This window comes from Leopardus geoffroyi, chromosome X, assembly GCF_018350155.1.
Source record: "Leopardus geoffroyi isolate Oge1 chromosome X, O.geoffroyi_Oge1_pat1.0, whole genome shotgun sequence".
Taxonomy (NCBI): domain Eukaryota; kingdom Metazoa; phylum Chordata; class Mammalia; order Carnivora; family Felidae; genus Leopardus; species Leopardus geoffroyi.
In genome coordinates this window covers 84939687-85011775 of record NC_059343.1, presented here as the reverse complement: position 1 = coordinate 85011775, position 72089 = coordinate 84939687, and the positions used below count along the sequence as shown (strand labels likewise).

Here is a 72089-nt window from a genome sequence, read left to right as displayed (position 1 = left end):
TTTTCTTCCCCCCTTTCCCCATATGTTCATTTATTTCTTAAATTCCACATATGAGTGAAATCATATGGTATTTGTCCTTCTCATACGGTATTTGGTATTTATTTCACTTAGCATAAATTATTCTAGCTCCATCCATGTCATGGCAAATGGCAAGTTTCCATTCCTTTTGATGGGTGAGTAATATTCCATTGTGTATATATACCCTGTCTTCTTTATCCATTCATTAGTTCGTGAACATTTGGCCTCTATCTATAGTTTGGCTACTGTTGATAAAGCTGCTATAAACTTTGGGATGTATGTACACCCTTCAAATCTGTATTTTTTTATCCTTTGGGTAAGTCCCTAATAGTGCAATTGCTGGATCATAGGGTAGTTCTATTTTCAGTTTTTTGAGGGACCTCCATATTGTCTTCCACAGTGACTGCACCAGTTTACATTACCCCCAACAGTGCAAGAGGATTCACCTTTCTCTACATCCTCGACAAAACCTGTTGTTTCTTGTGTTTTAGCCATTCTGACAGGTGTGAGCTGATATCTCATTGTAGTTTTGGTTACCATTTCCTGGATGATAGGTATGATGAGAATTTTTTCATGTGTCAGTTGGCCATTTGGATGTCTTCTTTGCAGACTAGTCTGTTAATGTTTTCTTCCCATTTTTAATTGGAATATTTGGGTTTTGGGTGTTGAGTTTTACCAGGTCTTTATATGTTTTGGATAGTAAACCATTATTGGATATGGCATTTTCAAATATCTTCTCCTATTCTGTAGATTTCCTTTTAGTTTTATTGATTCTTTTCTTCACTGTGCAGAACATTTTATATGGATATAGTCCCAATAGTTTATGTTTGCTTTTGTTTCTATTTCCTCAGGAGACTTATCTCAAAAGAAGTTACTACAGCCAATGACAAAGAGGTTACTGCCTGTGTTCTTTTCGTGGATTTTTATGGTTGCAGGGCTCACATTTAGTTGTTTAATCGATTCTGAGTTTATTTTTGTGTATGGTATAAGACAGTGGTCCAGTATCATTCTTTTGCATGCAGCTATCCAGTTTTCCCAACACCATTATTTGAAGAGGCTGTATTTTTGTTATTGGATATGCTTTCCTACTTTGTTGAAGTTTAGTTGACCATATATTTTCAGTCTATTTCTGGGTTTTCTATTCTGTCCCATTCATCTAGGTATCTATTTTTATGCCAGTACAATACTGATTTGTTTAACTACAGCTTTGCAATATAACTTAAAGTCTCGAATTGTGATGCCTCCAACTTTGGTTTTCTTTTTTAAAATTGCTTTGACTCTTCAGGGTCTTTTCTGATACCATACAAATTTTAGGATTGTTCTAAATCTGTGAAAAATGCTGGTGGTATCTTGATAGGGATTGCATTAAATGTGTGGATTTCTTTGGGTAGTATAGACATTTTAACAATATCTGTTCTTCTAATTATGTGCATGGAATGTTTTCCCATTTTTTTGTGTCATCTTCAATTTCTTTCATAAGTGTCCTATAGTTTTCAGAGTACAGATCTTTTATCTCTTTATTTAGGTTTTTTCCTAACTATCATATTATTTTTGGTGCAATTGTGAATAGGATCGTTTCCTTGATTTTTCTTTGTGTTGCTTCATTAATGGTATATAGAAATGCAACACATTTCTTTAGATTGATTTTATATCTGCAACTTTACTGAATTTGTTTATCAGTTCCAGCAATTTTGGGGCAAAATTTTCAGATTTTCTACATGGAATATCATGTCATCTGCAAATAGTGAGAGCTTGAATTCTTCCTTGCTGATTTGGATGCCTTCTATTTTTGGTGTCTGATTGCTGTGGGTAATGCTTCCAGAACTATGTTAAATAACAGTGGTAAGAGTTCCCCTTGTCTTGTTCCTGACTCTAGACAAAAGCTCTAAGTTTTTCCCCGTTGAGGATGATATTACCAGTGGGTTTTTCAGATATGGCCTTTATTAGGTTGAGGCATGTTCCCTCTATCCCTATGCTGTGGAGGGCTTTTATCAAGAATGGATGCTGTACTTTGTCAAATGTATTTTCTGCATCTATTGAGAAGATCATATGGTTCTTATCCTTTCTTTTATTAACATGATGTATCACATTGATTGATTTGCAAATATTGAACCACTCTTGCAACCCAGGAATAAATCCCACTTGATTATAGTGAATAATTTTTTAATATACCATTGGATTCAATTTACTAGTATTTTGTTGAGAATTTTTGCATACACATTCATCAAGGATATTGGTTTGTAGTTCTCTTTCTTAGTGGAGTCTTTGTCAGGTTTTGTAATCAGAGTAATGATGGCCTCATAGAAGGAGTTTTGAAGTTTTCCTTCCATTTCTATTCTTCCGAATAGTTTGAGAAGAATAGGTTTTAACTCTTCTTTAAATGTTTGGTAGAATTCACCTGTGAAGCCATCTGGTCCTGGACTTTTGTTTCCTGGGATATTTTTTATTACTGATACAATTTCTTCGCTGGCTACTGGTCTGTTCAAGTTTTCTATTTGTTTCTGTTTCAGTTTTGATAGTTTATATATTTCTAGGATTTTATCCATTTCTTCCAGATTGCCCAATTTGTTGGCATACATTTTTTCATAATATTCTCTTACAATGGTTTGTATTTCTGTGATGTTCATTGTGGTTTTCCTCTCTCATTCGTGATTTTACTGATTTAGGTCCTTTCTATATTCTTTTTGATAAGTCTGTCTAGGGGGGTATCAATTTTATTAAGTTTTTTACTTTTTTTTATATTCTGAGAGAGGGAGAGAGAGAGAAATCTAAACAGGCTCTGAACAGACAGTGAAGAGCCCAATGTGGGGCTTGAACTCAAGAACAGTGAGATCATGGCCTGAGCCAAAATCAAGAGTCAGACCCTTAAGACTGAGCCACCCAGGCACCCTTATTAATTTTTTTCAAAGAACCAGCTCCTGGTTCCATTGATCTGTTCTACTTTTTTGTTTCTATATCATTTATTTCTGCTCTAATTTTATTATTTACCTTCTTCTTCTGACTTTACACTTATTTTATTGTTCTTTTTCTAGCTTCATTAGGTGTAAGGTTAGGTTACTTATTTGAGATTATTTTTCTTTCTTGATGTAGGCCTGTATTGCTATATACTTCTCTCTTAGTACTGCTTTTACTGCATCCCAAAGGTTTTGGACTGTCATGTTTTCATTATCATTTGTCTCCTTGTATATTTTTATTTCTTTTTTGATTTCCTGGTTGACCCATTTATTGTTTAGTAACATGTTGTTTAACCTCCATGTTTTGTGGTCTTTCCCAATGTTTTCATGTGGGTGATTTCAAGTTTCATAACATAACAATCAGAAAAGATTCATGGTATGATCTCAAGCTTTTTCTACTTGTTGAGGCCTGATATGTGACCTAGTATGTGATCTATTCTGGAGAATGTTCCACATGCACTCAAAAAGAATGTGTATGCTGCTGTTTTAGAATGGGATGTTCTGAATATATCTGTTAAGTCTGTCTGGTCCAGTGTGTCATTCAAAGCCACTGTTCCATTGTTAATTTTCTGCTGAGATGATCTGCCCTTTGAGGTAAATGGGGTATTAAAGTCCCCTAATATTATTGTACTATTATCCATGAGTTTCTTTATGTTTGTTATTAATTAATTTATGTATTTGTGTGTTTCGAGTTGGGGGCATAAATATTTACAATTGTTAGATCTTCTTGTTGGATGCCCCCTTTATTATGATATAGTGCCCTTCTTCATCTCTTCTTACAGTCTTTGGTTTAAATATAGTTTTTCTTTTTTAATTTTTTTAATGTTTATTTTTGAAAGAGAGACAGAGTGTGAGCAGGGGAGAGACAGAGAGAGAGAGAGAGAGAGAGAGAGAGAGAGAGAATCTAAAGCAGGGTCCAAGCTCTGAGCTGTCAGCACATAGCCCAACACGGGGCTTGAAGCCATGAATCGTGAGATCATGACCTGACCAAAGCTGGATGCTTAACCGACTGAGCCACTCAGGTGCTCCTAAAATCTAGTTTTTCTGATGTAAGTATGGCTACTCTGTATTTCTTTTGACATCTTTTTGCATGATAAATATTTCTCCATCCCCTCACTTTCAATCTGCAGGTGTCTTTAGGTGTATAATGAGTCTCTTGTAGGCAGCATATAGATGGCTCTTGTTTTTTTTTTTTTTTTTTAATCCATTTTGATACCCTATGTCTTTTGATTGGAGCATGTAGTCCATTTACATTCAGAGTGCTTATTGATAGATATGCATTGAGTTCCATTTTATTACTTATTGTGTCATTGTTTCTAGGAATTTTCTCTGTTCCTTTTTAGTCTGTCAATTTTGGTCTTTCTTGCCCACTCAAAGAGTCCCCTTTAATATTTCTTGCAGGACTTGGTTAGTGGTCACAGACTCCTTTATTTTTCTTTTTTCTGGGAAACTCTTTATCTCTCATTCTATTTTGAATGATAGCCTTGCTGGATAGAGTATTCTTGGTGAAGACATTTCTTATTCAGCAAGTTGAATATACCATGCCACTCCCTTCTGGTTTGGCATGTTTCTGTGGAGAGATCTAATACTAACCTTATTGGTCTTCCTTTGTAAGTTAGGGACTTCTTTTGTTCTGTTGCTTTTAAGATTTTTTTCTTTATCTCTGTATTTTGCAAATTTAACTATATGTCTTTGTGTTGGCCTGTTTTTGTTGATTTTAATGTGAGTTCAACCAGTCTCTCCCTGTGCCCCTTAGGCAATATTCATATCTCATAGCCTGCTCCGGGATTGTTTGCCTGCCTCCACTCTAGTTGTAAGACAACGTCCTCATTTCTCTATCATAGTCAATCCTGGGGACCGCTGAAGTTCCAGTGTTTGAGACCTACTGGTTGCAAAAACTCAAGAAAATAAGCCCCTCTCCTTTTCCCAGCCAATGGCTTTGGGGAAGTGTTCTCCTATGCTTATCCCTGTGCACTTCCACTCTCTCTTGCCTTTCCCTGCAAATAGGGTCCCCTCCTCTCTGCAGCACCCGCAATCCATTTCTCCACCAACCATGTCTCCACACTTCCTACCTTTCTCCAAGGGGCCTCTTCTCTCCCTCTAGTTGTGCAGCTTGTTCTATCAATCCTCAGGTTGATTTCTTGAGTATTCAGAATGATTTGATAGTTATCTAGCTGTGTTTGAGGGACAAGGCAAATCTAGGGTCTTCCTACTGTGCTACCATCTTAGCTGTTTCCACAAACACTTCTGTTGATTGATTTTTTTAGAGAAATATTCATTTTCATTTTCCTTGTTTTAGTTTCCTTCCTCCATACTGCTACTTTTGGTCCCTCCTTTCCATTCAAGGAGTCCTCTTTAATATTTCTTGTAGGACTGGTTTAGTGGTCCTGAACTCCTTCAATTTTTGTTTGTCTTGGAAATTCTTTATATCTCCTTCAATTCTGTATGATAGCCTTTCTGGATAGAGTATTCTTGGCTGCAAATTTTTCCCATTAAGCACTTCAAATATATCATGCCAGGGGTACCTGGGTGTCTCTGTTGAGCATCTGAATCTTGATTTTGGCTCAGGTCATGATCCCAGGGTCGTGGGATTGAGCCCTGCATTGGGCTCCACACAGAGTGTGGAGCCTGCTTGGGATTCTATCTCTCTTCCTCTGCTCTTTTCTCTCTCACTAAAACAAAAAATAAAATATTTTGAAACAAACAAACAAACAAACAAACAAACAAAATATATCATTCCACTCTCTTTCAGCATGGAAAGTTTCTGCTGGAAATCTGCTTGAAGCCTTATGGGATTTCCCTTTTATGTAACTTTTTTGTCTTGCTTCTTTTAAATTTTTTTCTTCACCACTATATTTGGCCATTTTAATTATAATGTGTCTTGGTGTGACTGCTTTTTTTTATTTTGTTGGTGGTTCTCTGTGCCTTTTGGATCTGGATATCTGTTTCTTTCCCCAAATTAGGGAAGTTTTCAGCTAGTATCTCTCCAAATAATTTTCCCCCTTTTCTCTCTCTTTTTCTGGGGCTCCTAAAATATGAATGTTATAATGTTTGCTAGAGTCACTGAGTTCCCTAAGTCTATTCTCATTTTGCATAATTCTTTTTTCTCTCTTTTGTTCATCTTGATTACTTTCCATTACTCTGTCTGCTAGGTCATTATTATTTACTCTTCTTCTTTTTGCCTGATGTGCATTTCATCAAGCATGTTTCTTATTTCATTTATTAAGCCCTTTATCTCTGCTATGTTATTCATTATCTCTGTGTTAAGGGTCTCACTCATGTCTTCCACTCTTCTGAAGTTCAGTGAGTACCTTTATGATCATTACTTCAAAGTCTCTATCAGACATGTTACTTATATCAGTTTTGCTTAGATCTCTTGTCATGGCCTTGACTTGTTCGTTCATTTGGGATAAATTGTTTGTCAATGTTTCTCTGCTTCTATGTGTTAGGAAAGTCAGTTACTTCTCCTGTTCTAGAAAATAATGGCCACTTGAAGAAGAGGTCCTGGAGTGCCCTGTGGTTTGGTGTCCCCTGCTTCCTAGGGCCTGGCACTTCTGAGAGTGTCTCCAATGTGTGCTGCTTGTGCTCTGATGTTATGTCCTGGCCACTTTTTCCTTCATGCCCAGTCATCTGTAGAGGCTCTCTTTGGCTATTGCAGGCAGTATTTTATCCCTGGCCTGAATGTGAAGAATTTTAACTAGGTGTGCTCTGGTCTGCTTGTGATAAGAGACCTGTTGCCACTACTGCTGGAACTGAGACCCTGTAAAACTTCTGGGTCAGGGGATGTGGTGTGAGCAGGGGTCTGGGCTGGTCTTTCAGGGGAGGGAGACTGCACTGGGACTGAGGCAAACATAAGTGGGAAGGAAAGTTACACTGGAGCCCAGAGGGTGAAAGGGTTTGGTGTAAGCAAGTTAACTAGTGAGTGTCAGTGCTGTACTGTTTCCCACAAGTGGCCCTCTGCTTATGCTGATATTGGGGGGAGGGAAATAGTCTCTGCCAGTTCTTTTGCTCCTGGAGAGGTCTCTCTGTGAATTCTGCCTCTCTAGGACATGCTCTGAGATGAGCAAATAACTCCCTACGGTGTGCTCCAGGCACTCTTCAGATTGCTGATTCCACAGTATGTCTGTGGGCTCTTTGCTCTGCCATCTCTCTAAGATCACCCCCAATGCCCTCTGGGCTATCCTTGAGAAAAGCCCACTGACCTTTGAACTTCAGGGTTTAATACTTGCTGGTTGCAAGATCTCAGAATTTGGCCCCTCTCATTTTCCAAGGCAATTGTGGGGTCTCATTTTACTCATGTGCTCCCCTGTGTGATAGTCTGTCTCTCCCCCTTCTCCATGACTGCAGCTCTGTCCCCACTGCAGTGGCCAGGATCCAAACCACATCTCTGCACTTCCTAACTTCTTCAATGTGGCCTCTACCTTTATTTTTGGAGTTGTTCTGCCAGTCTTCAGGTTGATTTCTGGGGTACTAAGGATGATTTGATAGTTATCTAGTTGTATTCATAGGACAAGGCAAGCCTAGTATCCTCTTACTCCACCACTGTCTTCTCCTATATTGATTATAGTAAGTTTTGAAATCATGAAGTGTGAGTCTCTAACTTTATTTTAGTTTTGCAGGAGTGTGACTATTTTGGGTCCCTTGTATTTCCACATCAATTTTTGTATCAGATTGTCATTTTATTCAAAAAAATAGGTGGTTATGATTTTGATAGGGATTGTGTTGATTCTAGAGATTAATTTGGGATCTTTAAACAATGTGGGGGTTAGATGTACTGACCCCCTGATGCAGTGGAAAATTTGTACATAATTTTTCACTTTCCCAAAATTTAGCTATCAATAGCCAACTGTTGACTAGAAGCCTTACTTATAACATAGTCAATTGTATGTTATATATATTATATACTATATTCTCACAATAAAGTGAGCTAAAGAAAAGAATATGTTATTAAGAACATCATAAGGAAGAGAAAATACATTTACATTACTGTAATTTATTTACTGGATCAAAATCCACATATAAATGGACCTGCACAGTTCAAACCCTTGTTTTTCAAGGTCAACTATATCTCCTGATTTATGAAAATGGGGTGTCATCCAATTTATTTAGGTCTTTAATTTATTTTAATGATGTTTTGTTCTTTACTATGTGTGTCTCAAAGTTTTGTTAAATTTATTTCTAAGTATTTTATTCTTTTTGATGTTATTGTAAATGGAATTGTTTCTTAATTTCTTTTTGGATTATTCATTGCTAATGTACAGAAATTCAATCTATTTTATATCTGAAGCTTTGTTGAACTTGACTATTAGTTCTAATAGTTTTTAACAAATTTCTTGGGTTTTTCTATATTTAAGATCATGTCATCTGTGGATAAAAATAATTTTACTTCTTTATTTCCAATTTGGATGCCTTTTATTTCATTTTCTTGCCTATTTGTCTTTGGCTAGAACTTTAAATACAATGTTAAGTAGAAGTGATGATAGCAGACATTCTTGTCTTATTCCTGATCTTATGTGAAAAGCTTCCTGTCTTTTCCCATTAAGTGTGATGCTATCTGTGGGGGTTTTGTTGATAACCTTTATTAATTTGAGGAATTTCCCTTCTACTTCTAGTTTATTAAATGTTTTTCACCAATGAAATCTGACAATCTGCCTTTGATCTGGAGTACCTAAGTCCAGAGGCCAGCAAATTATGGCCTGTAGGCCAATTCTAGCCCAGCCCACTGCCTGGTTTTATAAATGTTACTAGAACAAAGTCAATCTCATTCTTTTATATATTATCTATAGTTGTTTTCATACTATAATGGCAGAGTAAATTCGAAGTTTCTACGACCCTCAAAGCCTAAAATATTAGCTATCTTATCCTTTACAGAACAGCACTGACCACTGATTTAGGTAATTTAAATTTTTGTAAATGTTTATTTATTTTCGAGAGGGCGGAGGGGCAAACAGAGAGGGAGACAGAATCCCAAGTGGACTCCACACTGACACAGAGCCCAACGTGGGTCTCGAACCTAAAACCCGTGCGATGATGACCTGACATTAAATCGAGTCAGACACCCAACCAATTGAGCCACCAGACAGCCCTAGGCAATTTAAATTTAATGTCATTATGGAGATGGTTGGTTTTAAATCTTGCTATTTGTATTTGTATTATATTTATTATATCTGTTCTTTCTTCCTTTGTTTCCCCCTCTTTTCTTGTCCTCTTCTGGACTAATTGAATTTTTCTTAGAATTCGTTTCATCTCCACAAATTGACTTATAAACTATTTCTTTGTTTTGTACTTTTTAGTGGCTGTTAAGCACTTCTTATCACAATTTAACTTATCACAGTTTACTTTCAAATAAATTTATACTACTGAACATATAGTGTTAGAATTTATAACAGTATATTTTCTTTTCCCCACTTTTGTCCTTTGTACTATTGTAATATGTTTTACTTATACATATGTTATAAACCCCACAATATATTTGGGGGCTTTGTTTGCTTTAAAATATATCTTTTTGGTGTCTACATTTTTAAATTTACATTTGATAAAATTTCCTTTTTCTGCAGTATAGTTCTATGAATTTGGACCAAAAACATAAAGTTGTGTATCTTCCACAAAAATCAAGGTTCAGAACATGCCATGGATGCTGTCCTGTCATGCTTGATATTTATAGAAAGGATTTTTTTTTGTCATTCTTGTACATCCTAATTGTTTTCTCACCAAATTGGTAGTTGGACAGTGAAATGATTTACACATTTCTTGAGAGCTGGAAGGCAGTGCTGTATAACTGAGAAAACAAATTCTTTATTTTCTAAAGACCTATAGGTATCTCCTAAACACAATTCACTAATACATTTGTTCTCATAAGCAAACCAAGGAGAAATCACAGGTTTTTATTCCCAGAATATCTCAGACTAGTTTTCTTTTCTTTTAAAATGTTTATTTATTTTTGAGAGAGATAGAGTGTGACTGGGGGAGGGGGAGAGAGAGAAGGAGACACGGAATCCAAAGTAGGTTCCAGAATCTGAGCTGTCAGAACTGAGCCCAATGTGAGGCTCAAGCCCACAGCCGTGAGATCATGACCTGAGCTGAAGTCAGATGCCCAACCGAGACACCCAGGTGCCCCTCAGACTAGCTGTTTTCAAATTTTAGTGTGCCTCAGAATCAACTGGAGGGCATGTTAATATGCAGATTTCTGGGTCCCACATAAAATGATTGGTAGGTCTGGAGAAGGAGCAGGGAATTTGCATTTCTAACAAATTTCCAAGCAAGGCTGATGCTTACACATGATGAAACCACACTTTAAGAATCACGGGCTCATATTATAGCTATTTTTTTAATATGCATTCCTTATCCAGCATGCTACTTCCAGTCCCCTCTATTTTATGGTAGCAGTAAGGAAGTGTGGGAAGGGAAAATAAGTGCATCTGAAGTAGATTTCAGACTTCTGGCACCATCAACAGCACTAATACCATATAATACACATGTTGAAAAAAACAGGTATGTGATATTTTCTATTGTTTAATGTTATTTGTTGTCTGATATTTTGTAAGTAGACAAGAATGACATAGAGAGGGGCACCTGAATGGCTCAGTCGATTAAGAGTCCAACTTCAGCTCAGGTCATGATCTCTGTGACTTCAAGCCCCATGTCGGGCTCTGTGCTGACAGTTCAGAGCTGAAAGCCTGCTTAGGATTCTGTGTCTCCCACTCTCTCTGCCCCTTGCCTGCTCACACTCTGTCTCTTGCTCTCTCAAAAATAAACATTTTTTAAAAATTAAAAAAGAATGGCATAGAACCCATAAGTCAGAGTGTTAAAAATGGATAATCATGAAAGATGAATGCATTAAAGGTTACTGATTATACCCTCTAACTTTAATTTTTTTTTAAAGACTGAGTTTTTCTGTGAGGTAATCTGCAGTACTTTTCACACTACCCAAGTGTCAATGATATTATATTAAATTTCATTTTTATTTAAAAAAATGCTTATGTGATCTTTCTCTTTATTGTAGGCTCTAGAAAGGCTTCATGCATTGGAATTCCATAGACAAGATGAAATAATAGCAAGTAGATGATGACATAAACTTTCCCTACAAACTGGAGTAATTATGTAGTTAGAGCTATTTCAAGAGGTGAAGTATTGCATCATTTTATTTTCTCCTTGACTGAAATTTATAGAAAAATAATTCTTTCTATCTGGCTCTGCTTTCGGTCGTGTGGTGGCATGATTTTTTCAGGGGAAGTAATTTTTTTTCAAAAACAGCTTCTGAAAATGTAAAGCAATATACAAACTGTAGTGATCAATACTCTAAAATTTCCTTATGGAAGAATTATAAAACTGTGTAAAGGGATAAGCTTTTTACCCTGTTCAGAATTGAAATACAATGACTAATGAAAGAGATTTCTATTTGTATACTGATTTTCATTTTCCAAAGTGCTTTATGGACATTATCTCATTTAGTTTTTCCCAGAAACATTATGATGATGGCAGGGTAGATAATATTACCTTCATTCTATAGATGAAGAGATTGTGGCAGGGAGGTTAAATTACTTGGCAAAAATCACATACATCCTATAAAATTCAGCCAGTACAAATCCCCAGGCATGCTGACAACTGGTCTCATGTACTTTCCATGATGTCAACTGCCTTCTCCAAATAATAATAGAAACACATTTCACTCATACACTACTCCATTTATATATAACCATGGGTCCCTCAGTGCCACGTCCAGTCTGTATATTAATGTTGTCTAGAGATTGCTGTTAATCTATAGTGAAGAATCTACATGAATATTTTCTACTGTAAGAATCAAAAGTTTGAATATTGGGATTATTGTACTGAAAGAAGATAGAAGATATTTTCCTTAATTGGAAATTTAAACTTTGGCTTTTTTCCAGCAAATGGCAATTTTTGTAGTGAATTATAGGCCTGTCCAAACACTTTCCATGTAAACAGAGCTTCTTATCCTCTAATACACCTCTATGAATGTCCAAGACATGAGTCTTTCAGTTCCCTTCTGTAATAAATGATGTCATTGATGTTATTGATATCCTATACATATTGTGACATTTAGATTTTTTAAACTTTTTAAATCAAGATTTTCCTTTTAAAGTAATTTTAAGTTCAAAGAAAAATTGAATGGAAGGTACAGAAATATACCCTCTCCCCCACATATGCATAGCCTCCCCAAATATCAACATTCCCCACCAGAGTGGTAAATTTGTTACAGTTGATAAACCTACATTAACATATTATAATCATTTAAACTCCATCACTTATGGTTCACTCTTGGAGTTGTCCATTCTATGAGTTTAGACATGTTTATGATGACAGATGTCCATTATTATGATAACATACAGAGTATTTTCACTTCTCAAAAAAGCCCTGGCAACCACTGATCTTTTTACTGTCTCCATAATTTTTCTTTTTTGAGAATGTCATATAGTTGGAATCTCACAGTATGTAGCCTTTCAGATTGGCTTCTTCTACTTAGTAATATGCATTTAAGGTTCCTCCATGTCTTTTCATGACTTGTTAGCTCATTTATTTTTAGCACTGAATAATATCCCATTGTCTGGATGTACTGCAGTTTATTTCTCCATTCACCTACTGAAGGACATCTGGATTGCTTCCAAGTTTTGGGAATTATGAACAAAGCTGCTATAAACATCCATGTGCAGCTTTTTGTGTGGAAATAAGTTTTCCAGTCCTTTGGGTAAATACCAAGAAGTGTGATTGTTGGGCTGTATGGTAAGAGTATGCTTAGTTTTGTAAGAAACTGCCAAACTATTCTCCAATGTGATTGTACCACATAGATTTTAATCTAATAAATTGTAACTCATGAGACCAGGTGCTATCTCTTTTTTTTTTTTTAACGTTTATTTATTTTTGAGACAGAGAGAGACAGAGAATGAACGGGGGAGGGTCAGAGACAGAGAGGGAGACACAGAATCTGAAACAGGCTCCAGGCTCTGAGCTGTCAGCACAGAGCCCGACGCGGGGCTCGAACTCAGGAACCGCGAGATCATGACCTGAGCCAAAGTCGGACGCTTAGCCGACTGAGCCACCCAGGCGCCCCAAGGTGCTATCTCTTTTTGCTCACCACCAGAATTCTAGGTTTTAGAGAAGGATCAGGCACAAAGTAGACAATTATATTTGCTAAATAGGTGGATAAATTAATTACCTAAATTATAGAATCAAGAACATGCTCACAAAATTTATAAATGAAGCTAAATTAAGATATGAGACTAATATCTCAAAATACATAGTAAGAATTTTGTTTGACCCTGACAAATGGGAGAAATGGCCAGAAATGAAACAAAGTGAGCATTGATAGGGTAAAATAGGTAATCATTTTCATAAACTATTGTTAATGTTATAAATGTGGTCAAAACATTATTTGTATTAACTTCACATCTAGCCACCATATTTCTAGAACAATGATGTCATAGACTCTTGTCCAGCAAGAGAACTGATGTAGGATTAAAATACGAGAGATGGCTAATGTCTGGGAAAAGACAAGAGCCCTGAATAAGGGTCCTTGCTCCGTATTTATTAAGATCAGAAGGCTTAAAAACGTGATGGGCATGCACAAAGAGACAATGAGTCTGTGAACATTAACTCATGGGTATGAAGGAAAGGGGGTTTTGAAGATATGTTAGGGTTTTGGGTCAATATAAGCCAAAATCCTGGTGCCAGGCAGATGGATTTTAACGGCAGACAGGAGGCACTGTGTCTATCTTAGCTAGCCTGGAGATAAGACAGATAAAGCATGTAACCTCAGGGTTAACAAGGCACCTTTTTTTGTTAATTAGCTCTGCTCTGGGCAACATCACCACACAGGCCTGTAGCCGTATTTACTTGTTTACCTAATTTGGTCCTTCCTTTCTGTGAAAGCAGCTTTCTGCTATAGTACTAAATTGGGGGGGGGGGTGCATATCTGCCCCAAATACCTAATCTTGTTTACCTCATATACCTTTGTATTGGGGCCTTTGTGGGACGCCTGTGTGGCTCAGTCAGTTGAGCATTGACTTCAACTCAGGTCATGATCTCACATTTGATGAGTTCAAGTCCCGCATCAGGCTGTGTGCTGACAACTCAGGGCCTGGAGCCTGCTTTGGATTCTGTGCCTCCCTCTCTCTCTTCCCCTCCCCCACTCATGTTCTGTCTCTCTCTGTCTCAAAAATAAACATTAATTTTTTTTTTTTTTTGCATTGGGGTCTTTTCCCCGCCCTCTCTATCCTGGAGCCTCAGCCTCACCCTCTTTATACTGGGGCCTTTGCCCCACCCTCTCTATACTGGGGCCTTTGCCTCACCCTCTCTCTACTTATTTACCTAATCTTATTTACCCAAACTTGGGTGTGAGCATCCTATGGCTTTGTAATTCTTTTTTGCCTTGTTAACCCATCTGTGCAGGCTCAGGGAATTTTTAAACTTATTCCCCACACAATGAAAATGTGGATGTTTGGTGGGGAAGAGAAGAATGAAGGATCTAAAAAACAGGTCCATATGAAGCCTTATTAAAGGAAAAGAAGACTTAAAGGGTGTATGAAAGCAATCTAAATATTCAGAGGTCTATTATGTTGAAGAGGAATTGCATTGACTAGGGGATGGTGTGCATACTGCCACCATCCCACTCCCATCCCCACAGCAGACATCACAACATGTTTTTCCATTGTGATCTAAGCAGTAAATATCAATTGATCTAAGTTGGCAAATGAGATGAAACTATCATTAGTTAGATAAAATTTTATGCTATATGTAAAATTTAAGAAAACCATTTTTATTTATAAGGCAATAGGAAGATGAAGCATTATCCTGTTTAAAATGTCTATGTATTTTTGAGAGTGAGAGTGAGTAGGCGAGGGGCAGAGAGAGGGAGACAAAGAGTTCCAAGCAGACTCTGCACTGTCAGTGTAGAGCCCGATTCTAGGCTCAAACACATTAACCGTGAGATGATGACCTGAGCTAAAATCAAGAGTCGAATATTCAACTCACTGAACCACCCAGGTGCCCCAATGAACTTTTATCTTGACTTTAACATTACAGTCCAGATAAACTGATCTTCTACACCCATGCTGCAGCATAGCTACATGTCACAGCCAAGTGGAGTATCAGCACCATTCATTCTCACAGCACAGCACAGCTACTATCACAGCCAGATTGGGTGCCATCCCACCCAACACAACCTTATCATAGCAGACAGGTGTGCAGGGGATGCTTCTTGGGTACCCAGCTCTGGTGTTTGGAGAGGATTGAGCTTCTGGTCTCCACATAATGTCTTCTATACAAGACTGCTCCTTTAAGACTGGGAAAGGTAGTTGATTTGCCTAATACATAGAAATCAACACAGAGTCAGGTAAAATGAGACAGAGGAATATATTCCAAATAAAAGAATAAAACATCAGAAAAATAAAATGACACAGATGTAAGCAATCTGCCTGATAAAGAATATGAAGTAGTGGTCATAAAGGTGCTCACCAAACTCAGCAGAGAAATGGATGGGCATAGTGAGATCCTCCACAGAGGTAGAAAATATAAGAAAGTTCCAAACAAAAGTTACAGAGCTGAAGAATATAATAATGGAACTGAAAAAAATTCACTAGAGGTGTTCAACAGCAGACTGGATAAAGCTGAAGACTGGATTGGCAAACTATAAGACAAAGCAATAGAACTTACCCACACAGAGCAGCAAAAAGAAAAAAGAATTTTAAAAGATGGAAACCTAACAGACCGTTGGGACAACATCAAGCAGAATAATATTTGCATTATAGGTGTCCCAGAAGGAGAATAAAGAGAGAAAGGACTAGAAAACTTATTTGAATAAATAGCTGCTGAAAAGTTTCCTATTCTGGGGAAGGAAACAAACATACAAGTCCAGGATGCACAGAGTTCCAAATGAGATTAACCCAGAGATCCAAAGATCCACATCAAGACACATTATAATTAAAATGGTAAGTTAAACATAAAAGAGAGTATTTTTATTTTTTTTATTTTTTTTATTTTTTAACTTTATTTCTTTATTTTGAGAGAGAGAGAGAGGGTGAGACAGAATACCAAGCAAGCTCCGTGACATCAGCACAGAGCCTGATGTGGGGTTCAATCCCACAAACCGTGAAATCATGACCCGAGCTGAATTCAAGAGTTGGATGCTTAACCAACTGAGCCACCCAAGCACCTCAAAGAGTGAATCTTTAAAGCATGATGAGAAAAACAGCTTATTACAAACAAGGGAAACCCCATGAGTCTATCAGATTTTTCAGCAGAAACTTTGCAAGCCAGAATTGAATGGTACAACATATTTGAAGTGATGAAAAGAAAAAAAAAAAAACAACTTCCAATTGAGAACTCTCTCCTTGGTAAGTTATTATTCAGAATTGAATGATAGTTTAAGAATTTTCCAGATAAGCAAAAGCCACTAAACTAGCATTACAAAAAATGTTAATGTGATTTTTCAAAACTGAAAAGAAAGGTCACTAATTACTAACAAGAAAGCATACAAAGTAAATTCTTACTGGAAAAAGTAAATATATAATAAAAATTACGGATCAATTACTTAAAAGAAAGTATTGAAGGTTAAACGACAAAAAGAAAACTTAACTAAAACTATAGTAATTTTTTAACAGATGCATAAAACAAAAAATATATAAAAGATGACAACAAAAATGTAAAATGTGGAGGGGGAGAAAAAATGTAAAGTTGTGGTATATGTTCAAAATTAAGTTGCTATCAACTCAAAGACAAATGGAAACAGATATGCAACATACCAAATGTTGTATATCTTTAGAATGCAGCAAAAACAATTCTGAAAGGGAAGATCATAACAATGCAGGCCTACCTCAAGAAACAATAAAAACTTCAAATAGACAATCTAACTTTACAAATAAAGGAACTAGAAAAAGAAGAACAAATGAAACCCAAGGTCAATAGAAGGATGGAAATAATAAAGATATAAGCAGAAATAAATGAAATAGAGACTAAGAAAAAAAAGACAAGATCAATAAAACTAAGAGCTGTTTCTTTGAAAAAATTTAGAAAATGACAAACCTTTAGTTTGACTAACAAAGAAAAAGGAGAAGAGTTCTAATAAAAATATAAGAAATGAAAGAAAAGAAGTTACAACTAGCACCACAGAAATAGAAAGGATTATAAAAAGCTAGTATGAACAATTATATGCCAGCAAATTAGACAACCTAGAAGAAATGGATAAAACGTTGTGTCTTAGAAAACACAATTTTCCAAGACTAAATAATGAAGAAGTAGAAAATTTGAACAGACCAATTGTTAGTAAGGATATTGAACCAGTAATAAAAATCCTCCCAGCAAACAAAAGTTCAGGACCAGATGGTTTCACTGGTGAATTCTACCAAACATTCAAACAAGGTTTAATATCTATTCTTCTCAAACTTTCCCAAAAAGTTGAAGAGGCTGGAACACTTCCAAATTCATTTTATGAAGCCAGCATTAGCCTGATACCCAAACCAGACAAGGACACCACAAAAGAAGATAATTACAGGCCAATATTCCTGATGAACACAGATGCAAAAATCCTCAATAAAATATTAGCAAACTGAATTCAACAATCCATTAAAAGAATCACACACAATGATCAAGTGGAATTTATTTCAGGGAGGCAAGGATGATTCAACATCTGCAAATCAATTAACATGATTTTCCAAATTAACAAAAATAAAGGATAAAAAGCATATGATTATTTCAATTGATGCAGAAAAAGCATTTGACAAAATTCAACATCCATTTGATAAAAACTCTCAACAATGTGGATTTAGAGGGAATATAATTCAACATAGTAAAGGCTATACATGACAAACCCACAGCTAACATCATAGTCAGTGGTGAAAAGCTGAAAGATTTTCCTCTATGATCAGGACCAAGACAAGGGGGCCCACTTTCACCACTTGTATTTAACATAGTATTGCTCCAGCCACAGCAATAACAATAAAAGGTATAGAGTTCATAACGGAAAAAAATAAAACTGTTGCTATTTGCAGATGACAAGATACTATATATAGAAAACCCAAAAGACTACCAAAAACTGTTAGAGCTAATAAATGAATTCAGTAAAGTAGCCAGATACAAAATTAACATTAAAAAATCTGTGGCTTTTCTATGTACTAATAACAAACTATCAGAAAAAGAAATTAAAAGATAATCTGATTTATAATTACATCAAACAAAATACAATAAAATAAAATACCTAGGTATAAATTTAACCAAGGAGGTAAAAAGGTTGTAAAACTGTGTAAATTCTGTGAAAACTATAGGACACTGAAGAAAGAAACTGAAAAACACACAAATAAATGGAAAGATACTCTGTGCTCATGGATTGGAAAACTTAGTATTGTTAAAATGTCCATATGACACAAAGCAGCCTACAGATTCAATAAAATCCCTACTAAGATTCAAATGGCACTTTTCACAGAATTGGAACAAGCAATTCTAAAAATTATGTGGAACAATAAAAAATCCTGAATAGCCAAATCATTCTTGAGAAAGAAGGACAAAGGTAGAGGTATTACACTCCCTGATTTCAAGTTATACTGCAAAGCTCTAGTAATCAAAGCAGTATGGTATTGGCATAAAAACAGACACACTGATCAATGAAATAGAATAAACAGCCCAGAAATAAGCCCACAGATATATGCACAATTCATTCATGACAAAAGAACCAAGAACATAAAGTGAAAAAAGGACAGTCTCTTCAGTAAATGATGCTAGGAAAACTGGACAACCACTTGCAAAAGAAAGAAAGTAGACCATCTTATAATATACACAAAACTTAACTCAAAATGGATTAAAGATGTGAAAGTAAGACCTGAAACCATAAAATTCCTAGAAGAAAACATAAGTGGTAAGCTCCTTGACATTGGTCTTAGTGATATTTTTTTGGATCTGACTCCAACTCACAGGAAACAAAAGGAAAAATAAACAAATGGGATTACATCAAATTAAAATGCTTCTGCCCAGAAGAAGAAAAAATCATAAATATGAGAAGACAAGCTACTGAATGGGAAAAGATCTTTGCTAATTATATATCTGAAAAGGGATTACTATCCAAAATATATAACGAATTCATATAACACAACAATAACAACAAAACCCAATTTAAAAATGGGCAGAGTATTTGAGTAGATATTTTTCCAAATAAGACGTACAGATAGCCAACAGACACATGCAAAGATGTTCAACACAACTAATTATTAGGGAAATGCAAATCAAAACTATAATGAGATATCACTTCTCACCTGGTATAATGGCTAATATAAAAAAGACAAGAGGAGAGACTGGAGAGGGAAGATGGTGGCGTAGGAGGACTCTGGGCTCACCACACATCCTGCTGATCACTTAGATTCCACCTACACCTGCCTAAATAACCCAGAAAACCGCCAGATTAGCAGAACCGAGTCTCCGGAGCCAAGCGCAGACTAGAGGCCCACGGAAGAGGGGACCCTCCTGAAGTGGATCACCTAAGGAGAAGCGAGCTAAGCCTGCCCCTCCTGCCCCCGTGCACCTTGCCTACCCACCCCAGCTAATACGCCAGATCCCCAGCATCACAAGCCTGGCAGTGTGCAAGTAGCCCAGACGGGCCACACCACCCCACAGTGAATCCCGCCCCTGGGAGAGGGGAAGAGAAGGCACACACCAGTCTGACTGTGGCCCCAGCGGTGGGCTGGGGGCAGACATCAGGTCGGACTGCGGCCCCGCCCACCAACTGCAGTTATACACCACAGCACAGGGGAAGTGCCCTGCAGGTTCTCACCACGCCAGGGACTATCCAAAATGACCAAGCGGAAGAATTCCCCTCAGAAGAATCTCCAGGAAATAACAACAGCTAATGAATTGATCAAAAAGGATTTAAATAATATAACAGAAAGTGAATTTAGAATAATAGTCAAAAATTAATCAGGGGGCTTGAAAAGAGTATAGAGGACAGCAGAGAATCTCTTGCTACAGAGATCAAGGGACTAAGGAACAGTCACGAGGAGCTGAAAAGCGCTTTAAACGAAATGCAAAACAAAATGGAAACGACGACAGCTCGGATTGAAGAGGCAGAGGAGAGAATAGGTGAACTAGAAGATAAAGTTATGGAAAAAGAGGAAGCTGAGAGAAAGAGAGATAAAAAAATCCAGGAGTATGAGGGGAAAATTAGAGAACTAAGTGATACACTAAAAAGAAATAATATATGCATAATTGGTATCCCAGAGGAGGAAGAGAGAGGGAAAGGTGCTGAAGGGGTACTTGAAGAAATCATAGCTGAGAACTTCCCTGAACTGGGGAAGGAAAAAGGCATTGAAATCCAAGAGGCACAGAGAACTCCCTTCAGACGTAACTTGAATCGATCTTCCACACGACATATCATAGTGAAACTGGCAAAATACAAGGATAAAGAGAAAATTCTGAAAGCAGCAAGGGATAAATGTGCCCTCACATATAAAGGGAGACCTATAAGACTCGTGACTGATCTCTCTTTTGAAACTTGGCAGGCCAGAAAGAATTGGCACGAGATTTTCAGTGTGCTAGACAGAAAAAATATGCAGCCGAGAATCCTTTATCCAGCAAGTCTGTCATTTAGAATAGAAGGAGAGATAAAGGTCTTCCCAAACAAACAAAAACTGAAGGAATTTGTCACCACTAAACCAGCCCTACAAGAGATCCTAAGGGGGACCCTGTGAGACAAAGTACCAGAGACATCACTACAAGCATAAAACATACAGACATCACAATGACTCTAAACCCGTATCTTTCTATAATAACACTGAATGTAAATGGATTAAATGCGCCAACCAAAAGACATAGGGTATCAGAATGGATAAAAAAACAAGACCCATCTATTTGCTGTCTACAAGAGACTCATTTTAGACCTGAGGACACCTTTAGATTAAGAATGAAGGGATGGAGAACTATTTATCATGCTACTGGAAGCCAAAAGAAAGCTGGAGTAGCCACACTTATATCAGACAAACTAGACTTTAAATTAAAGGCTGTAACAAGAGATGAAGATGGGCATTATATAATAATTACAGGGTCTATCCATCAGTAAGAGCTAACAATTATAAATGTCTATGCGCCGAATACCAGAGCCCCAAATATATAAAACAATTACTCATAAACATAAGCAACCTTATTGATAAGAATGTGGTAATTGCAGGGGACTTTAACACCCCACTTACAGAAATGGATAGATCATCTAGACACACGGTCAATAAGGAAACAAGGGCCCTGAATGATACATTGGATCAGATTGACTTGACAGATAGATTTAGAACTCGGCATGCCAAAGCAACAGAATATACTTTCTTCTCGAGTGCACATGGAACATTCTCCAAGATAGATGATATACTGGGTCACAAAACAGCCCTTCATAAGTTCACAAGAATTGAAATTTTACCATGCATACTTTCAGACCACAACGCTATGAAGCTTGAAATCAACCACAGAAAAAAGTCTGGAAAACCTCCAAAAGCATGGAGGTTAAAGAACACCCTACTAACGAATGAGTGGGTCAACCAGGCAATTAGGGAAGAAATTAAAAAATATATGGAAACAAATGAAAATGAAAATACAACAATCCAAACGCTTTGGGATGCAGCGAAGGCAGTCCTGAGAGGAAAATACATTGCATTCCAGGCCTATATCAAGAAACAAGAAAAATCCCAAATACAAAATCTAACAGCACACCTAAAGGAAATAGAAGCAGAACAGCAAAGGCAGCCTAAGCCCAGCAGAAGAAGAGAAATAGTAAAGATTAGAGCAGAAATAAACAATATAGAATCTAAAAAAACGGTAGAGCAGATCAACGAAACCAAGAGTTGGTTTTTTGAGAAAATAAACAAAATTGACAAACCTCTAGCCAGGCTTCTCAAAAAGAAAAGGGAGATGACCCAAAGAGATAAAATCATGAATGAAAATGGAATTATTACAACCAATCCCTCAGAGATACAAACAATTATCAGGGATTACTATGAAAAATTATATGCCAACAAATTGGACAACCTGGAAGAAATGGACTAATTCCTGAACACCCACACTCTTCCAAAACTCAATCAGGAGGAAATAGAAAGCTTGAACAGACCCATAGCCAGCGAAGAAATTGAATTGGTTATCAAAAATATCCCAACAAATAAGAGTCCAGGACCAGATGGCTTCCCAGGGGAGTTCTACCAGACGTTTAAAGCAGAGATAATACCTATCCTTCTGAAGCTATTCCAAGAAATAGAAAGGGAAGGAAAACTTCCAGACTCATTCTATGAAGCCAGTATTACTTTGATTCCTAAACCAGACAAAGACCCAGTAAAAAAAAGAGAACTACAGGCCAATATCCCTGATGAATATGGATGCAAAAATTCTCAATAAGATACTAGCAAATTGAATTCAACGGCACATAAAAAGAATTATTCACCATGATCAAGTGGGATTCATTCCTGGGATGCAGGGCTGGATCAACATTCGCAAATCCATCAACGTGATACATCACATTAATAAAAGAAAAGAGAAGAACCATATGATCCTGTCAATTGATGCAGTAAAGGCTTTTGACAAAATCCAGCACCTTTCTTAATAAAAACCCTTGAGAAAGTCGGGATAGAAGGAACATACTTAAAGATCATAAAAGCCATTTATGAAAAGCCCACATCTAACATCATCCTCAATGGGGAAAAACTGAGAGCTTTTTCCCTGAGATCAGGAACACGACAGGGATGCCCACTCTCACCGCTGTTGTTTAACATAGTGCTGGAAGTTCTAGCATCAGCAATCAGACAACAAAAGGAAATCAAAGGCATCAAAATTGGCAAAGATGAAGTCAAGCTTTCACTTTTTGCAGATGACATGATATTATACATGGCAAATCCGATAGACTCCACCAAAAGTCTCCTAGAACTGATACATGAATTCAGCAAAGTTGCAGGATACAAAATCAATGTACAGAAATCAGTTGCATTCTTATACACCAACAAGGAAGCAACAGAAAGACAAATAAAGAAACTGATCCCATTCACAATTGCACCAAGAAGCATAAAATACCTAGGAATAAATCTAACCAAAGATGTAAAAGATCTGTATGCTGAAAACTGTAGAAAGCTTATGAAGGTAATTGAAGAAGATATAAAGAAATGGAAAGACTTTCCCTGCTCATGGATTGGAAGAATAAATATTGTCAAAATGTCAATACTACCCAAAGCTTTCTACACATTCAATGCAATCCCAATCAAAATTGCACCAGCATTCTTCTCGAAACTAGAACAAGCAATTCTAAAATTCATATGGAACCACAAAAGGCCCCAAATAGCCAAAGTAATTTTGAAGAAGAAGACCAAAGCAGGAGACATCACAATCCCAGACTTTAGCCTCTACTACAAAGCTGTAATCATCAACACAGCATGGTATTGGCACAAAAACACACATAGACCAATGGAATAGAATAGAAACCCCAGAACTAGACCCACAAACATATGGCCAACTCATCTTTGACAAAGCAGGAAAGAACATCCAATGGAAAAAAGACAGTCTCTTTAACAAATGGTGCTGGGAGAACTGGACAGAAGGTTGGACATGCAGAAGGTTGAAACTAGACCCCTTTCTCACACCATTCAAAAAAATAAACTCAAAAAGGATAAAGGACCTGAATGTGAGACAGGAAACCATCAAAACCTTAGAGGAGAAAGCAGGAAAAGACCTCTCTGACCTCAGCCGTAGCAATCTCTTACTCGACACATCCCCAAAGGCAAGGGAATTAACAGCAAATGTGAATTACTGGGACCTTATGAAGATAAAAAGCTTCTGCGCAGCAAAGGAAACAACCAACAAAACTAAAAGGCAACCAACGGAATGGGAAAAGATATTTGCAAATGACATATCGGACAAAGGGCTAGTATCCAAAATCTATAAAGAGCTCACCAAACTCCACACCCGAAAAACAAATAACCCAGTGAAGAAATGGGCAGAAAACATGAATAGACACTTCTCTAAAGAAGACATCCAGATGGCCAACAGGCACATGAAAAGATGCTCAACATCGCTCCTTATCAGGGAAATACAAATCAAAACCACACTCAGATATCACCTCACGCCTGTCAGAGTGGCCAAAATGAACAAATCAGGATACTATAGATGCTGGAGAGGATGTGGAGAAACGGGAACCCTCTTGCACTGTTGGTGGGAATGCAAATTGGTGCAGCCGCTCTGGAAAGCAGTGTGGAGGTTCCTCAGAAAATTAAAAATAGACCTACCCTATGACCCAGCAATAGCACTGCTAGGAATTTACCCAAGGGATACAGGAGTACTGATGCATAGGGGCACTTGTACCCCAATGTTTATAGCAGCACTCTCAACAATAGCCAAATTGTGGAAAGAGCCTAAATGTCCATCAACTGATGAATGGATAAAGAAATTGTGGTTTATATACACAATGGAATACTACATGGCAATGAGAAACAATGAAATATGGCCTTTTGTAGCAACGTGGATGGAACTGGAGAGTATGATGCGAAGTGAAATAAGCCATCCAGAGAAAGACAGATACCATATGGTTTCACTCTTATGTGGATCCTGAGAAACTTAACAGAAACCCATGGGGGAGGGGAAGGAAAAAAAAAAGAGGTTAGAGTGGAAGAGAGCCAAAGCATAAGAGACTGTTAAAAACTGAGAACAAACTGAGGGTTGATGGGGGGTGGGAGGGAGGAGAGGGTGGGTGATGGGTATTGAGGAGGGCACCTTTTGGGATGAGCACTGGGTGTTGTATGGAAACCAATTTGACAATAAATTTCATATATTAAAAAAAAATAAAAAATAAAACACTAAAAAAAAAAAAAGACAAGAGGAGCAACTGGGTGACTCAGTGGGTTAAGCATCTGACTCTTAATTTTGGCTCAGGTCATGACCTAAGGGTTTGTGGGTTCAAGCCCTACATTGGGCCCTCTGCTGACAGAGCTGAGCCTGCTTGGGAACCTGTCTCCTTCTCTCTCTGCCCCTCCCCCACTTGCTCTCTAAATAAATAAATAAATAAATAAATAAATAAATAAATAAACATTTTTAAAAGTTATTAAAAATAAAATAAAAGCAAAAGAAATAAGAGGTGGAGAGAATGTGGAGAAAAGGAAACTTGTATACACTGTTGGTAGGAATGTAAATTGGTACAGCCACTATGGCAAACAGTATGGAGATTCCTCAAAATATTAAGAATAGAAATGCCATATGATCTAGCTATTCCACTTCTTGGTATTTATCCAAAGAACACAAAAATGCTGATTCAAAAATATATATGTACCTTTATGTCCATTGTAGCATTATTTACAATAGCCAAGAAATGGAAACAACTTAAATGTCCACTGATTGATGAATAGATGAAATTGTGGTAGATGATTAGATAGATAGATGATAGATAGATCGATAGATAGATAGATAGATAGGTATACATATATACATTACTACTCAGCATTAAAAAGAAATCTTGTCATTTGCAACAACATGGATGAACCTTAAAGGTATTATGCTAAGTGAAATAACTCAGATAGAAAATGATAAATATCGTATTTCACTCATGTGGAATCTTAAAAAAAAAAGCTGAAGAAAACAAAAACAAACTCATGGATACAGAGAACAAATTCGTGGTTCCCAGAGGGGAAGGGAAATGGGGGTGGGTGAAATGGGTGAAAGGGGTTGATTGTATAGTGATGGATGGTAACTAGATTTTTTAATAGTGATCACTCTGTAGTGCATATAGATGTCAAATCATAATGTTGTACACCTGAAACATATAATTTTATATACTAATTTTACCTCAAAAATGTGGCTAGAATGGACCGCACTTTATTTTTTTATCTCTATTATAACTGAATCATTAAAACAGCTATGAGTTGAGAAAAAAGATAAAACTAACCTCTTATAGACTTAGAACACAATGCTTTATTTTCGAAAAGTTGAATAAGCTTACTTTGGATATTTTACATTAGCCAACGCAATTTTCAAAATGTTAATTTTTCATGCAAACCATCATATTATGACTTAAACACTCATCTGAATTTATAAGACAACATACCTGTAATGGTCTCAAAACAAAAAGAGTAAAATATTGACTCTTTAGCCTTAGAAAATTCTTATTTTTCAAAGAGAAATTGTTAGTATCTTAGTGAACAATGATTTCTTGTACAGAGATGCTGAGCATAGTATTTGCTTTGATTTTTTTTCTATTAACCTGCATTCGTGCTAACAAGCAATGTATTTTAAGAAGCTACTCACCATCCTCAAAATAAAAAATTATATTTCTTATATTTTTTTCCTTAAGGGATACTTCTACAAAACTTACAAAAACTCTGAGGAAAAACTAGTACCAAAATAGTAGGAGTTAGAAGTTGCATATTTCATCATTTCATAAGGAAAAACTTTCTAGCAAAGTAAACTAAATAATGGAATGAGCTGCTTGTGAAGTCATTATTCAGAGGCTGAATCGCCACAAGTCGGGGAGTTATAGAAGGGATTCCGGCAATAGGTGAGAGGCTAGAAAAAGGTTGATTCCTAAATGCTTATACAAGGGCCAGATTATTAGAATTCCCCAGATAACTTGTTAAAAACATACATTCCTGGATCCCACTGCAGAGATTTCAATGCCAGGGACTTGGAATCCATACTTTTGATAAATCCTCTAAGTGATTTTGATGGCAGTTGGTTTGGGTTTCAAAGGATTAGGTCATTTTTAATATCCCTGCCAAGACCAACAGTCTATATACTGAATTCTGAAGACATCAGGAAAAGATGGATTTTCTTCTATTAAAGGGGGAATTCAGGGGCGTCTGGGTGGCTCAGTCCATTAAACGACTGACTTTTGATTTCGACTCAGGTCATGGTCTCAGGGTTTGTGATATTGAGCCCCACATCAAACTCTACACTGAAAGTATGGAGCCTGCTTGGGATTCTCTCTCTTCCTCTCTCTCTGCCTCTCTCTCTCTCTCTGAAAATAAATAATAATAAATTAAAAAGGGTAGGACTTCAAAAGGTAGAAAGATGTAAGATATTATCCTTAGTTTTTCAGATTCCAGAAACCTCAGAGGAGACTAATACATGTTAATCAAACTCATGATAGCCATATGTCAATTTATCCACTTATAATGGATAAGTTGTAAATTTACAAAATATCCCTATGGATTTTAGGGTCAGCTTATAAGTTTCTACAAAGAAGCTACCTGGGATTCTAGTAGATATTGCACTGAATATGTAGATCAATTTGGAGAGTATTGCCATTTTAATAATATTAAGTTTTTTGATCCACAAACATGGGATACATTTCCAATTACTTACATCTTCTTTAATTTCTTTCAAAATTTTGTTGTTTTTAAGACTACAAGTTTTGTACTTCCCTTTACAAATTTACTCCCAAATATTTTATTCTCTTTGAAGCTATTATAATTCAATTTTTTCTTACTTCCACTTTCAGATTTTCTCTTTCAATCTATTTGTTGAAGAAACCATGCTGATTTCTGTAGAGTTCTTTTCCCCAACATCCCCACTCTAAACTCAAGTCTAGATATTATTTTCTTATGTCCTTGTGATGTTATTTAACATCATTGTCCTTATAAGTTCCTAAAAATTCATGGTTACATTTAGAGGCTTTATAAGATTCAAATTCTATTTTTTTTTTTTGGCAAAAATATTTCATAGGTGCTGCCTTGTTTTTCTATTAGGAGTCATATGATATTTGGTTATTACTCTTTTTGTAATACTAGCCGACCTTAGTGATCATTGCCTAGATCCATTAATTCGTTAACCATTGTAAAATTCTATCATTCTTTCTTTAAATTTTTTTAATGTTTATTTATTTTTGAAGGAAAAAGAGACAGAGCGTGAGCGGGGGAGAGGCAGAGAGAAAGGGAGACACAGGATCCAAAGCAGGCTCCAGGCTCTAAGCAGTTAGCACAGAGCCTGATGCGGGGCTCAAACTCACAAGCTGTGAGATCGTGACCTGACCCGAAGTCGGTCACCCAGCCGACTGAGCCACCCAGGCGGCCCTCTATCATTCTTCCTTAATTTATTAGTTGGAAATCTTCTAGCAATAGCAAAACAACATTTGCCTCATGAACTATTTGGTTACACAGAGAAAGATGTGTATATAAAAAGGTAGGTTAAGTGTTTAGTTCATTATTTTATTTACCAGTTTCAAAATAATAAGCTAGTTTCCTAGCTTTCTCCAAGTTGATCAGTTACATTTTAAGTATCTTTATGAACTCGTATACTTAAACATATTTGATATATTTCAATCCATTGTAGTTATTTTCCTTACAGATGCTCACATTGCTTCATATTTGATCAGTGAGAGTCTTTTTAATTTGGTTCCCAAGTCCTTTTAAAAAAAATTAATGCTTATTTTTGAGAGAGAGAGAGAGAGAGAGAGAGAGAGAGAGAGAGAGAGAGAGAGAGAGTGTTAGTGGGCAAGGGGTAAAGAGAGAGGGAGACACAGAATCCGAAACAGGCTCCAAGCTCGGAGCTGTCAGCACAGAGCCCAACACAGGCTCGGGCTCACCAACTGTGAGATCATAACCTGAGCCAAAGTCGGATGCTTAACAGACTGAGCCACCCAGGCACCTCATTCCAAGTCCTTTTTGACTCAACTCTAATAGTGTTCCTCTATAGGTAAAAACCCAATTGCAAGCCCAGGTTGTTACCTGTACTTCTGATCGATTAGCTATAAATCAGAGGTTCCCATGACTTCCTCCCCCTTGGATTCTATTAATCACTTGAGCAGCTCACAGAACTCAGGGAAATGCTTGCTTACATTTACCAGTTTATTAAAGAGTATGTTAAAGGATGCAGATGAACAGCCAGATGAAGAGATTCATATGGAGGGTCCATATGAAGGAGGGTCCCAGAGATTCAATCTCTGGGAGGGTCCTCAGGGGAGGAACTTCTATCCCTGTGGAATTGGGGTGTATCACCCTCTCAGTACCTCGATGTGTTTACCAACCTGGATGCTCTCCAAGTCCCATACTTTTGAGATTTTTATGGAGGCTTCCTCACTTAAACAGAATCAATTTTTAACTCCATTTCCAGACCCTCTCCCCTCACCAAAGAAGTGGGGGGCAGGGCTGAAAACTCCAAGTTTCTAATTATGGCTTGGTATTTCTGGTGACCAGGCCCCATCCCATCCAGAAGCCATCCAAGAACTCACCCAGAGTCACCCCATTAGAACAAAAGACAGTTCTATCACTCAACAAATTCCGAGGGATTTAGGAGCCTTGTGTCAGGAACTGGGGTTGAAGACCAAATATGAGAAAAAAAGATGCTCCCAATGCTCTTGTCAATTAGGAATTTGCATGGATTTTAGGGGCTCTGTGCCAGGAACCAGAGCCAGAAACCAATATACATATTATTTATTATCTCACCATTCCTTAGCTTCTTGGCTATCTGGTGTGGCAAAAAATTCCAGGTTCATCTTGGATACTTCTTGCCATAGACCCAGAATCAGCCAGTTCTCTAAGAAACCTTGGTTCCTTTCACTGGGGAATGGTATTTAGAATCTTAATATGGGTACTAGAGGTGCTCTTTGACACTAGTTTTTCATTGTTTCTGAATGTTTTTCAGTGAAAAGAGCTTCAAAATACATGTTTTTAAATTAATAAAACTAAATTCATACTGAGGATTTTAATAATTGGATGGTTTTCAGAGATCTTTCCTTCAGGCTGTGGAAAAACTTGCAAAGTATCTCCATTCCACAAGATTATCCCCAGTCAAGTGATAAAAAAAAAAATACTGTGTCACCAGAACCAGTAACATGCTTTGGACAATGATTGGTAAATATTGACAAATTCTTATCATCCAATTTCCTTTTTACATATCTGTGGCTACTATATTTTCTGAATAAAACATCAGATGGTGTCACAAGTATTACTGTAAATATGGGGACAAAAGAACAAAATATTCAAGATCAGAACTATCTGTAAAATATGAAAAGTACAGTTGCTATACAAATACTCTGGGTCAAGGATGGCAAACACATTGCTTCATCCATGGTAGTCATTACTAACTATTCACTCTTTCCTACTGAGCTAGATGCACCTTGGAATCCTCCGCAGCACAATTCTCCAAAAAGCCACTACAAACCAACCTAAGTGGCCAACCAAGATGACATGTATTGCCATCCATGTTTAAGGCAGACCAATTTCCTGCTATCACATTACAATGTTGTAAAATTGATTAAGACACCAGTTGCCAAATTGGGTTCTGAGGTATATTAGTCCTGTTAAGGTGTTCCATAAATACAAGGAATCTGGAATCTGTATCACATATATTTGGAAAATGCTGGATTTTTAAAAAATGGTTTCTTTAATGCAAAATTCCAAGAGCCTTTAATGTTCTAATATGCATTGTTATTCTCCAGGAAGGGAAATAGTATGCAGTGTTTATTAATTTATTTGGGCCCTTCATGGACTCTTTTTTTCATATGCATCTGTGAACACTGAACAGGGTTTTTCTTTTACATTAATCACATTCCAATTGTGTCTTCTTTAAGCCCCGGTCAATGTATTTAAAACTGAATCAAGATTGGGGGCTTTTGGAGATAATAAATTCCATACATTGAATGCTGATTTTTGCATGTGTGTGTCACTCTACAAAAGTAACCCTTTCTCCAGTATCTGAGGACAATCCTGGTTTAGCTTCCTATATACTGACCACACTATGATTCTATTTTTGGTAGAAAAGTGATATGTTTGTGTGTGTGTGTGTGTGTGTGTGTGTGTGTGTGTGTGTGTGTGTAACTGTGTCACAAAGATAGGATTAAATTATTTCATTATGCATGGAAGCATTAGTCATGGAGGGCATGGTTTCACCGACCTCAATGATGGGTTATTTGGAATAGTCCAGTCTGAGAGCCACAAAACCACCTAATGCAGTTACTTTGACACTTAAAGCTTCCCACTTTGTGTTGTTTCCTCATTAAGTAATGGTAGTAGCATAGCTTCTATTTATTTTATTTTATTTTTTATTTTTTAAAATTTACATTCAAATTAGTTAGCATATAGTGCAACAATGATTTCAGGAGTAGATTCCTTAATCCCCCTTACCCATTTAGCCCATCCCCCCTCCCACAATCCCTCCAATAACCCTCAGTTTGTTCTCCATATTTATGAGTTTCTTCTGTTTTGTCCCTCTCCCTGTTTTTATATTATTTTTGTTTCCCTTCCCTTATGTTCATCTGTTTTGTCTCTTAAAGTCCTCATATGAGTGAAATATATGATTTTTGTCTTTCTCTGACTAACTAATATCACTTAGCATAATACCCTCCAGTTCCATCCACGTAGTTGGAAATGGCAAGATTTCATTCTTTCTGATTGCCGAGTAATACTCCATTGTATATATATATATATATATATATATATATATATATATATATACCACATCTTCTTTATCCATTCATCCATCGATGGACATTTGGGCTCTTTCCATACTTTGACTATTGTTGATAATGCTGCTATAAACATGGGGGTGCATGTGTTTCTTTTAAACAGCACACCTGTATCCCGTGGATAAATGCCTAGTGGTGCAATTGCTGGGTCGTAGGGTAGTTCTATTTTTAGTTTTTTGCATTGATTCTATTCTACGTGAATGGTAGTTGCTTTTCAAATGAGCTCTAAATATTCTTTTAATATAAGATTTGTAGTTAGGAGTCTTTGGACTAACATAGGTTTTCACTTACTACCAGGGATTCCCACATTCTGCAAATATGTAATGCCTTCAGCAGTATGAGCTACAGAACTGAGTGCCCAAGACTAGAAATTAAAAATTCCTTAAAACTTGAAGGTAAGTTTGGAGGATTCTCAGAGATTATTAAACTGTTGGAAAATAGCACCTATGATAAAAGGAAAAAAGAGTCTAAATTCACTTCAAGATGAGAGACTCTAATATGAAGAACTGTTATTTTGAGCAGTTCACAAAACAATTCATTGGAGTGCAGAAAGAAAACATTGAGACATCAGCATATTTTTCTTTTCATTCTTTTTAAATTTCTTTGTTGGCTTATTTTTTTATTTTAGAGAGTGAGAGAGATTGCACAGGAGAGGGGCAGAGGGAGAGAGGGAGAGAGAGAGAGAGGGAGGGAAAGCGAGAGAGAGGAGATCCTATGCAGGCTCCATGCATGGAGCCTGACACAGGGACTGATCCCACAACCTTGGGATTATGACCTGAGCTGAACTCAAGTGTCAGATGCTCAACCAACTGAGCCACCCAGGCCACACTCTATGTTGGAGTATCTTTAAGGTATATGCATTATAATGTATATGCATTATAATAAATATATAATATAATGTATAAACTATATATGCACAGTAGTCAATGTATATAATCTATAAATACATATACATATATTGGGGCCATGCTCAAAAGATTTTTCAATGAAAAGGAAGAAGTAAATTTTTTTTTATTTTCCATAAACAACATGACTATTTTATGTAGTAAAAACTACAGACAGAATCTACAACAACAAAAAAAGCTACAAGAACTAATAAGTTAGGAAAGCTGCAGGATGAAGGTCAACATACAAAAATCAATTGTATGTCTACACATGTAGAATATGACACTGTACAGCCACTTTGGAAAATAATAAACATTTGGAATTAAAAATAAAATACTGGGGCGCCTGGGTGGCTCAGTCGGTTAAGCGTCCGACTTCGGCTCAGGTCATGATCTCACGGTCCGTGAGTTCGAGCCCCACGTCGGGCTCTGTGCTGACAGCTCAGAGCCTGGAGCCTGCTTCAGATTCTGTGTCTCCCTCTCTCTCTGCCCCTCCCCCATTCATGCTCTGTCTCTCTCTCTCAAAAATAAATAAACATTGAAAAAAAATTAAAAGAAAATACCACTTATAATAGCATTCCAAAGCATAAACTCTTAGGGATAAATTTTTTAAATGTGCATAACATCTGTTCAATGAATATTATAAAGCATTGCTGAAACAAACTAAGGAGTACCTAAATAAATGGAAAGGCTTCATGTACATGGATCAGGACATTTAATATTTGTTAAATGTCAATCCTCCCCGAAATGAGCTATATGTTTGGTACAATAAAAATACCATCAGTTTATTTTTTAGCAGCTGACAAGGTGATTCTAAAGTCTATTCTCACAAATAGCTAAATCAATTGTGATAAAAAGAAAAACCAACTTGGATTGCATACAATGCCTGAAGAATTTTTTTTTTATTATTACAGATAGGAATGTGTGAGTAAAAAATTGATTTGGAGGATTAAGTACATCTCTTTATCAGAAGTGTGTTTTAGGGTGTTTGTGGGGGGCAGGACTAGTTTATTCAATTAGATCCATTCATTTTGTTTTCAAATAACAATAATTGTTGATGATATAACATTAATCCATATTAAACAAATATTTTTCAAGCATGTCCTGTGTAATAAACATTGACCTAGGCTCTGAGATATGATGGTAAGTCTAAACAAACACAATCCTTGACTTTACGGTAAAATATAGTTTAGTGGAGGAAGGCAGTTGTCAATCAAATAACCATACATTTAAATATCTCATCATAAATGGATACTATTATGAAGGGAAAGTACAGCATACTACAGGAGGCCACAAGAAAATAAATCGGGACACTTTCTCTATTCTGAAGATATTGAGAAAGTTTACCCTGAGGAAGTGACATTTAAGCTGGTGCCTGTGGGATTGATTGAGTTGTTGATTTGTGAAGAGATAGACAATGGCCCAAATGGAGGGAGAGCATGTGTGAGAGCCCTGAGGGGGCATATGGTGAGTGACGGGCAGTGCCACACAGGTACAGATCCTTATACATCAGGGAAGCTTCTGAGATGGATCTGCCTGACAGAGAGTTGGAGTGCAGGCTAATTGACCTCAGGAGCTCCATCCTCTTTTGGTTTCAAGGGAAACAATCACAAACTAGTTGTAGGTACCAGAGGACCACAGAAGATAAGAAGGGACTGGCTGGGTGGCTAGGCACAACTGGAACATTGTGTTCTACCCCAGCATTTCCACAAACCTCGGGTAGTACTCTCTGTGCGGCCATCTAGAAAGGTAACTGTTAAAGATAAAGGACAATGTGTCTTCTATGCCTGAACTACCAATATGAACCTTTCCCTTTGGATTGCCAAGAGAATTTCATGAGCAGTGCTCAGCTAGAGGGCCTAGTAATGCGTTGTGATCACGTATTTCCCTGCATTATTTGAAACCAGAGGATGTTATGTGCTATCTTCTGCAGAAGTAGAAGGTATGGAGGAAAGGTAAATGAGGTAAGTTGAAGGGTAATTGCAGGAAATGTGGCGTGGCCCCAGGCTGCAGAGGAGCTGAGTGGGAGAGCAATATTTGACGGTCCATTGTCATTGTGCCTACTAATCGGCGAGGGGAGGAGGAGAGGACAAGGGAGGCCAGGGCTTGACCATAAACACGAGAGAAAAACGAGCGAGCCAAGGAGCCCTCTCAACATGCGATGGCGGAAGGAGGCTATGCCGGGTCTCCAGCTCCGAGAAAGGGGCACGAGGAGGCGGCGCGGGCCCCGCCCCCTCCCCTGGCGGGCGCGGGCGCGAGACGCTGCGCGGCGGCAGTGCCGGGCGCGAGCGGTAGCTGTCAGGCCACCGAGGTCTGAGCTGCTCTTGCTGACCCAGCGAGGAGGAGGCAGCAGGAACGGTGACCGTGTCGCTGAGGAGTCGGACTGCCGGCACGCAAAGCTGACCTGCCTGGCACCCGCGGCCTCTTCCCGTCTCTCTCCCATTGTATTGGGTAAGATGCCGGTGCGTGGGCAGGGAGAGGGGCTAGCGGCCGCGGACGCCGGAGGCCGGGAGGTAGGGGGACTGTGGGAAGAGGGAGAAAGGGAGGTCTGGGTGATCTGCGGGGGCATTTGCATCTTGGGAAAGAGACCTAGGCGCTGCAGGGGTCGGAGTTGTGGGGGGAGGTGACGGTGGAGCGGGGCGTTGCTGAGTAATTTGGAGAGGCTGCCAAAGCCCGGCAGATAGACGCAGGGCTCCGTGGGGAGCGGGTGTGGCTCAGTGCGCATGCGCCAAAGGCGCGCGTTCTGAGAGATGGGGGTGAGGTGAGACGACGTGGATCCGAGGTATTTGGAACTGTGCGTAACATCTCACTTTCTAGATTCCCAATGCTAACAGTGACCCTGTTGTAGAGATGACCGCATTCCTGGTCTCCTACGGAAGCTTCTTTTCTCTGTACCCTGCTCACTTAATGTCACCCAAACATCACCTACCTGTTTCCCGGCAGTCTACTTGGGAATAAGTGGCCTCGGAACAGTGCCAAATTGCTACCTAGTGTGCCTTCGGGCTCATAGCCCTAGAGCTGTCATTGTGAGGAGTGAAAAGTTAGAGGTGAAATTCCACACTGAACCCTTCTGATGGCATATAGGACATAAATATGGACATAAATGTGGGAATAGCGTTTCAGTGGCATGACAGCTGTGACATTTGGACTCAGAGTAGGGATGCAGCCGATAACTTGTTCGCTCTACACGATGAATCCAGTGTGTCAGAGGGCTTCCCCACTACAGAACCCACCGCACCCCCACCAACAAGCATCAGGTTGTGCTGGCAACAACCTATATACCATTTAAGGTAGAGGGTCTCAAAGATGCAATCATTTCTTATTTGTATTGATTTTTACATAAGTTGAAGCCCTGTCCAATTCTCCAGTGCTTAATTTCCAAATATTGTGCCAGGAATCAACAGTGAGTTGAGTAGCCCAACCAGTGTGTCACCACAAGATGGGCTTTCCCTATAGCTTTAACCATGGCTCCTCCCTTGTGCAGATTGTCACCAGGGCCACTCTCATCCACTGCCTAGCTCTCCCCTGATGCTCTTTCTCCACCTCCAGCCCTGCAGTACCACATCCCTCTCAACACTTGCTCCCAAACAATCTGCACTATGGATTTGAGCATCATTCCACACATGGCAACTGAACTGACATAGCCAATTTGTTTTTTCATTTATCTTCTCTCCATCATCATACTAAAATGTACTATTTTCAAAAGTTCAGCCTCTTTCTCGTCATTGTACTGCCTCCTTCTGCACCTCTCCCCAACCCCAAGCATTCCCAACTAAATACAATAATTTTAATAAGCTGTGTGGATGTGGTTTCAAGTGTGTTGAAGAACAGAAAAAAACTAGGAAGTATCAGTTGCGTGAATTTCTAATTTACCTTATTGTCTGGGACTTAGACCTTAAGTGGGGGAAAAAGTGAGTATACTATTCTTAGAAAATTCTTGTTAATTGCGGGAAGTGGGATAAGAAAGGGGAATTGCATTTCTAGGATGTTTGAATTGTTTACAGGCAGCTCTGTCTCTGAAGAGGACCAAATTCATATTAAACATTTGAGTCAAAATCCTCACCTGATATGGGACCCGTACAGAATGCATATGGGATCAGACTTTCCTGTTAAATATACTTAGGGTTATCAAAGAATTTCACTGCCTACTTATTGCTATCTTCTTTTAAGGTTTGAATTAAATTTGGCATATTCTGGGAGAGGAAAAATTTTGGTTTGCTTTTATACTGTGCTAGATCTTTTTGAGTATGTACTAAAGGATATCACACTTAGTTTCAAATGATGATGATGATGGGGATGTTAGCATCCAATGAAAACATATGGATACAGTTATACTGCTCTTGTATTTCGTGGGGATGAAGAAATTTATATATTTATTTTAAAAATGTAGGGGGACAGGGAGGGAAACTGGAGCATTTCCACTGGCTTTCAACAGGTGAAATTCCTGTTAAGTTCCATCTAGAAAGTGATCCAGATAAGTCCATAACTTCTCTTTAGTCACAAATAAATAATAGTATTTGGACATATTACAGAACTGCAGATCTCTTGTTCCTTGGCATCAATTCAGAGGCATTAGTTTTGGGCACCCACCTAATTAGTATTGATTATCCATGTGAAGGACCCTGGTGCTTGCTGCATGCTGGAGGGGCTTCAAAGACATATGCAAAAAAAGGGACTTACCTTCCAGGAATTTAAATTTGGTTGTGTAGGAAAGACATACTTAGGGAGAAAAGGGTATTTGACAAAATAAGGCAGTATAATAATATCATTTCAACTATAAACCATGAGATCTGAAGCTTATATGTTAATTTGTAAACCAAAGACAGGGAGAGAAGAGCCAGGAAGGTTTCATAACATATTAGAGCAAGGTAGATGTGGGCCAAAATGAGGATGTTAGCAGAGGACTGAAAAAGGATATTCCAAGGAAAAGTCCACAGGATTTAGTGACTAAAGGCAAGAAGACATGTATTCACTTCTACCTTCAGCAAACAAATGGGAGTTGGAGGAAGTAGAGGAGAGTGGAGGGTTACCTTTGTAAGGTCACAGAACACAATAAGCACTCAAATGTTTTCTCAAGCATCAGTAGCAATATTAGACCAGAAGAACCTTAAGGTCCCTCCAATGCTGAGATTCTGTTGGTATATGCAGATGTTCAAAATTGTTGGGGAACAAGGCCTTCTCAGATATTGAAGAAAGAGAAAAAGAAGAATTGTTATCCTCCTACTGGCTGATCTTTTCTGAGAAGGGTTAATAGTGACTCACAAGGCCCCCAACAGTGAATGAAAGGAGGTGGAAGAGCAAAAGAAACAAAAATCTCAAACCAAAAATTTCAGTAAATGCTTACAAATCTTTGCAGACTTCATAAGTTATTCATTTCCCCCATAATCCTGTGAGTTAAGTAGGGCAGTTATTGTCAAGTGTATATTTATATAGGAAGTTATTGAAACACAGCAAAATTAAATAACCTGCTCAAGTTCATAAAATAAATGTAGTGATGAAGACTCTTGTATCCTGTAGTGCACTTGACACTGAATTACATTGCTTTTCCTCCCTTTTTCCTGGTATAGACCCTATGTACCTGGAAGTTATATGTGTAAATGACCAAAAGGGAATGCACAAGCAATTGCAGCATTATCTCAGATAGTTCTTAATACTTCATCATTATTCCTGGAGCTGAGTGTTTGGTTTCCACAATACTCAGTCCTTGACCCATCATTTGAGTTTATCCACAGCTGGGAAAATAGAGTTAGTGAGTTTAATGATGTGAACACCTGTTTGCTAAGAACTTGAGGAAGCTCTTTTGGCACTGACCCTTAATACTATCAGTACTATTACCCAAGTTTGTACTTCCTCTGTTCCTTTTTTAAGTGAGCATCCTGTAAAATTATCCTATGGACCAGTATAAAAACTAAACAAGTGTGATAATGCTTGTTTCATCTCCATTTAAAGAAATATTTGTTACTTGAGCTAGTTCTGAAGACAGAAGTTTGAAGGCAGGAAAAAAGAGGACAAAAATCAGTAATTGTAGAAAACTTTAAAGTTTTTTAGAGTAGATACAAACCAAGAAGGAAGATAAAACCTATCAATTTAGAAGGCATTATTTAAATTCATAATTACTGATTTAGGACTCTAATGAATCCCTTATTATATGATTTATCTATACTTCAAAAAATAGCATGAGATTATCAAGCAATAGAGATTTCTTAAAATCTTCTTTATTCCTCAGTAAGAAAGAACACTCAAAAAATCTAAGAACTGTTTTTTCTCTTTAGACCAGCACTCTTGATACTGCTTAGATAACACTCTTGCCATAATTAACTATTATGTTAAATGAAGTTGTGTTTGAATAAAATAAAGCCAGCTAAATACTAAAACCTGTGTTCAAGACAGATGATCAAAATTAATAAGTAAAATAATTAGCCAAGAGAATATATTATAAACAGGGAATCCCCAAACATAATTATTTCTTCTCTGATCTTCTGGAATCAATTGCATAGACAGCCTTGAGGCAGATTGGTGAATGCATTAATAACTTTCTTGGAGATGGGAACATTGGTAGATATAAAGGGAAGGAATTTCATCTCTGACTTAGAATTTCAACACATCTTAGACTCCTCTGTGCTTTCCCTTTCCTGAATATCATCTATTGTGAATATCATCTTCTTTCTTTACCTTTACTTTCAATGAAGAGTTCAATGGAGAGACAATATAAAACTTTTAAAATCACATTAAGTACACTTGGGTTTTTTTAAGTTTGTTTATTTTTGAGAGAGAGACAGAGAGAACAAGCAGGGGAGGGGCTGAGAGAGAAGGAGAGAGAGAATCCCAAGTGGACCCCGCACTGTCAGCACAGAGCCTAACACAAGACTCAAACCCACGAACCCTGAGATCATGACCTGAGCCAAAATCAAGAGCTGGATGCTCAACCGACAGAGCCACCCAGGTGCCCCTAACGTACACTTGTTAGGACAAATTAAAGTTTTTGCAATAATGTTATTTTGTCCATGTGAAATATTTGTAGCATGTTAAACTCTTAAGTATATTTGTGAAAAGCATCCTCTGTAGGTAAGTTGAGATTGCTCTGTTTTTTTCCTGACTTGAGTATATTTATATAGAGCCTTAACTTTGTTTTATTATAGATTTTTTAAAATAATCCTTCCCAATATGTTTTCTAGAACCCTGAGAAGAAAGAACAAAACAAGAACAAGGAAAAGAAAAGACTAAAATTGTGACAAAGACCTAACTGGGTAGGTATATATATTTTTTCGTTTGATCTCTTAAAAATGAATATTTATAAAAAATATATAATTATTATACATGCACCAACATAATAGTAAGGACTACTGGGCTTTTTAAAATTACATTTCAAATGTGTGCACCTCCAGAAGTTCTTTTGCATGTGCTCTTTTGATTAGTATTTAGTTTTCATCTATTTGGGTCTCTTGCATAAATAACACCCAATTAACATCATCATTGTTGTGTTCCCACACTAGACCTAGTGTGAAAGTACTTAACAAAATCTAGTACAGGTTAATTGTTCAGAAAAATTTGATCTTTTTATGTTACGATGCATTCTAGATATCCCATGTACAGATATGTTGCTGAGGTAACAAGAAGGGTACTGTATAATTATTAGCAATTTAAAGTTTACAGTATATTTTCATTGGTACTATTATGGTATTAGAACCTACATACAAAAATTAATAAGCTATTCAAGATTTTCTTCCTAAATGATAGCTGCTATAATGATACCAGCCAACAATCAAGAAAAGATTATGGAAGATCCTTTACTTGTGAGGGTATCTGTATCAATGCAAGTATAATAAGGCAAATTCCTGAAGAAACTTGACCTTTATCGCTCCTCCAAGGTCTAATTGTATCCCCAAACTCTACTGACGGAATTAAAATTTCAGTTTATGCAGCTTTCTCTCCTCAATAATTCTTGGGTCCATCATGAACAGGCTTCAAACTCCAAATCAATTTCATACTGTTTGCCTCTTGTTTGGACCTGTCCAAACTGGAAGCTAATAATATGGTTACACATTTGAGTGATATTCCTGTTCTGTGCTCTCTCCCCTAGAATAGGGTCAGAACTGAACCAAATTATAGCACCATCTGCTAGTCCATTTACCCATGGCATTCAGCCATTTTCCTGGCACAGGCAAAAGACCTCAGAAAAACAAGACCTTTTTTCCCTTGTATGCAAAAAGAATTTTATTCCTTCTGTTGTACTATATAATATAGTTAGTGAGCATGAATCAAGAGAAGTTAAATTATTAGGTCATATAATTCACAAAATTTTACTATAAAGTTGATTTCAGTTCCAGGTTTAAATGTTTTACCTCCTAGTTTTTCTTTTATTTTCAGGTTCTCTTGGTTATAAACTCCTCCCCATCTGGTGCTGCAACAATGAGTGGGAAATCCTTGCTCTTAAAGGTTATTCTCTTGGGTGATGGTGGAGTTGGGAAAAGCTCACTTATGAACCGTTATGTAACCAATAAATTTGACTCCCAGGCTTTTCACACCATAGGGGTAGAGTTCTTAAATCGAGATCTGGAGGTAGATGGACGTTTTGTAACTCTCCAGATCTGGGACACTGCAGGGCAGGAGCGTTTCAAGAGCCTTAGGACACCCTTCTACAGGGGAGCAGACTGCTGCCTCTTGACCTTCAGCGTGGATGACCGGCAGAGCTTTGAAAACCTTGGTAACTGGCAGAAAGAATTCATCTACTATGCTGATGTGAAAGACCCTGAGCACTTCCCCTTTGTAGTTCTGGGTAACAAGGTAGACAAAGAGGATAGGCAAGTGACTACTGAGGAGGCACAAACCTGGTGCATGGAGAATGGGGATTACCCTTATCTAGAAACAAGTGCCAAAGATGATACTAATGTGACAGTAGCCTTTGAAGAAGCTGTCAGACAGGTGTTGGCTGTAGAGGAACAGCTGGAACATTGCATGTTAGGTCACACTATTGACTTGAACAGTGGCTCCAAAGCAGGATCTTCATGCTGTTAAAAGTAGGAAGCCTTTTAAAAGTGTGCCCCAAATTGTTCAGTCAATAGTGTCAGAATAACTGTGCCCCTCTAAGAGTGCACACACACGTAAAAGGTAGAAGGTTGTGGATGTATGTCAGAGCCTTTCAAATTGAGGTTGTAGAGTGATTAAAAAAAAAAAAAAAGCTTTGTCAAGCCAAGTGTATTTTTTTGTGATTTCTTCTGTTTCCTTCTTGTGTGTATCAGGGCATTTCAGAAAGCTTTGGTCCTGAGAGATTTAAATATTTTTCAAATTGCAGTTTAAACTTAGAACCCAATAGCATGAAGGAGTTAAGGAGCTACAGCTGTCCCTTAAAGTGTTCCATTAATCAGCTAACAAATGTCACCATGAACTCTTGGCAAGCAGTTTCTGACATTTCTGCCAAAGGAAAAAAAATAAGACTCTTGAGCTGTGTCACAATGAAAAAATAATAATGCAAACAAGGATGTCCTAAGCTTCAATTATAAAAAGGTTGTAATAATTCGTATTGTAAGAGTATAATGATGTACACTGCCTTGTTTAAGTCCTTATATGTGATTTGTTACCATGTGGGCTTTTCAAAAAGTATCTCAATAAGAGATACACTGATGTCAGTGTAACTTGATTATACTCTTTGTGTTTGAAGTAACATGGTACTAGTGAATGGATTATGTTTAAATATACCCACCACTCTTGCAAATAAATGGTTGGTCTGCTTTTACTTTATAAGTCTCCTTTTGCTGCATAGGGATGTTGCTTCTCTGACAACCTCTTATCAATTTAGCAATGTTGCTTAATATATGACTTTGGATGCAGTACTGTCTGCTGATAATTTTGATGGTCCTTTGATCCACCATGCTCTGTTCTCAGAGAAACCTTCAGAAAAGAGTGGGGAGTGGATGGGTAATGACCTTTTCTCACAAGGTTCCTTAATTCAAATACTGATTGTAGAAGGAACTAATATCTTGTATGTTTCACTGTATGTTCAGCTTGACAAACTAGGATGTTGAAAGTAACAAGAGAGCCAACTTTAACCCAGTGGTGGAATGAATTTCTCACAGAGTTGTCCCACAGTGGAATGGACTGCCTTAATAGTGAACTCCCTTCCAATGAAAATATTCAAGAAGATACTAGATGACCATCTGTTAAAATACCATAAAAATATTTTCTGTACTGGCTAGATGTTTGGTTTAAGGTCCCTTCCAGCTCTAAATACTGTATTATAGATATGCAGTCTAGTTCTTGTTGTCTTGCAGTCTAAGATCTGTTTGTCCTGCAGAGTTTTTAATCTGTACTTTTAAAACATCTATGGTAAAAAATAGTGACCCAAGGTAGTAAGGGACAGTTAGAAATGACCCCCCAAAAGACATGTAGGCTGGGGAGGAAGCAGAAGCTTTTACAGGAATACAACCTAGAACTCTCCATTGTCACCGCATATGGAATCAGCCTTACACATGGGACCTTATGTACTTTAAGAGCTCTGGGAATTTTGGACTACACAGACAAGTGGAAGATGGTATTTAAACCCAGTCATATTCAATATTTCTAATTTAAATATAGTTGTGACCCCTTTGTCCAAGTAATTTTGAGACCAGAAGTCCAAAGCAGAACCGGGACCCCACAGCTCTTAAGTAATGGTCCCTATCCTGCCTATGCCTATAGCCAGCCACACTGATTTCCAAGTTCTATGATTGTTTTGCTACAATTATGTTAGGGTGAAAATCTGTACATCAGAACTGTTAAATGCTAATTGTTTTTAAGTGCATGAGACCTGGGGCCTTCTCTTTCTACTTGCACTTTGCTTATAATAGTTTCTATTTGTAGATCTCAGGCTTATGTAAAGACCTTCATCCACTCACAAAAGTACTTGTCACTATTAGAATGGCATGTGGTCATTTAAGTAAAAAAAAAAATTTATGTGGGTATTCTATTCATAGACCTCCTGTCTAACCAAGGCAAGTGTTAATTTTATTGACAGGTCATCTGAAGCCCCTTTCCTCTTAGCCATACCAATTTTCTTCTGCCAAATCACTACACAATATCTTAATAAAAGCAGTTAACACTAAGTGATAAAAACAGTGGCATTTTTGGTGAGTAACACTCAGTGGGGTGCTGACATACAGTTTGGGTAAAATTATCAAACACCAAAGGCTGAAATCTGTGAGTACCAGGAACTGTGCATATAGGCTTAGAAATTGTGTACACTAGAATGTGCAGTGCTGTATTTTCAGAACGTTTTTTAAAATTAACACTGGATTTTTTGAATATTTCTAATTGGAACTATACTCTTTTTCAATAGTCCATTAAAACATCATACAGAAAAATTTTTAGTTTATTGTCATGTATTAGGCTAACATTCAGGGGGCCTCAGATTCCATATGTCTTCAAGTGGATTGATGAATTTCAGGTTAATTTGTGCCTGCCTTAGCCATCTCTATTTTACCTTGAGGTATTCCACAATCCTCTCCTCGTAGGTGCTGTTAAAACCTCAAAATTGTGTATCAGAAATTTTGTTTCAACTGTAAAAAAAATCATCTGTGTTAAAGCGAATAAAAAACGCATTTTGAATAACCAGTATACAGTATTTGTGCTTTCCTCCCCCTGCTTTCTCTTTCTGAGAAACTGGTTGGCATGACAGACAGTACCTGTCAATCAAATCACTCTCTGAGACTGCACTACATGTGGCCTCTGGATCATTTTTTCACCAAGGTACTCCAAGCAGCCACGTGGGCTCGAACTCAGGGACTGAGAGATTATGACCTGAGCTGAAGTCGGAGGCTTAACGGATTGAGCCACCTAGGCGCCCCTATTTTATGCCACTTTTTAATGCATGAAGAGCATTGAGACTGGAAATTGGATCTTGACTCTCCACTTTATCTCTTCTTTATAATTTAAAGCAAATGTTAAAAACCATCACAAAATATAGACAGAATATACATATTCCCTTTATTTTCTTGGCTGATAATGCTGTCCAGATCTTAGGAAAACACAAAAATATAGGTGAGACAAATCAGAAAACAAATGATAATTTTGTTAAATAACTCTGTTCTCTTGCTTCTCACATATTGGACTTTGAAGATACTTGCATTAGCATCAAATGACTTGAAATATCCATAGTGGTGACTTTTAAATTATGGACACACATCTCTCAAGAGCATATAAGTTTATTACATTGATTCCATCTGTCACAGATTTAGGCTTCTTCTCCCCTTCCTCTATTTTTGCCTATAAGAACTTCGGGCAATTGAAATCACAGGGGAAATTTTTTTTTTTTTTTGTCTACATGTACTGTTTCATCTCTGAGGATAATCATTTAACAAATTATCAGACCATGCTTCAAATACAGCACCTACAATCCTGATTAGGCTGTAATAATGCAGCCTTTAGACTATAGAAGATCATAGATTTATAAGCCTCTTTAAAAGGATTTGCTCATTCAAAACTGATATTTTGAAAGCAAAATAGTAGCTTTCTGTCTTTGCTGTTTTTCTGCCTAATTCATAACCCAGTGGGAAATCTCCATCTCTGGATGTCTTAACAAAGAGTATAGATCCTCATTTTTTGGAAATAGTTTGGCTATGATCCTTCCAGGAAGTGGAGGGTGTGGGATAGATGGGTTTCTCTTCAGTTTCACAATTTAATTTAAAAATTTTAAAAACTACTGGAAAATCAAGGCAGTGTTTTGAGTAAGGTCAGGATGGGAGTTGGGGCAGGGATCTTTACTTTCATTTGAACTACCTGAAGTAGTTGTAACTACAACTTTTTTTTTATTTTATTTTTTTTATACATCAGCGATCCAGATAAGCATTTCACTTTTTTTCTCTCCTTGCTATGGAGATGTAAGATTCATTACAGAGGAGTGCTTTTCTTACCCTTGATTTAAGGGCAGGTAAACTGTGATACACCTTTTGATAAAATGTTAATATATTTTTTTTCAAAACTGGTCGTTTCCCCCCCCCCCCCCCCGTGGCTTTATCAAAGTATAATTGATGAATAAAAATTATATATATTCAAGGTGCTCAACTTGATGATTTGATATACATATACACTGTGAAATCATCACCACAATAAAGCTAATTAACATAACCATCACCTCCTGAGGGTTTTTTTTTTTTTTGCTTTTAAATTTTTTCAAGTTGCCATCACGAATGAAGCCCTCATTCTTTACTCCTTTCTCTTTAAGAGAAGGAAGGGATAATGATAGAAGTTAGGTATCTTTCAAGAATGAAAGAAGTTACTTATTTAAATGTTTATTTATTTATTTTGAGTGAGAGTACCGGGAGCACACACGTGGGAGAGGGGCAGAGAGAGGGGGAGGGAGAGAATCCCAAGCAGGCTTTGTGCTATTAGTGCAGAGACCAGCACGGGCGCGATCTCACAAAATTTGAGATCATGACCTGAGCTGAAATCAAAAGTAGGATGCTTAACTGACCGAGCCACCCAGGTGCCCCAATAATTAAAGAAATTATTAAATGTCCCTTTATTGATATGTTTCCAAAAATGAGCAAGGATCTGAGTCTTAATTTTCTGGTGGAGGTGGTGATGTTTGTGTGAGGTGTTTTTGAGGAGGTTAAGGGTTACTAAAGTGCTTTCCCAGTGAGAATAAGCATCTTCACAGCTCAAGATGTGAAGAAATTGTCATTTTTAGTCATGGAGGAACTGCTGCAGTGAACTATGTGTCTTTATAAATTGTTTTGGTCTTCTCTAAAGCAATACAAAGAATTTTGGTTCAGCCATATTTAAGTGCTTTTAAAAATTTGTTTAAATGTTTTTATTTATTTTTGAGACAGAGAGAGACAGAGCATGAGCAGGGGAGGGGCAGAGAGAGAGGGAGACACAGTGTCTGAAGCAGGCTCCAGGCTCTGAGCTGTCGGCACAGAGCCCGATGCAGGGCTGGAACTCAGACTGTGAGATCATGACCTGAACCAAAGTCGGACACTCAACCGACTGAGCCACCGAGGCGCCCCGTTTAAGTGCTTCTTTAAATGGTGAGTTTTGTGAGTGCAACTATGTGTATTTTTGAGTAATCTCTCAATTCCTTTCATGCTTTATTAATTATGGGTAAATGTGTAATGAGTGTAACTCTAGCACCCCTGAATTTTATTCAGACAAACCAAGCTGTGCATCTTCTACTTAACTGATTGATAAAAAGAGATTGAGAAATGCTGCTATAGTGAAAGAAATACCTCTTAATTCAGCATTAGCTGTATTGATTAGAATAAAAATACAAATCATGCCTTCTTGTGGTGCATTCATTAGGAAACAAGCGATAGGTTTATCTCTTCTTTCTCCTCTTTTATTGTTCCTGGCAGTCTTAAAAACAGCATATCCAAGGGTATGTTCTGTAATATATTGCTCAATATCAAGTCTGCTGATAGATGAACAAGTATTGGTATAAACTTTGAATCATCTCTTGTTCCATTTGTTCCCAACGAGAAAACAGTGTCACCAGTAAGCACTTTAAAACCTTGTCTTTAGTTTTTTTTTTTTCTGATTATAAAAGTTATATACATCCATGGTACAATAAATAAATAAATAAATAAAACAAATCAAACTAAGGAACAAAAGAAACAGAAAAGCAAGACAAAGAAAATAAAAGTTATCTGTACTAATACTCTGAGATATCCAGATTTTAATTATGTATGTATGTATGTATGTATTTATTTATTTATTTTTAAGTTTATTTATTTGAGAGAGAGAGAGTGTATGTGCAAGCAGAGAGGCAGAGAGCAAGGGAGAGAATCTCAAGCAGGCTCCGAGTTATTAGCCCTGAGCCTGACACAGGGCTCGAGCTCACAAGTTATGAGATCATGACCTGAGCCGAAATCAAGTCAGACGCTTAACCGACTGAGCCACCCAGGAGCCCTATTAATATATTTATATATTAAATAAAATTGATATAATACTACACACACTGATTATAATCTTTCATTATATATATACTGAACTTTCCTCTAAGTTTTCCTGTATTCTTCTAGGAACTGTGTTTAGTTTTTGCTAAGTTTTAAAGTTTATTTATTTAGAGAGACAGAGAGAGTGAGCAGGAGAGGGGCAGAGAGAGGAAGGGAGAAAGAATCCCAAGCAAGCTTCACACCGTCAGCACAAAATCTGATGCGGGGCCTGAACTCACCAACCGTGAGATCATGACCTGAGCCAAAACCAATGTGTTTTTTTTTTTAAGTTTATTTATTTAGAGAGACAGAGAGATAGGAACTGTATTTAATGCTTGCATAATATTCTATTGAAGGATTTTCCGTGATATATGTACTCAAACACTTATTGCTAGGCATTTAGATTGTTTCCCAACTCTCTCCTTTTATGAAACAGCAGTGAATGTCCCTAATATTAATCTTAATTCACATCTTGCTTTTTTATAATTTTTAAAATAATTTTTAAAATTTATTTTAGAGAGAAAGAGTTCAGGCATGAGCTGGAGAGAGGATCAGAGGGGGAGAGAGAGAGGGACAGAGAGACAGACAGAGAGAGAGAGAGAGAGAGAGAGAGAATACTAAGCAGGCTCCATGGCCAGCATGGAGCCCAATGCAGGGCTCCATCTCATGACCCTGGGATCATGACCTGAGCCGAAATCAAGAGTCAGAGGCTCAACCCACTGAGCCACTCAGGCGCCCCTCTCTTTGTTTTCTATAAGTAAAATTTCTGAGTCAAAGATTGTGAATATTTATATGGCTTTTAATATATATTGGAAAATTACCCTCTAGAAAGTTGTCCCAAATTACATAAATACCAGTAGAATAAGAGGAGGCCTATTTTCCTAAACACTCCATCACTCGTGGAGTATTATCTTCCTTTCAAACCACATTTACTCAATTTGATGGATGAAAAGTGGTCTCATGTTTTGATTTGCATATTCTTCATCCTTTGAGTGTAAATAGTTGTCATGTATTTATTGACCATTTTTATTTTTTCTTGAATGAATAGCTCATTCTGGTCCTTAGCCACTTGGGTGGAGAACATTTGTTTTTGTTTCTTACTGATTTCTAGAAACTTTTTTTTATATATTATAGGTATTAACCTTTGATCTTATCCATACTGATGGTTTTCTGCAATCCTCTCCCATATGTCTTACGTTTTAATTTTGTTTACAGTATTTTTAAATGTTTACTTATTCTTGAGAGAGAGAGAGAGAGAGAGAGAGCAGAGAAGAGGCAGAGAGAGAGGGAGACACAGATTTCGAAGAAGTCTCCAGTCTCCCAGCTGTCAGCACAGAGCCGGACACGGGGCACAAACTCACAGACTGAGAGATCATGCCTGAGCCAAAGTCAGACTTTTAACCGACTAAGCCACCCAGGTGCCCCTTGTTTACAGTATTTTAAAAAACACTGACAGATTATTGAAAAGGTAATTTTCTAATGAAATAGAAAAATAGGGTGGGTAGGGGAGAGAAAAATGTCTACTTGATCTGTCCTTTGTTCCTGAACGCATGAGACTATGTACTTATTTTTATTTTGAAAGGTTATGAGTCTAAGCTTATGTCACCATGATGAAAAAGAAGGCAGAAAGCAGAACAGTCATTCATCCAGTCTTTTTATCTGCATGATGCCCAATGTTTGATTTGGGTTTATTGTTGTTATTTTAATAAGCCAACTATTCTGAGATCTTGTATAAATACAGTGATACAGCTCATCTTTCACCCACAAGAGGGCAATAAAGACCGCATAGTGTTCTGCCATAGACTAAGAAGAGGACAGACTGAACGAGCTGAAGGGATGCCTAAAAAATATCCATGTAGTCCACCTCTTCCTTACTCTACAGGCTGGAATACTGAATTCTGGAGGTGTGAAATGACTTGTTCCAAGGCACAGAGCTGGCTAGTCAAAGAGTTGAGTCCTATGCATTTTCCGGTTTACCGTACTGTGATTTATCATATTGTGAGTTATTCAAATTGACACAAACTATAAACCCATATAGCTGATCCCAATTTAAAATGATTCGACTTATGATTTTTCGACCTTACAATGGTGCAAAAGAGATACACATTCAGTAGAAACCATACTATGAATTTTGACATTTATTTATTTTTGAGGGATAGAGAGAGATAGAGCACATGCAGGGGAGGAGCAGAGAGAGAGGGAGACACAGAACCCAAAGCAGGCTCCAGGCTCTGAGCTGCCAGCACAGAGCCCGATGCGGGGCTCGAACTCACGAACTGCAAAATCATGACCTGAGCCTAAGTCGGATGCTCAACCAACTGAGCCACTCAGGTGCCCTCATACTTTGAATTTTGAATTTTGATCTTTCGCCCAGCTAGCAATATGTAGTGGATAATCTCATAAGCTGGGCAGTGGCAATGACCCAGGACTTCCAGTCAGCTACAAGATCATGAGGGTGAACAACCCATATGCTGACAATCATTCTGTACCCTACAGCCATTCTGTTTTTCACTTTCATTACTGTATTCAATAAATGACATGAGATAGTTGACACTTTACTTTACAATATAGTTTGTTAGATGATTTTGTCCAACTGTAGGCTAGTGTAAGTGTTCTGAGCATGTTTAAGGTAGGCTAGGCTAAGCTGTCATGTTCCATAGAGTAGGTATATTAAATGCATTTTCTTCTTATGATATTTTCAACTTATGATAGGTTTATCAGGACATAACCCCACTGTAAGTGAGAAAGAGCTGTACCTTTTTTTCTGATTTAAAAACTTTTTTGGGGGCGCCTGGGTGGCGCAGTCGGTTAAGCGTCCGACTTCAGCCGGGTCACGATCTCGCGGTCCGTGAGTTCGAGCCCTGCGTCGGGCTCTGGGCGATGGCTCAGAGCCTGGAGCCTGTTTCCAATTCTGTGTCTCCCTCTCTCTCTGCCCCTCCCCCGTTCATGCTCTCTCTCTGTCCCAAAAATAAATAAACGTTGAAAAAAAAAACTTTTTTGTCTTTTGAATAAGAGTCACATAACAACATTAAGCATTTTAAAGTGTACAAGTTAGTGGCATTTAGTTGTGAATATATACGTTTTAATCTGGATTCAAATCCCAGTCCTGCCTCTAAGTAGGTGTGTTACCTTAGGCTAGTTACATAACCTTACTGAGTTTCAGTTTCTTCAGAGGTGTAGGAAGAAAATGTCTTCCTTAACAGGTTTTTGTGAGGATTACCAGAAATAATATTCACAAGTGCCTTTAATGTTCTTGGTACAGAGTAGATAAGAAATTCTTTCTTTTCTTTAAGATATTAATCCATTGCTCTCCATCAGGTATTAGTGTACTTATTTCATATTAAGAATAAAAACAGATTCCAGGGGTGCCTGGGTGACTCAGTCAGTTAAGCATCCAACTTTGGCTCAGGTCAAGATCTCGCGGTTTGTGAGTTCGAGCCCCTTATCGGGTTCTGTGCTGACAGCTCAGAGCCTGGAGCCTGCTTCGGATTCTGTGTCTCCTCCTCTCTCTGCCCCTCCCATGCTCATGTTCTCTCTCTGTCTCTCAATAATAAATGAATGCTAAAAAAAGGAATAAAAACAGATTCCAGAGGAGACTTTTCCCATTCCATGACTATTACTGCATTATTTATGTTGAATTTTAAATGCGCTCAGAGTTTAAAACTAATTAAAAAGAACTTCACAACTCAGGTTCTTGTGACATAGTTGGCAAAGATCGCAGTATTTAATAGATGCAAAGGCCCCCTTTAAAACAAACAAAAGTCTTTGAGGAATTTTGAAAAAATAGAAGATGATTCTAGTGAGGCACAGAAAGCATGATGATGTGTGTGCTACTTTAGGTCAAATTTTAGAACTAACTCTAATGTAAGGTAATCCAATCCCCCCCTTTTTTTTTATAAATAATAAAACTGAGGACCACAGAAGTTAAAGAAATCCCTGGCGTGACAGATCAGGCCTTGGAACATCCATATCCTACTTCTCCAGTGCTGTTTTCAGCACACTTCACTGTCTGGGACCAGGATTTATTTTTTTCATTTTCCCCCCAGCTTTATCCAGATATAACTGACATAACATTGTGTCAGTTTAGGTAAGGTAACATAAGTAAACATAAACATGTTTATACCTTACCTTTAGGTAAGGTAAACATAAGTTTAAGGTATACAATGTGATGACTTGATACATGTGTATGTTGCAAAGGGCTTAGTACAGTAAGGTTCACTTCATGTAATTACCATTTTGTTGTTGCTGCTGTTGTTATGGTGAGAACATTAAAGCTGTACCCTCTTAGCAACTTTTAAGTATAAAATACAGCACTGTTAACTATAGTCATCATGCTGTACAATAGATCCCTGGCACTTATTCATCTTATGTTGTTTGAGAGATGCAGAAGAAAGAGGGATGGGGAAGAAATGAAAACAGAGGGGCAAAGAAAGGAAAAGTTCTAAGCAAAGCAGAGTTTAGGCTTTAAACAGTGGAAGGAGAAGAAGCAAACAGTGGCAACTTTTGCCTGGAGAAATTTTTTTAGAGTCAGTCATTCCCTTATTATTCCTCCCAAGGAAGTAACCCTAGGAAGTACTGAGAAGGTATGCCTCCCCAATAGCCTTCGACTTATTGAATAAACAAAATCTACTGAAAATCCTTGAAATCAGGAGCTGTTAGTTGTTGTTAGCATCCAAGTCTTTAAAAAGTCTTACTAAGAATTACTCACATGACTAAAATCTAACTGGCCCTAATAAAAAGAACAAGACAAGAGATATCTGACAAAGATGTTTAAAATTCTGTTCTTCAGTCCCATAGTCTCCTTGTTCCTTTCATGTGCAAATAAAAAAGAAAAATAGTTACTGGCAATCAATTGTGAAAATTATTGTTTAATTTTATAGCAGTTGCTAGCTTTTTTTAAGCTAAATCTCAGCCAAATGAGCTTTCTGATCTGTAGTGTTATTCTTTAGATTGCCATGGCTCTTTCTCCCAGTGAAATTTTTTAAAATAGATCTGGAGAGTTATTGTCTCTCTACATGATACACTTTTAATTGTTTTTTTTTCTAGAATCCTCCTTTAGTTTCAGTGGTAAAAGCTAATTTATCTAAAATTCTGGCAGATTTTTCTTAACTGGCACTTGCACATTTCAATATTATAATGAGAATTAATGTTTATAATGATAATCCATAGACATTGTAAGAGACTAAATTACTTACTGGATCACAAAAGAAAAAAATAAGGGATATTAATTTTTAGTCCATTCTATAGTATAGAAAAAAAGGTATTCCATGTATGGTGTATATAGTTATTATGTAGGAAACAAAGGCAAAAGAAAAACTTTCCTTATAACTTATAAATCCTTGAGACAGGCAGACTGACCTTCCTCTAGGACCTCAGCTGCCTCGATGTTGACACTTTGCTAAGGGCAAAAGACAATCTTGGCCTAACATTATCCCGACCCCCAGGACCCTGTAAGTCTACTTTAACATATAAAAATTCCATTGGAAACTTCCTTTATGTCTACTCCCCAATATATATGTTAGCAATCATCCTCCAAGCATATGGCCTACTGATATATATCTGAAGGGTCTCATAACTAAGGTTTGCTAGACAGTGAAAAATGATTTTTTCCTAACAACAGCTAGGCCCTTCAAGGTCCTGGAAACCTTGCTTCCAAAATTCCTTAGAGACTTATGCTATCCCTAACCTCCAAATTTAAAAGTATATAATCAGTCATCCAAAACAACCCCAGTGCAGCTCTTCCTGCCCATGGGTCCTGTTCGTGCACTGTAATAAAACCACCTTTTTTGCACAGAAGACATCTCAAAAATTCTTCCTTGACCATAGGCTCCGAACCAGGACATTTCCACATCATTTGTGGTGTTCATGATAACATAAACCCAATACTCTACTTCCCTGGAATGGGGAGTTCATTTTTTTTCCATTTCCCCTTTACCTTAATTTTCCCCCACAGGATCTAATTTCAAGAATGGTAGGTTATTTCTTCCAAATTCCACCGTATGTTTGAGTACTTTCACCAAATGCCTACCAAGTGATCATAGAATCAACCTGGAATACTGTAGGTGACAGGGAACTTTTATAATGCAGATGACTACATCTTTAAAAAGATGGCACACATTTCCTTACATGGAATCAAAATCTGACTTCTTATGAGTTCCACTGACTGATCCTAGGGACATTCAAAACGAGTGTTTTTTACATGACATAGATCTTCCAAAATTTGAAGACAGCTCTATCTCTCATAGATATAATTTTCATAACTTGAAATCTACCAGGCCTCAGTGAAATACAACATGCTTAAACCCATCATCGTCATAGTAGTAAATAAATGTTTGTCCAGTGTCTACCCTGCACCAAACACTATTTGAAGTATGAGGCTGAAAAAGGATAAATGGGAAGCAGCAGGAGCACAAGTTGAGGTAGAAGCAAAAGCACAAAGAACCATTTAATTTCTGCTAAATAAAGTGGATGTATTTTGAAAGTAATAAGCAAAAAGAGAATGGGTTTAAGCAAAGAGGTGGAATGCTCAGGTTTGTGTTATGATTACTCCAGTGATGTGCATGATGGGTTCTGGTGGACTAAGGTTGAGCAACCTAGAAGCAAGTGACCAATGATTGTAACCATAGACTTGCCAGTTATGCAAGGCATTTGACTTTAACCTGCCAACATTTTCCAGGAATGCTCCACAGACCAGCAGACTACCTATGGCAGAACCGCCTGGGGATCTTGTTAAAAACACAAATTCTTGGACCTCACTATTCCTGCTAAATCCAGGTCTCAGGGCAGGGGGGTGGTGCAGACCAGGCATCTATATTTTACTGAGTTTTCTAGCCAGCTGTGATGTACATGGTCTTAGGGTTGGTGTTGAAAAGATTCAACAGCAGCAGTCAGAGTCTGTTTGACAAGTGAAAGCCAACAAGCCTGATTCTCTGAAAGCCTGACTCCTCCAAGGCAAAGGGCTTGGAAATGCCCTGGGCCCAAGGCAGGGACACACCTCAGCCCTCCTGCACACATCTTCCCTGCACTGTTTGCCTGGCTGGTGCCTTCTGTGTCTCAGGGTCAAGCCTACACACCACCTCCTCAAGAGTCCTTTCCTGGCCTAATACTTGATTGTGTGGGCATGCACAACATCCTGATCTTTATTTTCTTCTGTTTATCACAAGTTGTAATCTCACATCCATGTGTGTGGTTCTTCATAAATTCTCTCTGCCCTCCTCACTAGACTTTAAGCTCCATGAAGTCCAGGCCCGTGCCTATTTTTCTCATTGCTGAGCACCCACAGCACCTAGTGCAGGGCCAAGCACAGGAAAATGGCAGCTATATACTTTGGAATGAATGCATGAATGAATAAATGAAGGCACGGATGAGGAGGCAGTGGTGACAGCCCCACCCTGGAGGACAATGCCGAGTAGCAATCCGCTGTGGGGCCAGTCCTAGCTTCTCTGTTGGCAAGGTTGCTTGCGATACCATTAATGGGGTTGAAAGGTGGCAAAACAGGGCCTGGTCCCCCTTCCTCCTAAGTTCCAGCCTCTTGGGAGAATCCTAGGTCACTCTGAAAATGTAAAGCAAACAGAGAAGTCAAGGCAGCCAAGTCTGAGGCAACAGGCCAGGGCAAGTGCCACATTTCCAGCTACTTGGCTGGGTACCTGGAGGCCAGGGAACTTGCTGCCCTCTTTCCCTGGTCCTGGCCTGCCCAGCCCCCTGGCTCCCGGAGGGTAGGTACTGAAGGGAAGCAGAATTTGCCACCCCAAAACATGCCCTTTGGCACAAGGATTATTTTAGGCTGATTATTTTTAAGAAACAGCAGACAGGTAAGAGACATTGACATTTACAAGGGAAATCTCCATTTGTAGAGGTGTCTCCCTCTCTGTACCAGGAAGAAAAGGATGGCTAAATCTCAGAAACTCTTATCGCTGGGGAAGGCAACAACCTCAATCTGCATAGCAACCTTGCCCTTGCTTACTGTGCTTTGCTTGGTAACCTCCCAAAACTGAATCCACTCCACCCCCAACACCTTCCTTTGTCTTTAGCTGAAGATGATATTTGAGGCGGTGGCTTGTGGCATTTGGGGGAGTTACTCAGTTTTCCTGGGTCTGTCCCATGGATGTTGTTCCTGTTTTACAGATGAGGAGACTGAGGCTTTGTCGGGCTAAACAGGTTTTCACAGCCACGCACCTTGGAAGAGGCAGAGTTGGGGTGTGAACCCGGGAAGGCTGTCTCCAGAGCCCACGCTCTGTATCACTAAACTGTATATGTTTCCTCATTTGTACAAGTGAAGATTCAGCCAGAGAAGCCAAGCCATGTGCCTGGAGTCACACAGCCAGATAGTGCCAGAGCTGGAACCAGAAATGAGGTCTCCTCTTCTCCACTCTGGATCTCTTCCCCACATGGCCCCATCTCTCTAGGTACAATAGGGATAACTTGACCTACTTTACCCAGCCAAGCAGAGTTCAACAGCCTAGACAGAGGCTGAGTTCTCCTCAATCCCTTGACTGGATTTTCTTTGACCCCTCAGCACTGCAACGTTCTAAGGCTGGGAAGCATGGTGGAATCAAACCTCTGTTTGTCCAAAGCTTCTGAGAAGGATAACAGCAGATGTGCACTGTTGTTACCCTGCAGTGAAGAGCCTGCATGTGTCCCATCACCCTCAGGGACTCCCTGTCACAGGCTCTATAGAGAAAGCTCCCACCCTTGTCACTGTACCTCTTCTTCTGCTTGGCTCTCTTTCTGGCTAGCTGTGGGAGCTGGGGCCAGGCAGGTCACTCCCACCCAGGGCTTTTAATGAGAGGTTTTGTCATGCCCAGGCAGCAAAGATGAATAATTTAGTAAAGGAAGCCCAGGAAATTTTGTTTTTTCAGAAATGAGTCCCTTGACAGTGGGAGAGGCAGAAAGGACTGCATCTTATTATGGGTGTAATAGGGGTGGGATGACAGTGTACAGGAGAAGAAGAGGAAGGCTACACATGAGTTCTTAATAGTGTAGGTTTTCAGTAAAACGTTTTAAACAGAACAGTTATGGTAGATCAGAATTGATTTTTTAAGGATTCCTGACTCTAGTGAGTAGGGTGGATTGGATTGGGGGATAGGATAGAGAGGCAGGGAAAGCAGAGAGGAGGCTATTGCAGTCATTCATATTTCAATTCTAATGAGAGGGGGTAGAATAGAATGGACAGGATTAGATGTGGGTCATGAAGGAAGAGTCTAGTATGATTCTTTGGTTTCTGAGCAATGACTTCAGAGCAATCTTTAATTTGTTAGTTTCTCCCTTGAAATGTGTTATTTTAGCTGTGTTTGCAGAACCACAGCGGTCTTCCTGCCAGCGTGGGATTTAGTGACAGCAATATCCTGGTGCAGAGCTGGAAGGTGGGGCAAGCTTTGGGCCACAGAGAGCACCTCCCAGCTTCCAACTATTCCTCCCCCAATAACTTCATTGCTGTGTGATTTTCTTGAGGTAATCAACACCTACTAATTCAACCTGAAGTTACATACCTTTCTTTGCAGCCACTACCAAAGCTTCTTCCCTTTCTCCTTCCCTTCCTCCCTTCTTTCCTTTATTTCTCCCTTCCTCACATATTTTTGAGGCACTGGGCTAGGCATGAGGAACTCATTATCAATCATACCTCCTCGGTGGTTTCTTCATTGTTACTGCTCAGCTTTGTACTCCTATCTTGTACTAGTGCGATTCACTGGAGGAGATGGAGATAGGAAGATATTACTGTATTCAATGGATAACACTTAATGCTGTGTGAGTACACTTAACCCTAATAAATTGCATCTTCTTAGAGCCAGCACATGGTCACAATTTGTTAACATCGTTTCTTATCCTAATTCTGGCAGCCACTATATTTGCTATCACTTTCAACCCTTGTCATACACAGATTTAATATATCTTTCTTTACCTTACTTGTTGATTAAAAATTTGTTGTGCTGAAGGACAGAGCTTTTCAGTTTGACCTAAAACCACTAATTAGAACTTTCAGGATGCATTCATTCAACTTATTACAAGCCCACCTAACTATATCATCAAATAATCAGTATTTTTTCCATCTTATCTGCAAGACTACCATGGAGATATTTAGTTAAATCTCTTCCTGAGGTCTGAATACATTCTCTTATCACTTTGGCATAGATCGGAGATAAGCAACCTTCAAAAATCTATCCCATATGTTCATTTAACAACAGAGCCCCCAAATATATGATGCAAAAAAAAGGGGCAGAATTGAAGGAAGAAATAAACAATTCAACAGTAATCATTACAGACTTCAATATCCAACTTTCCATAATAGAACGACTAGACAGATGATCTAGGAGGAAATAGAAAACTTGAAAAATATCATAGACCAAATAGACCTAAAGGGCATCCATAGAAAACTTCACTGCAAAACAACAGAATATCTGTTATTCTCCAGTGCACAAGGAACATTCTCCAGGTTAGATCATATGTTGCACTATAACACAACACTCAGTAAAATACAAAGGATTGCAATTATATAAGGAATGTCCTCTGACCACAGTAGAATGGAATTAGAAATCAACAACAGCGGCACCTGGGGGGCTCAGTCGGTTGAGCATCAACTCTTGATTTCTGCTCAGGTCATGATCTCACTGTTAGTGGATTCAAGTCCCCATTCTGAAAGCCCAGAACCTGCTTGGGATTCTCTCTCTCTCCCTCTCTCTCTGCCCCTCCTGCACTCATGCGTGTGTTCTCTCTCTCTCTCTCAAAATAAATAAATAAACATTTTTTTAAAAAAATAAATCAACAGGGGCACCTGGGTGGCTCAGTTGGTTAACCGAACAACCGACTTTTGATTTAAGTCATGATCTCATGGTTTGTGAGATTGTGCCCCTTTTTGGGCTCTATGCTGACAGCATGGGAGCTGGCTTGGAATTATTTCTCCCCCTCTCTCTCTGCTCCTCCACTGCTTGCTCTCACACGTGCTCTCTCTCTAAGTAAATAAATAAACATTTAAAAAAAAAAACAAATCAACAACAGAAGGAAATTTGGGGAATTTACAAATATGTGGAAATTAAACAACACTCACCTAAATAACAAATGTATAAAAGGAGAAATCACACAAAAATTTCAAAATACTTTGACATGAATGAAAATTACAGTACAACATGCCTAAACTTAGAGGATGCAATGAAAGCAGTGCTTAGAAGGAAATTATAGCTGTAAACACCAATATTAAAGAAGAAAGATCTCAAATAAATAATCTAACCTTTCACTTTGAGAAACTGGAAAAGAGTAAACTAAACCCTAACCAAGCAGAAAGAAGTAAATAACAAAGCTTAGAGTAGAAATAGATGAAATAGAGAATAAGAAAACAATAAAGAAAATTAATGAAACTAAAAATCGTTCCTTTGAAAGATCAACAAAGCTGACAAAACTTTAGCTAGAATCAACTAAGAAAAAAGAGAGAAGACTCAATTTATTAAAATTAAGAATGAAAGATCATCCTACAGGAATAAAAATTAGAAAGAAGGGGCAGTGACTATGAAGAAGTGTAGGTAAATAACTTAGATATTCCCTCCCAAAACAAAGATACTTCCTTCCATAAGGACATGTTCCCACCACCCCTGTTTAAGCCCCAGGAAATGCACTTCTATCTTAGAACAACCACTTTGTCCCAGCTTGCAGCTACCCAGGGTTCAGGAACTCAGAGCATCTCACTAGGCAATCAAGAATTATTTTTTTTTTTATTTTGAGAAGGACATTTACAAGATTCTTTCAGTCAACTTTAATCTCAGGGAAGAGTTAGCAAAAACAATAGTGGTCTGGCTCAACAGCAAGCACTGAAAAACCATCTGAGGGAGGGTCGTATGAAAGACAAACTTCCCAAACTTCCCAGTTTTTTGTTTTTCTTGACTGCCTCTGGATTGATTTATTTCAGAGAAACTGAAGAGGGTCCAAAGGAATAACCATCAAAATGATTAATAAAAGCAAGCTACTGAATGGTGTTAGGAGCTTCTAGTGAAGGACAAGAAAAGGGGATGGAGAGGGGGAGGCCCTGAAAGCTGAAGTCAAAGCAGCCATAAGAGACTGCAGAGCTGCGGGGAGCTATGGGAGGAAAGGGCAAGCAGCCTGGGCCCAGCTCCCCACTAGCCATCGCCCTGCATTGGACCAGGCACTCTGGAGATCAACAGGCACATAAGGCTTGGTCTGTGCCCACAAAGATAGGGAGAAAGGGCTATATCCACAAAGGGACAAATTACAGTCCAAGCCAAGAATACACGTGCTGTGAAGAAGCATTCATATGTGCCAAATGACTAGAGCAGAGATAAGTGCTCAGCATTCCTAGGAGGATGGGAACCTTCACAGGCAATGGGGCTGAAGCTTAGGGGGAAGGACAGGATTGGCTAAGCAGAGAGGAGGTAGAGCCACACAGGCCCAGGAGAACTGCAAGACCAAAATGCAGAAGGTGGGATAGGAGCAAGGAAGAGTGAAAATCCATACCTGGTGAAGGGTGCAGTTCTCAGAACAGACTAGCGGGAAATGGACACTAGCAAAGGCTAGTTTATGCTATGGGGTGAGGGCAGCCACTGAAGGCGTCTGAACAGGACAATGTCATAGTGCCAACCATGCTTTGGCAAGATGGATCTGTCTAGGCACAGTGGATTGGAGGCTAACACTAGGCCTTTTTTTTTCCCAAAATCTGAGCTCTTTATTTATTTTTTTTTTTATATGAAATTTATTGTCAAATTGGTTTCCATACAATGCCTAGTGCTCATCCCAACAGGTGCCCTCCTCAATGCCCATCACCCACTTTCCCGTCCCCCAACCCCCCATCAACCCTCAGTTTATTCTCAGTATTTAAGAGTCTCTTATGGTTTGCCTCCTTCCCTCTCTGTAACTTATTTTCCCCCTTTCCTCCCCCCTGTTCTTCTGTTGAGTTTCTCAGGATCCACACATGAGTGAAAACATATGGTATCTGTCTTTCTCTGCCTGACTTATTTCACTCTCCAGTTCCATCCACATTGCCACAAAAGGCCATATTTCATTTTTTCTCATTGCCAAGTAATATTCCATTGTATATATAAACCAAAACTTCTTTATCCATCCATCAGTTGATGGACATTTAGGCTCTTTTCATAATTTGGCTATTAACACTAAGCCTCTAAGAAACCTTTTGAAGGGGCTTCTGGGTGGCTCAGTTGGTTAAGCATCTGACTCTTGGTTTCAGCACATGTGGCAATCCTAAGGTTTGTGAGATGGAGCCCCGTGTCAGGCTCTGCGCTGACATTGTGGAGCCTGCTTGAGATTCATCCTCTCTCTCTCTCTCAAAATAAATAAATAAACATTAAAAAAAAGAAACCTCTTGCAGCTACAGCCACACAAAATGTGTTCAAGCTCTGACAGGGGCCAGGCCTCAGTTGACAAAGCCAGCTGGAATCCAAGATTTTCTCCAAAAGATGCAGTCTGGGTTCCACACCCTGAGACCACAGCCTTAGAAAGAAAGAAAGAAAGAAAGAAAGAAAGAAAGAAAGAAAGAGAAAGGAAAGGGAAAGAAAGGAAAAGAAAAGAAAAAAAAAGAAAATAAAGATTGATTTTAGATGTAATGGGCACATTCCTAGAAAGGCATACACTAGTGAAACTGACTCTAGAAGAAATAGAAAATAATAGGTAAAGAGATTAAATTAGTAACCAAAAAGCTTCCCACAGAGAAAAGCCCAGAACCAGATGGCTTTATTAATTAATTCCACAAAACTTTTAAAAAGGATTAACATCAATTCTTTGCAAGTTCTTCAAAAAAAATAGAGGAACAGAAAACACTTTGCAATTCATTGTATAAGGCCAGTATTACTGTCCTGATACCAAAGTCAGATAAAGACATCATGAGAAAAGAAAATACAGACTAATAATCCTTATAAATATATATGTAAATATTCTCAACAAAATACTAGCAAACTGAGTGAGGCAATATATGTAAAAGATTATACACCTTGACCAGGTGGGATTTATCCCAGGAATATAAGGCTGAACATGTGAAAATCAATTAGTGCAATTCACTATATTAATAGAATAAAGGGAAAAAAACACATGATCATCTTAGTAGATGACAAAATTGAACACCCTTTCATGATAAAAAAAAAAAAAAACTCTCAACAAACTAGGAATACAATGGGACTTCCTCAACCTGGTAAAGGGCATCTATGAAAAACCTAATCTAACTTCACACATAATGGGGAAAGACTGAATGCTTTCTCCTTAGATCAGAAACAAGATAAGATATGAACTTTCTCCACTTTTATTCATTATTGTAATGGAAGTTCTAACCAGGACAATTAGGCAAGAACAAGAAATAAAAGTATCCACATTGGAAATAAAGAATTAAGATTATCTCTATTCTCAGATGACATAATACTATATATTTAAAAATTTAAGGAAAAACCCCAAATTATTAGAGCTAATAAACAAGTTCAACAAATTTGCAGGCTATGAGATCAACACACAGAAACCAGTTTTATTTCTATACACTAGCAATGAAAAATCCAAAAAGAAAATTAAGAAGATAATTCCATTTATAATAGCATCAAGAAGAATAAATTACTTGGAAACAAATTTAACAAAAAAGTGCAAGACTTGTACATTGAAAGCTACAAAACCTCAATGAAAGAAATTAAAGACCTAAATAAATGGAAAGACATCCTATGTTCATGAATTGGAAGGCTTAATATTGTTAAAATGATACTCCTGAAATTATCCTACAAAATCAACACAATCCCTAGCAAAATTCCAGCTAGAATCTTTGCAAAAATTGGCAGGCTGATGCTGCAATTGATATGGGAGTGCAAAAGACCCAAAAGAGCTTAAAAAAAAAAAAAGGAAAGATAGTCTTGAAAATGAAGAACAAATTTGGTTAAAATATTTCCCAATTTTAAATTTACCACAAAGCTACAGTTACCAAGGTAGTATGGTAATGGCATAACAATAGAAACATAGATCAATGGAATAGAATTGAGAACCCAGAAATAAATCCTTACACTTAAGGTCAATTGATTTTTAACAATGGTGCTGGGATAATTTAATGGAAAGAATAGTCTTTTCAACAAATGGTCCTGTGACAACTGGATATCTACATGGAAAAAATGAAGTTGCACCCTTGTCTTACAAAAAAATATATATGTAAAAATTAACTCAAAATGGATCTCAGACCTAAACATAAGAGTCAAAACTATAAAAGTCTTAGGAGAAAACAGATGAAAATTTGTGAGCTTGGGTTATTCAGTGGTTTCTTAGATATGATAATGAAAGCAAGAACAACAAAAGAAAAATAGATATATTCGATTTCTTCAAAATTAAAGATTTTTTGCTTCAAAGTATATCATCAAGAAAGTGAAAAGGTAAGTCACAGAATGAGAAAAAATGTTTTAAAATCATGTGTCTGATAAGGGACTTGCAGCTAGAATATATAAAACAGTCTTATAATGCAATAATTAAAAAAGGAAAAATAACCCAACTTAAAAATAAGCAAAATATCTGAACATATATTTGTCCAAAAACATCCTAAGGGGTCACGAGCAAGTGTCCCCAAAATGTGCCACTTTGGCATGTGGGCTATTTTGAGCTGAAGGCAACTGAGACCCTGTGGGCTCAAAAGAAAGTTTTGCCCCCCCCCCCTTAACTATCTAGAAGTATCTAAATTTGGACTTTCCTCAGAATAAGAGTCACTGACAGAGATAAATATTATCTGAGTGATACATCTGTATGACAGGACAAACATCTAATTACCAATCACCTGCTCTTCTTATTGTCCTATGAATTTCCCTCCTCTCCTTTGAGGCCCCAGGCCCCTATCCCATTCATTAGCTTAGGATGGCATATATACTTCATTTTACCTATCTTTGAAACTCTCATGTATGTGGGTTTCCTTCACATAAAAAATTAAATTTGATCTTCTCCTGTTAATCTGTCTCATGCCAATTTAATTCTTACACCAGCCACAAGAAATTTTGAGGGATAGAGGGAAATTTTTCCTCCCCAACATATTGAAATGCCCAATAAGCACATGAGTAAGTACTCAACACCATTAGTCACCAAGGAAATGCAAATCAAAACCATAATGACATATTACTTCACACCTACTAGGATAGCGATAATGGAAAAGCCAGATAATAACAAGTGTTGGTGAAGGGGCAGAGAAATCAGAGCCTTCATACATTGCTGTTGGGAATGTAGAATGTTGCAGTAGCTGTGGAAAACAGTATGGTAGTTCCTCGAAACGTTAAACATAGAATTAGTAAATGACTCAGTAATTCTACTCATAAGTATATACCTAAAAGAATTGAAAGTACATCTTGTCTCAAAAATTTGTACAGGGATGTTTATTGCAGCATTATTCATAATAGCCAAAAAGTCAGAAAAAAAAACAGATGTCCATTAACTGAAGAATAGATCAAATGCAGTATATCTATACAGTGGAATAAATGTTACTTGGTAATTGGATATATCATTCAACAATTGATAGATGTATTATTGCCAACAAATAGAACAAAGTGCTGATATATGCTACAACATGGATGAGCCTCAAAAATATTATGCTAAAGGAAAGAAACCAGTCACAAAAGATCAGATGTTATATGACACTATATGAACTGTCCAGAACAGACAAATTCTTAGAGACGGAAAGTAGATTAGTGGTTGCCTGGAGCTGAGAGGGAGGGGTAAGATTATGGGAAGTGACTGCTAATGTGTATGGAATTTCTTTTGGGGGTGATGAAAATGTTCTAAAGTTGATTGTGGTGATCGTTGCACGACTCTGTGAACACAATGAATTGTACCCTTTAAATGGGTCAGTTGTTTGTGTGTGAATTATATCTCCTTGAAATTGTTAAAAACTAATCTATCACACACTGATAGCCTGAAGTATGAGTTTATTTTCACAGCTAACTTCAAAGAAAAGAAGAGGCAAAGAATAGCCTAGTCATCTTCCAGGAAAGCAAAAACTGTATCAAGCTACCTCCTAGATATTAGTCCCACTTACCCTTGAGATATGTCAGAAACTCTATATACATCCAACCAGAAAAATTATGAGCAATTTCAAGAACAAAGGATTCCATTGCAGAAGAGCTATTTATTTGTTTAATTTGGACCTCAGGTGGCTGAGAATTGAATAGATTATACTCCTCATTTTTATTAAATGATCATTGTCATTCTGGGTGAGGCCTCTCTCTCTCCCTGTCTCTATTTTTCCTTCTTCCATGAATCTACTCTCATTTTCTTCTTCTACTTCAGGTACCCACTCTCATATGTTTAATATAGTTTGTAAACATGCTGGTACTCCTGTGAATTATGTGTTAGTGTTTTATGTAGTATGTATTTTTTAGCTGTTTAATTTTTGAAAAAATTTGTTCCACACTTTGTGGCTACATAATCTGCACAGTGGCATTTATGTTGTGGGACTCTTCTACATTGAGGGGACTAGATGTCCCAAGTTCTCATTAGCTTGTTCTGGCCCTGGGCATCCTATCATCATTAATCTTATTTTGTCCTCAACATACCCTCCTTCTAGGACACACAGGACAGTTTTGTTACACAAATGTTTTTCTTAATTTCAAAGTCCCACTTCCCTAAGATAGGAGGATGTGTCCCCGTCCTGTGAACTACAGAGCAATGGTTAAATGCAGAGACACTGGAATCTGACTACCTAGGTTTAAATCTTGCTAGGAGCTGAATTGCTCCTTGCTAGGAGGAGGAAAAAATGGGGACGTTCTGTCTAAAGGGTACAAAATTTCAGTTATGCAAAATAAATAAGTTCTGTAAATCTACTTTACAACATAGTGCCTATGATTAACAATACTGTATTGTACACTTAAAATTTTGCTAAGAAGGTAGATCTTATGTGTTCTTACCACAAAAGGAAAAACAAAACAAAAGGGACAGAAGGAAACTTTTGGAGGTGGTGACTAACTTTATGGCATTGATAGTGGTGATGCTTTCAAATTGTATACGTATTTCCAAACACATCAGGTTTTAATATATTAAATGTCTACTGTTTTTTGGATGTCAGTCGTACCTCAATAAAGTTGTTTAAAAGATCTTAGTTCTAAGAGTGCCTGTTCGGCTCAGTCAGTTAAGCAATTGATTTCAGCTCTGGTCATGATCTCACGGGTTCGTGGGTTCCAGCCCCACCTGGGGTTCTGTGTGGACAGCTCAGAGCCTGGAGCCTGCTTTGGATTCTGTGTCTTCCTCTCTTTCTCTCTTCCCTTCCCCCACTCGCATTCTCTCTCTCTCTCTCTCTCTCTCTCTCTCTCTCTCTCTTTCTCTCTCTCTCTCTCTCTCTCCCAAAGATAAACATTAAAACAATTTTTTTTATACATTTTGAATACTAACACTTTATCTGATATGTCATTTGCAAATATCTTCTCCCATTCCGTCGGTTGCCTTTTAGTTTTGCTTATTGTTTCCTTGGCTGTGCAGAAGCTTTTTATTTTGATGAGGTCCCAGTAGTTCATTTTTGCTTTTGTTTCCCTTTCCTCACGAGACCTGTTGAGTAGGAAGTTGCTGCGGGCAAGATCAGAGTTTTTTGCCTACTTTCTCCTCAAGGATTTTGATGGTTTCCTGTCTCGCATTCAGGTCCTTCATCCATTTTTAGTTTATTTTTGTGAATGGTGTAAGAAAATGCTCTGGTTTCATTCTTCTGCATGTTGATGTCCAGTTCTCCCAGCACCATTTGTTAAAGAGACTGTCTTTCTTCCATTGGATATTCTTTCCTGCTTTGTCAAAGATTAGTTCGCCATACTTTTGTGGGTCCAATTCTGGAGTCTCTATTCTATTCCATTGGTCTCTGTGTCTGTTTTTGTGCCAATACCATGCTCTCTTGATGATTGCAGCTTTGGAGTAGAGGCTAAAGTCTGGAATTGTGAGGCCTCCTGCTTTGGTCTTCTTCTTCAATATTTGGCTATTCAGGGTCTTTTGTGGTTCCATACAAATTTTAGGATCGCTTGTTCTAGCTTGGAGAAGAATGCTGGTGCAATTTTGATTGGGATTGCATTGAATGTGTAGATAGCTTTAGGTAGTATTGGCATTTTAGCAATATTTATTCTTCCAACCCATGAGCATAGAATGTTTTTCCACTTCTTTATATCTTCTTGAATTTCCTTCCTAAGCTTTCTATAGTTTTCAGCATACAGATCATTTACATCTTTAGTTAGATTTATTCCTAGGTATTTTATGCTTCTTGGTGCAATTGTGAATGGGATCAGTTTCTTTATTTGTCTTTCTGTTGCTTCATTATTAGTGTATAAGAATGGAACTAATTTCTGTACATTGATTTTGTATCCTGCGACTTTGCTGAATGCATGTATCAGTTCTAGCAGACTTTTGGTGGGGTGTATCATGTTTTCCATGCATAATATCATGTCATCTACAAAAAGTGAAAACTTGACTTCATCTTTGCCAATTTTTATGCCTTTGATTTCCTTTTGTTGTCTGATTGCTGATACTAGCACTTCCAACACTATGTTAAACAACAGTGGTGAGAGTGGACATCCCTGTCGTGTTCCTGATCTCAGAGGGAAAGCTCTCAGTTTTTCCCCATTGAGGATGATATTAGCTGCGGGATTTTCATAAATGGCTTTGACGATGTTTAAGTATGTTCTTTCTATCGCGACTTTCTCGAGGGTTTTCATTAAGAAAGAATGCTGAATTTTGTCAAATGCTTTTTCTGCAACAATTGACAGGATCATATGGTTCTTATCTTTTCTTTTATTAATGTGATGTATCACATTGATCAATTTGCGAATGTTGAACCAGCCCTGCAGCCCAGGAATGAATCCTACTTGATCATGGTGAATAATTCTTTTTATATGCTCTTGAATTCGATTTGCTAGTATCTTATTGAGAATTTTTGCATCCATATTCATCAGGGATATTGGCCTGTAGTTCTCTTTTATTACTGGGTCTCTGTCTGGTTTAGGAATCAAAGTAATGCTGGCTTCATAGAATGAGTCTGGAAGTTTTCCTTCCCTTTCTATTTTTTGGAAAAGCTTGAGAACGTTAGGTATTATCTCTGCTTTAAATGTCTGGTAGAATTCCCCAGGGAAGCCATCTGGTACTGGACTCTTATTTGTAGGGAGATTTTTGATAACTGGTTCAATTTCTTCACTGGATATGGGTGTGTTCAAATTTTTTATTTCTTCCTGTTTGAGTTTTGGAAGTGTGTGGGTGCTTATGAATTTGTCCATTTCTTCCAGGTTGTCCAGTTTGTTGGCATATAATTTTTATAGTATTCCCTGATAATTGCTTGTATTTCTGAGGGGTTGGTTGTCATAATTCCATTTTCATTCATGATTTTATCTATTTGGGTCATCTCCCTTTTCTTTTTGAGAAGCCTGGCTAAAGGTTTATCAATTTTGTTTCTTTTTCCAAAAAAACAACTCTTGGTTTCACTGATCTGCTCTACAGTTTTTTTTAGACTCTATATTGTTTATTTCTGCTCTGATCTTTATTATTTCTCTTCTTCTGTTGGGTTTTGGGTGTCCTTTGCTGTTCTGCTTCTATTTCCTTTAGGTGTGCTGTTAGATTGTGTATTTGGGACTTTTCTTGTTTCTTGAGATAGGCCTGGATTGCAATGTATTTTCCTCTCAGTACTGCCTTCGCTGCATCCCAAAGCGTTTGGATTGTTGTCTTTTCATTTTCATTTGTTTCCATATATTTTTAAATTTCTTCTCTAGTTGCCTGGGTGACCCATTCATTCTTTAGTTGGGTATTTTTTAACCTCCATGCTTTTGGAGGTTTTCCAGACTTTTTCCTGTGGTTGACTTCAAGTTTCATAGGATTGTGGTCTGGAAGTGTGCATAGTATGATCTCAATTCTTGTATACTTATGAAGGGCTTTTTTGTGACCCAGTATGTGATCTATCTTGGAGAATGTTCCATGTGCACTCGAGAAGAAAGTACATTCTGTTGCTTTGGGATGCAGAGTTCTAAATATAACTGCTAAGTCCATCTGATCCAATGTATCATTCAGGGTCCTTGCTTTTTTATTGATCCTGTGTCTAGATGATCTATCCGTTGTTGTAAGTGGGATATTAAATTCCTCTACAATTACCACATTCTGATCCATAAGGTTGCTTATGTTTGTGATTAATTGTTTTATATATTTGGGGGCTCCCATATTCGTCACATAGTCATTTATAGTTGTTAGCTCTTCCTGATGGATAGACCCTGTAATTATTATATAATGTCCTTCTTCATCTCTTGTTACAGCCTTTAATTTAAAGTCTAGTTTGTCTGATATAAGTATGGCTACTCCAGCTTTCTTTTGATTTCCAGTAGCATGATAGATAGTTCTCCATCACCCCACTTTCAATCTGAAGGTGTCCTCAGGTCTAAAATGAGTCTCTTGTTAAAAACTGAGAACAAACTGAGGGTTGATGGGGGGTGGGAGGGAGGGGAGGGTGGGTGATGGGTATTGAGGAGGGCACCTTTTGGGATGAGCACTGGGTGTTTTATGGAAACCAATTTGACAATAAATTTCATATATTATAAAAAATATATATATATAAACATTAAAAAATTTTCTTAAATAAAAAAAAATAAATAAATAAAAAATAAAAAAAAATAAATAAAATGAGTCTCTTGTAAACAGCAAATAGATGGGTCTTGTTTTTTTTTTTTTTTTAATCCATTCTGATATCCTATGTCTTTTGGTTGGAGCATTTAGTTCATTTACATTCAATGTTATTATGGAAAGATATGGGTTTAGAGTCATTGTGATGTCTGTATATTTCACGCTTGTAGTGATGTCTCTGGTACTTTATGGTCCTTGCAACATTTCACTCACAGAATCACCCTTTAGGATCTCTTGTAGGGCTAGTTTAGTGGTGATGAATTCCTTCCGTTTTTGTTTGGGAAGACCTTTATCTCTCCTTCTATTCTGAATGACAGACTTGCTGGATAAAGGATTCTCAGCTGCATATTTTTTTTTTCTGTTCATCACTTTGAAGATTTCTTGCCATTCTTTTCTGGCCTGCCACGTTTCAGTAGATAGGTTTGCCACTAGTCTTATGGGTCTCCCTTTGTAAGTTAGAGCCTGTTTATCCCTACCTGCTTTCAGAATTTTCTCTTTATCCTTGTATTTTGCCAGTTTCACTATGATATTTCGTGTAGAAGACCAATTCAAGTTACGTCTGAAGGGAGTTCTCTGTGCCTCTTGGATTTCAATGCCTTTTTCCTTCCTCAGGTCAGGGAAGTTCTCAGCATGATTTGTTCGAGTACACCTTCAGCCCCTTTCTCTCTCTTCTTCTTCTTCTGGAATTCCTATGATACGGATATTGTTCCATTTGATGGCATCAGTTAGTTCTCTAATTCTCTCCTCATACTCCTGGATTTTTTTATCTCTCTTTTTCTCAGCTTCCTCTTTTTCCATAATTTTATCTTCTAATTCACCTATTCTCTCCTCTGCCTCTTCAATCCGTGAGATGGCCACCTCGATTTTATTTTGCACCTCATTTATAGCATTTTTTTAGCTCCTCATGACTGTTTCTTAGTCCCTTGATCTCTGTAGCAATAGATTCTCTGCTGTCCTCTATGCTTTTTTCAAGCCCAGGGATTAATTTTATGACTATTATTCTAAATTCTTGTTCCATTATATTGCTTAAATCATTTTTGATCAATTCATTAGCTGTCGCTACTTGCTGGAGTTTCTTTTGAGGAGAATTCTTCTGTTTCATCATTTTGGGTAGTCCCTGAGGTGGCTCCAAACTACAGGGAGCTTCCCCTGTGTTGTCCAGAGTAACTTGTGTTGGTGGGCGGGGCCACAGTCAGACCAGATGTCTGCTCCCAGCCCACCACTGGGGCCACAGTCAGACTGGTGTGTACCTTATCTGCCCCTTCTCCCAGGGGCAGACTTACTGTGGAGTGGTGTGGTCCCTGTCTGGGTTACTTGCACACTGCCAGGCTTGTGGTGCTGCTTTGATGGGATCTGTCGTATTAGCTGGGATGGATCCGCAATGTGCACTGGGGCGGGAGGGGCAGGCTTAGCTAGCTTTGTTATAGGTGATCCCCTGTGGGAGGGGCCCTGAAGAACCGGGAGGGAGGCCGATCCAGCAGAGGGATGGATCCACAGAAGCACAGCTTTGGGCGTTTGCACAGTGCAAGCAAGTTGAGTTACAGGAACTGGTTCCCTTTGGAACTTTGGCTGGAAGATGGGAGAGGGAGATGGGGCTTGCCAATGCCTTTGTTCCCCCTCCAAGCTGAGCTCTGTCTTCCGGGGCTCAACACCTCTCCCTCCCAGCGTCCTCTCACCCTCCCCGCACTCTGAGAGCAGAGCTGTTGACTTTTAACATTCCAGATATTAAGTCTCGCTGGCTGTCAGAACTCATGCAGTCTGGCCCTTCCACTTTTGCAAGGGGCTCTGCCTTTCCCATTGGGCTGCCCCTCCACCACCCAGGCTCCCTCCCCCCAGTACGTGTAGCACACACCACCTCTCTGCCCTTCCTACCCTCTTCCGTGGGCCTCTTGTTTACACTTGGCTCTGCAGAGTCTGTTCTGCTAGTCTTCTCGTGGTTTTCCGGGTTATTTAGGCAGTTGTGGGTGGAATCTAAGCAATCAGCAGGAGGAGGTGAGCCCAGTGTCCTCCTATGCCACCATTGTCCCAGGTCTCTCTCGATTTTAAATGTTTTCTCAACCAATGAATACAAAAAGTACAGCTACTACCGTGGTGGAAAATTGAGAAAATTTTTAACTTGGAAAGAGATTCTCATACTCAAAATGCTTTGGAAAAACTGCTACTCAGTATGGTCTCTAACATGCCATGTATGAAACTGCAACATGATCAATTAGCACTGGTATTTACATTAATTTTTTATCTTAATATAAGAACGAAATTTTTTTGTTTATATCTAACATAATGTTAGACTCTGATGTAATCAGTTTATTTGTCAAGGAATGATGCCTTTTTCACAATGAATGAGAAAAGCAAGTGCTTTTCAAAGAAATTACCATAGAGAGAACATTTTGAAAACAAATATTTGAGAATGTTTCCTTCATCTTAGGATTTTGCTGCTGAGCACTGCGTGTGACACCCATTTGCCCAGTTGTAAGAAAAGAAGGTAATGGGACATCTAAAATTTGTCTAAAACATTCTATTCCAATAATTTGGGCTCATGTGTAAAAATATTGTAGCAGGCAAGAGCCACTGATTGCTGTCAGGGAGGGTGGAAATTTAATAGCCAAATCTTAACAAAAAGTTTTGCATAACTGCAGAGTGAGACCAGAAAGTAGCGTGCTTTGCTAAGCACAGCTAATGTCATATTGCAGCCATTTAGATCTATGAATCTTTGTGAGGTATCATTTTCAGCTATGACATCCATTAGATACAAACACTGGTTTAAAATGAACTCAGTATTTCAAAATATTAAACCATCATTTCAAAATTAATGAGTCATAGTCTGTCATAATGTTGTTACAAAAATATTTAAAACAATGTTTCAAATAAAAGATAAATTTGTACATAATCAAGTAAAATAAATTTATTTAAAAATATTATTATGTTTATCCCATCTTATAATTTTAAATGTTCCATTTTGCAAGATTTATAATGCATACATTAGTAGAGCAGTAAATGAATATAACATTAATTTTTAAATATAAATGTACTACACGTTTTAATACATTTATATGTAATTACATACAAAACATCTCAAATTTTAATGTGCATGTAGATCATCCTGGGATATTATTAAAGTGTAATGTCTGATTCAGTAATTCTAGGGAAGGGTCTGGGTATGCATTTCTAATGAGTTCCCAGGAGATCCTGATGTCACTTGTCCTCAGACTACACTTTGAGAAGTATGGGGCAGATGTGTGGGTTCTAACATGTTTTACTATAGGGTTGCACCATCAGAGATGTTTGGAGATGACTAGGAATAGACTAAACTCCCTTCAGGTTATCCTTTGGAACTACCACTTCTCTTAGTGGACTT

At 38.0% G+C, this 72089-nt stretch overlaps 1 protein-coding gene across 1 annotated transcript; it reads left to right on the top strand.

Moving 5' to 3' along the window:
- Nucleotides 1-34507: 34507 nt before the first annotated feature.
- Nucleotides 34508-43847, top strand: RAB9B (RAB9B, member RAS oncogene family). The gene is made up of 3 exons (XM_045471503.1): nucleotides 34508-34709; nucleotides 39434-39505; nucleotides 40626-43847. The coding sequence occupies exon 3, from the start codon at nucleotides 40668-40670 to the stop codon at nucleotides 41271-41273; it is 606 nt and encodes a 201-aa protein (XP_045327459.1). The 5' UTR covers nucleotides 34508-34709; nucleotides 39434-39505; nucleotides 40626-40667; the 3' UTR covers nucleotides 41274-43847.
- The last annotated feature ends 28242 nt before the right edge of the window (nucleotides 43848-72089 follow it).

Coding starts and splice junctions, on each gene's coding strand:
- RAB9B (XM_045471503.1), top strand. CDS start 40,668: ATGAGTGGGAAATCCTTGCTCTTAAAGGTTATTCTCTTGGGTGATGGT.